The following is a 70700-nucleotide window of genomic DNA, read 5'->3' on the forward strand; positions in this document are numbered from 1 at the left end:
TGTCCCGTGATGGCATAGGTTAATGGTTACTAAACAGCTACATTGATAGAGATCACCAGTGGTTTAACTCTCTGAGGCCACATGATCAGCAGTGGTTTAACTCTCTGAAGCCACATGATCAGCAGTGGTTTAACTCTCTGAAGCCACATGATCAGCAGTGGTTTAACTCTCTGAAGCCACATGATCACCAGTGGTTTAACTCTCTGAAGCCACATGATCACCAGTGGTTTAACTCTCTGAAGCCACATGATCACCAGTGGTTTAACTCTCTGAAACCACATGTCACATCCAGTTTGGGGGATCCATAAAAATAACTGCTTCCTGGGGCAACTGTTATCTGAGTGAGTCCACACTGTTTGCACAGGGACAATCACTGCAGGGAAACAAGAGGAGATGACGAAGGCAAGTCATAACAGCGTGTGTGTGTGTGTATTGAGGCTATGTTGCAGCTGTCAGGGTGTGTGTGTGTGTGTGTGTGTGTGTGTGTGTGTGTGTGTGTGTGTGTGTGTGTGTGTGTGTGTGTGTGTGTGTGTGTGTGTGTGTGTGTGTGTGTGTGTGTGGGCCTACCTTCTCTGTATGACAGGTCTTTAGACTCTAAGTAGCCAGCTAACCTCTGTAGCTAGCCAGCAAGATAGCAAGCAACGCTAAAGGGATTGCAAACGAGTTAGCATAACTCTAGCCCCCCAAAAATAGTTTTTCTTAATATTAACTAGCTGGCTAGCATTTGAGGCCAGCAAACACGTTCCCCGTACACTAGGAATGTATTTCCTCCAATGTTATAATGAAAAGGTGCCTCTGTCCCAAAACACAAGTTTTCTTGAGACTTGTGGGAGGAGTGCTGAGTGCTGAAGTTCCCCACTGTATGCGCTTTCAGTAGCCTGATTTCATCAAGACTGAGGGGAAATCCGCACAATGCGAGCTTCGTAGTCTGATAGCAAAAGTCACATGTAAGTGTCAAGTGTAGACAAGACCAATTAGGTATTGCTCTCCATGTGATGTGATTAGAGTGAAGCCAAATCCAAACTGGCTTCCCTTGACACCATTCACAGTTGAGCTTGCTCAGTTAGCTCAACATGGGCTATTATTGTACACTTTTTTTTTTTATCAAGGGAGGCCATACAGGCGACAATGATGTCATACTATTTTTGATTAGACAACATTAGTTAGATGGCCTACACATACAGAGACAGAGGTGCGCTGTTTCACTGGCTCGGATGCTTTCTCCGGTGTGATAGAAAGATAAATTATTGTGTTTTTTTCTTTACATTTTTTAGGGAAGCCTGGCTTCCCTTGGCATCCATGAATACACCTCACTGATATTGTCACTACATAAAGCACATTTGAAGCACAGTCAGACATTGGCCTTTCTGTTTTGTGCACATATTCTCACGAACCATTGGCAGGCATCACTGTATAGGGGACTACATATTACAAAATTATACTGGATTCAGTTGATAAGTAGCGGCATCATGTCAATGCCCACAGTTGGGACTCTTATTTTGAAAGGAAGTTGATGTGGACTTTCGCGCTGACTGTACGCAACTCGGACTCGCATTAGATATTTTACTATTTGTAGATGTATACCTAGCTAGCTAGTTATCGACAGAGAAGAGCACATGTTCGGTGGTTCGTTCTATAGCTCTTAGTGTATTATAACATGTGGACACTGAACCCTTTAGAATCCGGAGGTAACTTCTGTTTTGCCCAGCTCTAGTTAGCTACAGTAACGTTAGCTATCTTAGCCATAGCGGATGACCAACCCACCAGCTAACAACATTAGCAGCTAGCTACATTTGACAGCTCGTTCTAGATGTTAGCTAGCTATGTTTCTCAGTGTATTTTGGAGTATTAGAATACGCGCTTAGAAGATGAGAATCAAATCTGTTACAGTAACTATTAAAAATTGTTACTGTCTAACGTTAATTAGCTAGTTAGTATTATTCCTATGACACAATTCATCCAAGTTACACCTGGCTAGCAAGCTAACGTGCAGTCCTACACTGTTGCAGTTGGTAATCTTCTATCTAACGCATAACATATGATGATTAAGCCCTTAATCATCCTCCAGTTGTTTTGAATAAGAACATTACTTTTCTCATTATTCAATCTCATGACATATCCTGTCCCAGGTGTCACCCACTACCTCCTGCCAGATAAGGAGTATGTGGTGGGGCGTAAGAACTGTGAGGTCATCCTGCCCAATGACCAGTCCATCAGCCGGGCTCATGCTCATCTCACTGCTACAGATCAGGTGAGAGAGACGGGGATATTCTTTATAGTAATTTTACTCACACACACAAACCCGCTTAACCAGAGCACTACCCTACAACTGCTAAATACTTCACAGAAAAATATATAGGCTGAATGTGAGCAGGCCTACATTCTGTCCCTAGTCCATCAAATGCTGTCATGTCTCCCTTGTAGTAGAAGGTGCTCTCGCACTGTTCACCATCCTAACTAGCCAGCATGAATCTTGTCTTGTAGACAGAGCTGGGTTTTTTGCCTAATGTTGTACATGTGTTACATAAGGAGACACTTGTTTTTAGGGATATCAAAATCCACGTCTTGTATTGTTTGGTTAAGAGAGTTTTTCATAAAGTAGATGTAACCAACAGACTGTTGTTGTGTTGTGTGCCAGGCCCTGTCCCTGAAGGACAGTTCTAAGTATGGCACGTTTGTTAACGAGGAGCGTCTGTCAGGAGACACCCCTCGCAGCCTGACGGCAGGGGACAGAGTGACATTTGGGGTCTTTCACAGCAAGTTCAGGTGTGCACCCACATTTACGCAATGATAATACTTTTGATGGAAACAAATTAGAAATCTATATTTTGAAATGTCTCTCTCTCTCCAGTGTGCAGCAGGTAACTGCGGTGGTGTGCTCGTCCTGTGTTGATAATGAAGGGAAGGTCTCACTGTCTCAGACCCTGCAGCTTCTGGGTGGCCGGCTGACCAACACCTGGACACAGGACTGCACTCACCTGGTCATGCCCACTGTTAAAGTCACCATCAAGGTCAGCACATGACCACAAACTGTGTGTGTGTGTGTGTGTGTGTGTGTGTGTGTGTGTGTGTGTGTGTGTGTGTGTGTGTGTGTGTGTGTGTTAATTCATCTGTACATACAGAATGTGCTCTCTCCCCATGCAGACTATCTGTGCTTTGTTGTGCTGTCGGCCCATAGTCAAGCAGGAGTTTTTCACTGAGCTCACCAAAGCCCTGCAACAGAAACAACCACCTCCAAAAGCTGAGAGGTACTAAGAGACACCACACACAAGGCTGCTGCTCACCTCCACAAACCACACAATAATAGCTGCCACTTCATCCAGGCCTCATTTTATATACCTACAGTGCATTTCCACATTTTGTTATGTTACAGCCTTATTCTGAAATTGATGAAATTGTATTTTTTAAATTGCCCAAATCGCTCACTATCCCTTCAATGTTATTGAAGGACTGTTTGTGGGTTTTAATAGTTTCTTCCCAGAGATAGACGAGCCCAGTCTGAATAAGGATGAGGTGGACCTGACCGAGAGGCCAGAACGTAAAGAACTTTTCACTGGCAAGACCTTCCTCTTCCTCAATAACAAACAGGTACTGGCCTGCCTCTCTCGCTCACACTGCAAACAGGTACTGGCCTGCCTCTCTCGCTCACACTGCAAACAGGTACTGGCCTGCCTCTCTCGCTCACACACCAAACAGGTACTGGCCTGCCTCTCTCGCTCACACTGCAAACAGGTACTGGCCTGCCTCTCTCGCTCACACTGCAAACAGGTACTGGCCTGCCTCTCTCGCTCACACTGCAAACAGGTACTGGCCTGCCTCTCTCGCTCACACACCAAACAGGTACTGGCCTGCCTCTCTCGCTCACACACCAAACAGGTACTGGCCTGCCTCTCTCGCTCACACACCAAACAGGTACTGGCCTGCCTCTCTCGCTCACACACCAAACGGGTACTGGCCTGCCTCTCTCGCTCACACTGCAAACAGGTACTGGCCTGCCTCTCTCGCTCACACTGCAAACAAATCAACATTTCAAAGTCACATGCGCTGAATACAACCTTACCATGAAATGCTTACTTACAAGCCCTTAACCAACAATGCAGTTCAAGAAATAGAGTTAAGAAAATATTTACTCAATAAACTAACGAGAGAAAAAATTAAGGGGAGAAAAAAAAGTAACAGAAGAAACTTACATAACAATAACGAGTTACCGAATCAAGGTGCGGGGGTACAGGTTAGTCGAGGTAATTTGTAAAGTGACTATGCATAGATAATAAACAGCGAGTAGCAGCAGTGTAAATTCAAAGGGGTGAGGGTCAATGTAAATAGTTTGGGTGGCCATTTGATGAATTGTTCAGCCATCTTATGGCTTGGGGGTAGAAGCTGTTAAGGAGCCTTTTTGTCCTAGACTTGGCGCTCTGGTACCGCATGCTGTGCGGTAGCAGATGTGTTGTTGCCTGCATAGCAGATGTGTTGTTGCCTACCCTTACAACCTGGGGGTGGCCTGTCAGGAAGTCCAGGATCCGGTTGCAGAGGGAGGTGTTTAGTCCCAGGGTCCTTAGCTTAGTGATGAGCTTTGTGGGCACTATGGTGTTGAACGCTGAGCTTTAGTCAATGAACAGCATTCCCACATAGGTGTTCCTTTTGTCCAGGTGTGAAAGGGCAGTGTGGAGTGCGCTTGAGATTGTGTCGTCTGTGGATCTGTTATGGTGGTATGCGAATTGGAGTGGGTCTAGGGTTTGTCGTGGAAAATCATTTTCAAATACAACGCTTACCAGAACTTTTAAAATCAAACATGCTCTTTATTACAACTGTACAGCCCACTGGCATGTCCCCGCGGAACACACCCCGCGGAACACACCCCGCGGAACACACCCCGCTTCCCAACCCCGGTTCCAACATTTATACATAAATAGCATATGGGTCCACCCCATATGCAAATAAGCATACCTCCCCTAATTCTTCCTGCCATCCTTATCTTTTTAGTTCAGGCTTCCTGCTTGTTCACGCCTACTAACGCCCATTATCTGCTTTCAGTTAAATTATAATAGTGGCCAGACCCATGCTTGTCTTAAAAATAATATATGTCCATCTACCCTCTAGGCCTATGACTCAACCCTGTATTTAATTCAATGCCCCAGCATGTTCTCTGGTATGTCCTTATTGGAATTGGCAGACTCTATGTCTCTTCTTGTCATTAGTGTCCAGTTGCCTTAAGCATATTTCTCTGGTATGTGTGCTTTTAGTGGAATGTGTAGACTATAAGTCTAGTGTGTCCAATTGTTTTAGGTGCCCATGTGTCTGGTCAGTCTGTCAGCACAATGGAGAAAATAAGAGGGCCAGAACGTCCCTTAGTATATCTCCATTACCAGTCTCATGATCAACGTGAACATGTGGTTCGTTACTTTAATGTTCAGCTGTCTTATGTCTTTATATTTTATCCATGTGTTTTATGTTACTACTACAATCCCCCCTCTGGGGCTATTTAGCCACATAAATGATACAAATAAGACTTTGGGATAGTAAATTAAAATACCTATGATAAACAAGAAAATACAAAAAATAAAAACAAAGTGAAGCATATAAACCAACTAGACCAAACATCTCCAATGTGAAATAGGAGTAAAAGATCCAATCAGAAACATTAAAGAAAACCAACTAGACCAAACATCTCCAATATTCATAAGAGTAAAAGATCAAATTTGGTATAAAAATATAATTAATCCATTCTAAGTTCATATTTGGTGTTATCCACAAAAATATAGATTCAAATCCTGATTTAACCTCATCTCTGGCCTTGAAATCCCTAGGTAGACCTCTAAGCAGTCCAATTGCATTAAGGTATACCTCAGGATCCTTATCATAAGCCATTTTAACTCTAGGTTTAACATAGTCATCATGGAGTGATTCAATAATAGTAACCTATTTAATTGCTCTAACTAAGGCACAAGGACCAATCCATCCATCAGGCAATACATTCAACAGTTAGTTTTTTTCCACACATCCAGAAACTATCAGCAATACCTCTGTCTTGATTTTTCAACATAGTAAGAGATGGCGCAACCTGAGTTATGTAACTACACAACCCTTTTCTATTCATAATCAATCCTTTATCATTACTTTTACGAACTCCCGCATTCTCTAGCACCCAAATAGTATCACATTCTACAGTGGTGTTTCCTACATCAATTCCTTCAGTGTGGTGTCTGTAAAAACATTCATATTTTCCTTTAACCACAGTACTTCTGTCTAACTGGGGTCCATTTAATTCAGTTCTAATTTCATAGGCAGCACAATCATTGTCTCCCAACTTAGTCTCGTTTAACATGGCTCTGCCTCTAGTGCTCCCTTGAGCAATCCTACATTCAATGTCACACAAGGAAATAGAATACTTTCTATTGGTACAATGGTCATTTTTCCAACTTACACAGTTTTTAAATGATGCTGGTTCAGAGACTATTAAAAGATCAGACAAAGGTGATTTTCTACACAAAATACAATTGTCCATTCTGTGTTTGTTTGCCATAGACTTAACCCATTTGTACCACTCGTTCTTCACTACTTCTTCTCGTGTGCTGTCCTTGAGTGGTTCTAATATATCTAATTCTGTCGCTTTTTCAATGTTCTTATCTTGAGGTAGATCATTAGAGTTTATCAGAAAGTTCCAAATGTCAGTAAAAAACTCTCCTGACTGATGTCTCAGGTTGCTTTGTTGGCACGGTGGTCTGCTTGTTAAGGGCAGTCGATGTCATCTAGTGGTAACTACTGTGGTCGTCACAGCAGCCGCCACCCTTGTTGTTGTCACAGGTTCTTCCTGTTCAGGTGCAGGGGTAGGTCTTCACCTTCCACTGGTTCAATCTTGTTCATGATGAGCACCTACTCGTCTTTTTCTTTGATTCATGTCAGGTCACATCCTTTCGGGTCCCAAACGACTTCTCCCTTTGTTTGGTGATGTGTCCATCCACAGAGTGCAATCTCCGATAAGGGTTTGATCCTTATGATTGAGATAGACTTCAGTTCTCCTGCTTCTGTTATACATTGAGGTGGAACATAGATTCTAACCTTGTCAGTCTTTTTGGATTGTTCGGCTGATTTCATTCTTCTCTTCCTGCTCCCACCATACATCTTGATTGTGCATTAGTCTGTTGTTTCTATACTAGCATTCACTGTTGCTTCTGTTATGTCAATGTCATTATTCTTTTGTTGTTCTAACATCAATTGTCTGTAAAGGAGGCCATTCAAAAGTTTAAAAGTCAATTGTGGGGTAATCCCCATTTTCTTCAGCTTGCGGGACTTTTCCTCCTCTTTCTTCACCTGAAGCTCCCTCCTCAGGCCGGACTTAGCTTCCATCTGGAAGGGTTTCAATTTTAGGAAAGAAACGTTCTTATTCTGTTCCTTGTGAGGCCTCTCCTCCTCTTCTGGGTGCATTAGTCGGTGCACGTGTCATATTTTGGCTTTCACTTGATTTACTGTTTTCTTGGCTCCTCCCTGGCATCTCAATCGTTTCCGCTGCTCCTGCTCCCTCCAGGCTCCCTCCTGGTGAATCAGCATCCTCAGTGTCCTCATCTCTATGTGGTTGTATCCTTCTCTCTGTTGGGACTCAGCTGCAGTGGGTCAGATGGTACCACGTCTGGCTTCTTTTTCACTTGGACGGCCGTTCTTGTTGCTTTGGCCACCTCATAGGGTCCATCTCTCCTCGGTTGATCCCACTTCCTCCGGATCCCTCCAACGTGGACTAGATCTCCAGGTACCACTGAGAGACGTCCTTCTGGTCCCCTTGGATCATCAGACGCAGAACCTCTCATCCTGGTTCAGGTTTCTGCCTACTTTCTGTGAAGCATTCATACTTAGAGACTTATGGCCTCTGTTCTAAGATTGCACCATACATCCTCTTACTTCCATCACTCATCACACAACAAACAGACATTCCAGCTGAAGCTGGCGAACCCCTCTCCTTCTGGTTTCCTAAACATAAGACTTGGAAAACAACAGACAAAACATAACAGCATTGACAATGTTATGTGTTATGCATAAATATATTCATGCAAACTGTAATCTGAGACCATGACAATTCCCACTCTCTCTTTACCTGACTCTATGCCTCCAGGATACTTTTCTGCTGGACTCCACAAAAATAAAAGCCCTAAAAAGCTTCCTCATGCTTCCACCCAGTCTTCCCCTTTCGGCCACAGGTTCTGAGAGGTGTTCCCAAATCATGTCATTTTTACTTAGTTTCCCATCTACTCCATTTCAACTGATAATCATGTGCATAACCTACAATTAACATTCTCTCTTCTTGAATTAATTCAACACTGTATATGCTTTCATATCAATCCCTTTAACATGTTTGTTTAGAGTATAATATCCTATTATCCATTCTCTTTCACATGATGTATTAAAAATAAAACAAGTAGCCTCCAAACTCAACCCAGTATGTCTATAGTGGAATCTAATCTCTCTCTCTTTCTCTCTCTGATTCCACATCCTCTGTCATGGTGTTTTCAAGCTCACCCATTATTCAGCTGGACCTTACTTCTCGTGAGACTTATGCACCCACCAAAGAGAGACATAAAGAACTTTACCACTGCAGTGTTGTAAGAAGTATACCACCAGCCTGGTGTATCTTGATGTACACTCAGTCTCCAGAATGCAGCCCAAGCCCTTCCATTTCTGGCTGTTTTTTCCTGAGGACATACACACTAACACATGGGTTATTTCCTGACAACATTAGCAAGATCACTAAATCTTAATTTTTAATAACAGCCCTATGTAACCATTCTGCCTCAAATACCTGGCCTCCTGCCACAGAAATATTCAATGATAATCAAATGATGTTCCCTACATCAACTGCTGTAAAATAACATGTAATCAGTCAAGCGTCTTCCAGTTGGAAGAATATCCAATCCTAACAAAACTATGTCATAAGTTTCTTAAACTTTTGCTCTAATGTTCAAAATGCCACCACTTATTCTTTTTACCATATCTTTAGATATGTGAATTGTTCTATTTACTTTTAGAATTGTCCCTATATTTTACACAGCCAGCTGTCTTTCCTTTTCTGTGAATTATCTCTATTTTTATACATATTTCTAGAAATAACACCCCTTTACTACCATTACCTTCATTTATAAGTCCCCTAACCCATAACTGCCATTGTTTGATACATACTTAAAACATCCTTAAGTCAATTTATATATCATTTATATCAGTCCCTCCTCAGGAACATATACACAACCTTATGTTCCTCAAAACAAAAATAAATTGACCAAACGAGAAAAAGAGAAAAAAAATAAAAATAAAATTATAATAATTATTGCACATGTGCAATATTATCACTATTTGTAAAGAAATGAAACCTGGAGAAAACATCCATCCGTGTCATTCTATGCCCAAGTTATTGTTGGTCTCTTTCTTCTTCATTCATGGGTATCTACGCACAACAGACTACCTTTTTATTCAATTAAACATTACATTTTATCATTCCAATTCCAATGACATTATAAAACGAAAGAAACAAAAAACCTTTAATCTAAAATTCTGTAAGTTTTGTCAACCACCTTGTCTCAGGATTAGTTTCCAGAGCTTCCCTAGGCCTATTAACGTTAAACAGTTCTATATCCAAATAACTAAACAGTTCTTTTTGAAATACTTTTCCCAATCCAATATTCAGGATAACAGTCCTTAGTGTTTACTTTAACTCAAATTTGACCTTATCTATTCAATACACAACATCCCTTTAATAATTAACATTTATACTAAACACTTTTATTACCAGTACTATCTATTTTCCCAATAGCCCTTTTGTCTCAGTTTCTCTCATGAGTGGCCTGATAATAAAAAAATCAGTACCCCAATAACCTTAAGTCATTATTCTCCCAACAAATATAACATAATTTCAGCATGTCTTTTTTTTTTTAGATACAGTTCACAGGTCATCAGACACAGTTGTCCCTCACTATTCAGTCGATTAGGGCGGGTATGAGCTCCACACCCACTAGTGGTGATATTCTCTCCCATGCCCTAAAGCATTCTGACGTCACCTTTCATGACAACTCCCTTATTCTACTGGTGATCTCTCAGATGAATTACAGATGATGTAGTTATCAACAAAACCCTTACAGAAACCCACACTCCAATAAACCCTTTAGAAAAACTTTCAACACTTTTTATATGCATAATGAACAAAACACATTTGTGTATTCCCCCAAAGACCATAACCCCAAAGAACTGATAGTTTTACCTATGAACCCATGTTATATCGAAAATAAAAATTAAAATAAACCTATTCGAATAACTTATTCAATTTAAGGGTACAACTCTTCATAATTTTCCCAGGGACATAATAGATTTTCAAAGTAATTATACAGTTTGAATAGAGTCTGGTGTCTTAAACATTTTATAAGTATATCCCACCTGTTCCAACAATTTCCAGTAAAAGGTGATCAGTCTTTTACAAGAAATTCCTAGGATTCAGGGCATTTTGAGACCATTAATATGTTTCCACTCCCCCTTTCTTTAGGAGCAACTTAAATACATTTTTCAAAAACATGTTCATCCTTTTGCATACCCAATTTGAAACTGAATTGGAAAAAACCCTTCCAATAAACCTACTAATGTATATTCATTCCCAGTACATGGTGCACTTAGTAGTAAATCATAAGCCAATAATCGCAAAGGGACTGGACTCACTCATCCAGAACTCCATGTTTTAGCCTTATCCAGATATTTTTATTTTTAAAGCGGCTGACTTTAATTAACTGCTTTCCACAGTAATGCAGTCTCCAATGACATTGTTGACCAGAGAAGATTAAAAAACCCTTTTTTTCCCTTATTCTTTCTGGAAAAGAAAGTGTACATATTGTTAATATTCACAACGTTACCTTTTAGTCAGCAAACCAATAATTTTACTTATCCATAGATTTTATTCTAAAGCGTCTTTAACAGTTCCAGAGAATTGTGGTATAGAATGTCTAACAATTAAAATTCCATCGTTATTTTACTAGATGTCAAACGTGATCCAATACTTCTTCTTGACCACATATAAACTGTAATCTCTATGAAACACTCATTGTTCGCTCAGAGACTATACACCGACAAGTAAAAAATTCCATTCTCACTAACCTCAAACCAATTAGTTGTTTGTTATTTTGACAAGGAAATAAACTCTTGTATAGCGGCATTTCCTACTACCGCACTAAGTTCTAATGTCACATTACACTACCCGATATACCTATATCCAGAACAGAGAGCTATTTTCTTATTGGTTCTTAGATCTTGTCAATAGTTCTGCCAATCACCCGCACGTCTGCGAGGACTAGAGGAACCACACACACAACCTCATCGCAATGTATTTTCTGATGATAGAATGTTGACATCAGAACGCCTACAAATCGAGCTTCACATTTTGGTCCCATGCGACTATTTATTTATTTATTTTTCCTAAATACTCCCATGTATTTCTACACCTTTTATTTACTATTTTTCCGAGTTAGAGCCAATCTCCTTTCCAATTAATAATTCATTTGTCACATCACTTAATTTCTTTTATCGAAGCCTACTCTATACAGTACATACATTATTTCTGAATACTACAGCATCAACTCTACTCTGTCACAGGAGAGCTGCGCGCTCCCTCTCCTGGACGTTCTGCCTACATACACACACAACTCGTCTTTCCTTCCTAATCTTCTATTTTTACACAGATCTACTCATTTCTTACAACATTATCATTCATCCTTTTATGTTTCATCCGTTCATTCAATCCCTTTGTTTTTACCTCAAAACAACTCAGTCTTTCTTTATTGACTTAATTCACTTCCTTCTACATAAGCCTAGACTTCTACAATATGACGAGACTACTGTCTAATCGGATCAGCTTGTCTTCATATCCTATTCAACCCCCAATACTTATCTTTTCTTCTATTCTTAGAGTAGTATTGTGGCGTGACCTACTGAATTACCAAACCCTGGTAGCTAGACAGAGCGGTTTTTTATTCGCAGGATTTCTTTTGCATTTGAACGCCGCACAATCGGGCCAACGTTTTTCCTGCACCTACTACTTCACCCATACAATCCTCCTTTCAGAGCGGAAACTATGAATATTTATTTAACTACTGATTTATGTTTTGACCGTATAAGTTACTTTTGCAGTTGAACGCCGCACAATCGGGCCAACGTTTTCCTACAACCTACCGATTTATGCTTTGACCGTATAAGTTACTTTTGCAGTTGAACGCCGCACAATCGGGCTAACGTTTTCCTACAACCTACTGTTTTATGCTTTGACTGTATAAGCTACTTTTGCAGTTGAACGCCACACAATCGGGCTAACGTTTTCCTACAACCTACTGTTTTATGCTTTGACTGTATAAGCTACTTTTGCAGTTGAACGCCACACAATCGGGCTAACGTTTTCCTACAACCTACTGTTTTATGCTTTGACTGTATAAGCTACTTTTGCAGTTGAACGCCGCACAATCGGGCTAACGTTTTCCTACAACCTACTGTTTTATGCTTTGACTGTATAAGCTACTTGTTGTAGCCCTGCGCCTGAGCCCAGCCGCTCAACTAGAGAGTACAAACAGTTGCGCCGATCAGCCCACACAAGGCTGCTCAAAATGAATGGTCCGACGAGAGGGGCAGTCCGAATCACACACACCCGACACGAGTCGCCCGCTCAGGTTGACTGAGGTGTGTTTACGCACATCCCAAAACAGATCCTGATACGGTCGAACCCGGCCAAGCAGAATCAGACGGAACAACTCCCCCAATCAAACCAGACACATGAACCTGTCTCGAGCAGTCCAACCAGAACAAATGCCCGCTCCCCCCAGCCAAACACCCGACACAATCAAAGTTCACAGTTCCAGTTCACTCAATCTCTAGACATGCGCATTCATACAAAACCCAAACTCACACATGCATGCACATTTATTTGAATTCAAAAGTTCTTTCGTTTTTATCGTTTTTAGGAAATTTGAGAGAGAGACCTACATGACATTCCTCCCGCTGAGACAGGACTCTGAAGCAATCCACACAAACATTTCAACTATTGTAAGAACTTGCTTACCGTATATAGTTGGGTGGCCACCTCTGTTTGTTTAGATTGTCCAAAGAACCCGCCAGCCAAGAACGTCTCCGTCCCTGTCACTCCTGGCAAGCTCGCCAATTATGTCGTGGAAAATCATTTTCAAATACAACGCTTACCAGAACTTTTAAAATCAAACATGCTCTTTATTACAACTGTACAGCCCACTGGCATGTCCCCGCGGAACACACCCCGCGGAACACACCCCGCGGAACACACCCCGCTTCCCAACCCCGGTTCCAACATTTATACATAAATAGCATATGGGTCCACCCCATATGCAAATAAGCATACCTCCCCTAATTCTTCCTGCCATCCTTATCTTTTTAGTTCAGGCTTCCTGCTTGTTCACGCCTACTAACGCCCATTATCTGCTTTCAGTTAAATTATAATAGTGGCCAGACCCATGCTTGTCTTAAAAATAATATATGTCCATCTACCCTCTAGGCCTATGACTCAACCCTGTATTTAATTCAATGCCCCAGCATGTTCTCTGGTATGTCCTTATTGGAATTGGCAGACTCTATGTCTCTTCTTGTCATTAGTGTCCAGTTGCCTTAAGCATATTTCTCTGGTATGTGTGCTTTTAGTGGAATGTGTAGACTATAAGTCTAGTGTGTCCAATTGTTTTAGGTGCCCATGTGTCTGGTCAGTCTGTCAGCACAATGGAGAAAATAAGAGGGCCAGAACGTCCCTTAGTATATCTCCATTACCAGTCTCATGATCAACGTGAACATGTGGTTCGTTACTTTAATGTTCAGCTGTCTTATGTCTTTATATTTTATCCATGTGTTTTATGTTACTACTACAGGTTTCCGGCATGATGGTGTTGATGTGAGCCATGACCAGCCTTTCAAACCACTTCATGGCTACCAACGTGAGTGCTACGGGGCGGTAATCATTTAGGCAGGTTACCTTCGCTTTCTTGGGCACAGGTACTATGGTGTTCCGCTTGAAACATGTAGGTATTACAGACTCGGTCAGTGAGAGGTTGAAAATGTCAGTGAAGTCACTTGCCAGTTGGTCCGCGCATGCTATGAGTACAAGTCCTGGTAATTTGTCTGGCCCTGCGGCTTTGTGAATGTTGACCTGTATAAAGGTCTTGCTCATATCGGCTACGGAGAGCGTGATCACACAGTCGTCCGGAACAGCTGGTAGTCTTATGCATGCTTCAGTGTTGCTGGCCTCGAAGCGAGCATAAAAATAATTTAGCTCTTCTGGTAGGCTCGCGTCACTTGGCAGCTCGCGTCTGGGTTTCCCTTTGTAGTCTGTAATATTTTTCAAGCCTTGCCACATCCGACGAGCATCTGAGCCGGTGTAGTAGAATTCAATCTTAGTCCTGTATTGACCCTTTGCCTGCTGGATGGTTCGTCTGAGGGCATAGCGGGATTTCTTATTGGTGTCCCACTCCTTGAACGCGGCAGCTCTAGCCTTTAGCTCGGTGCGGATGTTGCCTGTAATCCATGGCTTCTGGTTGGGAAATGTACGTACGGTCACTGTGGGGACGATTGCGTCAATGTACTTATTGATGAAGCCGGTGGCTGAGGTGGCATACTCCTCAATACCATTGAATGAATCCCGGAACATATTCCAGTCTGTGCTTGTAAAACAGTCCTGTAACGTAGCATCCGAGTAATCTGAACACTTCTGTATTGAGCGAGTCACTGGTACTTCCTGCTTTAATTTTTGCTTGTAAGCAGGAATCAGGAGGATAGAATTATTGGTAGGATTGCCAAATGGAGGGAGAGGGAGAGCTTTGTATGCGTCTCTGTGTGTGGAGTAAAGGTGGTCTAGCGTTTTTTCCCCCTCTGGTTGCACATGTGACATGCTGGTAGAAATTAGGTAAAACAGATATAAGTTTGCCTACATTAAAGTCTCCGGCCACTATGAGCGCCGCTTCTGAATGTGCATTTTTTTGTTTGCTTTTTGCCTTATACAGCTCGTTGAGTGCGGTCTTAGTGCCAGCATCGGTTTGGGGTGGTAAATAGACGGCTACGAATAATATAGATGAGAACTCTCTTGGTAGATAGTGTGGTCTACAGCTTATCATGAGGTATTCTACTTCAGGCGAGAAATACTTTGAGGCTTCTTTAATATTAGACATTGCGCACCAGCAGTTATTGACCAATAGACACACACCCACACCCCTTGTCTTACCAGACGTAGCTGCTCTGTCCTGCCGATGCACTGAGAAGCCAGCCAGCTCTATATTATCCGTGTCGTCGTTCAGCCATGTCTCGGTGAAACAGGATATTACAGTTTAATGTTCCGTTGGTAGGATAGTCCTAATCGTAGATTGTCCAATTTTGTTTTCCAATGATTTCACATAGGCCAATAATACGGAGGGTAGTGGTGGTTTACCTCCTCGTCGACAAATTCTTACAAGGCACCCCGCAGCCCTCCCTTTTCCTCCGTCTTTTCTTCACGCTGATGACAGGGATTTGGGCCTTGTCTTGACGAAGCAGTATATTCTTAGCGTCAGACTCATTAAAGAATAAATCTTAATCCAGGTTGAGGTGAGTAATCGCTGTTCTGATGTCCAGAAGCTCTTTTCGGTCATAAGAGATGGTAGCAGCAACATTATGTACAAAATGAGTTACAAACAATGCAAAAAAGAAATAAAAAATAGCACAGTTGGTTAGGAGCCCGTAAAAAACAGCCTGTTGTTTTGGCCCCAAACAAACAATGGCAGACGGAAGTGAGGGTGGTGCGGCAGGTGCTGCTTCTCCTACAGATGCTGTTATTTTATCTAAAACATCAGGTGTACGCCGACCCCAGCTAAGTAACTCATGCTAAAATTTAAAGCGCAATTATGTGTTTTATCTCCAGTATATTGCCATGATTGTCAGTTATGTAGCTGCTCTACTGATAATCTCAGTGCGTCCTTGCTGGGATGACTGCTTGAGAATATCAACACCAAACACATTGGTTCACCGTTCCACGGGAGCGGACAGCACACAGCATACCATAATGTTCTGAATAATAGCCAAGTTTACCTCGCTCTCTATTCCCCTGAACCGCTTAGGCGTAACAAACACAAGTCCAACATTTATCGGAAACTGTTAAACTACTTGTTCACTACCCTCCTGCTCTTCGGGGATGTGCAACTCAATCCTGGGCCTAACATCACCGAGCCAGCAATACTCACCGGAGTGGAAAGCAGTGGATGGCCTCGTCCACTGATCGTCGCCGCTGCGGAAGTGGGTGAGTGCTATGGTCCCATGGTTTCTCTCGACTCACCCGGCTCCAAGATGGAATTTGACTCTTCAAACATATCCAAGTCGTAATATGTTATCCCGGACTCTGCTTCTGGTACGCAAGCTGTTTTAATCAGTTCCCCGCATCCAGTGCAGGCGGGAGGGATAGTTAATTGCACAACCGAACTGCCCCGATTCAAAACAGCCTAAACCCAGCCGCCAGAAAACACATGAAAATTTTACAATCACTCTCGAGTCATCTGGGACCCACGAGCTAAGCCCACGAGCTAAGCCCAAGGGACTACTAGGGTGGCACTTGAACATTTGTAGTGTCATTCAAAAAAGTGATCAAATTCAACATCTTTTCACAGACTCCAACCTTGACTACCTCTGTCTTTCAGAGACATGGCTCCATTAAAAACTCTCCATATGCTGCTTTGATTGTGCCTGGCTACAATGTTTTCAGGAGAGACAGGACTGAAGGAAGCGGGGGTCTGGTGATTTACATTAAAGAACATATCCGGTGTAAACAAATTGAGTGGTCATGTGATAATAAACTAGACTGTATTGGCCTGAAGGTTACACTGTCTCCCCAAATGTCTTTTACCCTCATTGGAATGTATAGGCCACCTTCCACCAAAAGTGTTTTGTTATCAGTTTAATAACATGCTTAGGGAATGTGATTTTGGGGAAGAGGTCATCTTAATGGAGGGATTTTAACATTAATTATGAAGACAAGTCTTGTAGGAAAACCATCAAACGGATCACTAATACCTTTGACCTTACACAGCTAGTTAAAGGGCCAACCAGAGTGACTTGTTGCTCTAAAACACAGATTGATTTGGTGTTCAGTAATAAATCAGAGAGAGTGACTAAATCATTCATAATCTGACACTTTTAGCCAGAAAGCTTTCTAAGAGCAGGTTTAACCTCTCTACTGTTAGAAAGCCGGATCAACTAAGAATACCTAAGAGTGAATTAAATTATTTTCAAAATGCAATTAAGGGAATTAACTGGAATGATCTCTTGTCCTATACAGATGTGGAAGCTGATAGTCAGGTTTTTCTATCCACAATCCAGACTACAATAAATGGTTTCCTAAAGAAAAGAAAATCCAAACCTGGCCAAAGGAGCACTCTTCCTTGGCTAAATGGAGAAATCGATGAAAATGCTCTAAAAACAGCCCTAAAGTCCAAATTAGAGCATGACAGATGTAGGTTTACCATGTTGAGAAATAACGTGATGAAAGAAATCAGACAGGCCAAGGCAAACCTTTTTATTAACATAACTGGTGAAGCAAAGGGAAATTCTAAATGTATCTGGGAGAATCAAAAAAAGTTAACAGGGAAAGACCATAGTAACACTGCAAAAAGACTAGAAATCATGGTGAATAACAATCTAACACAGGATGCAGTCAAAATAGCAATAGCCTTCAATTCCTACTTTATTGACTCTGTCAGGGTACTGACAGAACCCCTCCACTGGTTTCTTGGGCTCAGTGTTAGTGAATGACGCTCAACCTGTCTTCGTCATAAGGGAGGTTTTTGAGTCAGAGGTGAACAGGGTGATTAGCACACTAAAGAACTCTAAAGCCCAAAAAGTGTTTGGGCTGGACTCTACCTTTCTTAAAAACTACAGAGAGTCACTCATTGGCCCCATTTACTAAGGTCACCAACACATCTATTGGTCAGGGGGTGTTTCCAAGGGTATGGAAGTCGGCCATAATAACAGCCATCTTTACATATTTTTTTTAACATTTTAGTTAAAAAAAGGCGCACCGGTTTCAGTGTGTCAAGAACTGCAGCGCTGCTAGGTTTTTCATGCTCAACAGTTTCCTGTGTATCAAGAATGGTCCACCACCCAAAGGACATCTAGCCAACTTGACACAACTGTGGGAAGCATTGGAGTCAACATGGGCCAGCATCCCTGTCGAACGCTTTCGACAACTTGTAGAGTCCATGCCCTGACGAATTGAGGCTGTTCTGAGGGCAAAAAGGGGGTGCAACTCAATATTAGGAAGGTGTTCCTAATGTTTGGTATACTCGGTGTATAGTATAATGAAGAATAATATAAAATGGTAGTAAAATAATACAAAATAAATTATAGAAATAACATAAATAAAATGGTAAGTCAATAGTAGAAATCAAAAAATATAGTGAATATTAGGGACCTTTATCTCTAATAATACCATTACCACTAGTAGCACTTCTACCTTTATCTCTACTACTACCATTACCACTAGTAGCAGTTCCACCTTTATCTCTAATAATACCATTACCACTAGTAGCACTTCTACCTTTATCTCTACTACTACCATTACCACTAGTAGCACTTCTACCTCTATCTCTAATAATACCATTACCACTAGTAGCACTTCTACCTTTATCTCTAATAATACCATTACCACTAGTAGCACTTCTACCTTTATCTCTAATAATACCATTACCACTAGTAGCACTTCTACCCCTATCTCTAATAATACCATTACCACTAGTAGCACTTCTACCCCTATCTCTAATAATACCATTACCACTAGTAGCACTTCTACCTTTATCTCTAATAATACCATTACCACTAATAGCACTTCTACCTTTATCTCTAATAATACCATTACCACTAGTAGCACTTCTACCTTTATCTCTACTACAACCATTACCACTAGTAGCATTTCTACCTTTATCTCTAATAATACCATTACCACTAGTAGCACTTCTACCTTTATCTCTACTACAACCATTACCACTAGTAGCATTTCTACCTTTATCTCTAATAATACCATTACCACTAGTAGCACTTCTACCTTTATCTCTACTACTACCATTACCACTAGTAGCACTACTACCATTACCACTAGTAGCACTTCTACCTTTCTCTACTACTACCATTACCACTAGTAGCACTTCTACCTTTCTCTACTACTACCATTACCACTAGTAGCACTTCTACCTTTATCTCTACTACTACCATTACCACTAGTAGCACTTCTACCTTTATCCCTACTACCACCATTACCACTAGTAGCACTTCTACCTTTATCTCTACTACCACCATTACCACTAGTAGCACTTCTACCTTTATCTCTACTACTACCATTACCACTAGTAGCACTTCTACCTCTATCTCTACTACTACCATTACCACTAGTAGCACTTCTACCTCTATCTCTACTACTACCATTACCACTAGTAGCACTTCTACCTTTATCCCTACTACCACCATTACCACTAGTAGCACTTCTACCTTTATCCCTACTACCACCATTACCACTAGTAGCACTTCTACCTCTAATATCTCTACTACCACCATTACCACTAGTAGCAATTCTACCTCTAATATCTCTACTACTACCATTACCACTAGTAGCACTTCTACCTCTATCTCTACTACTACCATTACCACTAGTAGCACTTCAACCTTTATCTCTACTACTACCATTACCACTAGTAGCACTACTACCATTACCACTAGTAGCACTTCTACCTTTATCTCTACTACTACCATTACCACTAGTAGCACTTCTACCTTTATCCCTACTACCACCATTACCACTAGTAGCACTTCTACCTTTATCTCTACTACCACTAGTAGCACTTCTACCTTTATCTCTACTACTACCATTACCACTAGTAGCACTTCTACCTCTATCTCTACTACCACCATTACCACTAGTAGCACTTCTACCTTTATCTCTACTACTACCATTACCACTAGTAGCACTTCTACCTTTATCTCTACTACTACCATTACCACTAGTAGCACTTCTACCTTTATCCCTACTACCACCATTACCACTAGTAGCACTTCTACCTTTATCTCTACTACCACTAGTAGCACTTCTACCTTTATCTCTACTACTACCATTACCACTAGTAGCACTTCTACCTCTATCTCTACTACCACCATTACCACTAGTAGCACTTCTACCTTTATCTCTACTACTACCATTACCACTAGTAGCACTTCTACCTTTATCTCTACTACTACCATTACCACTAGTAGCACTTCTACCTTTATCCCTACTACCACCATTACCACTAGTAGCACTTCTACCTTTATCTCTACTACCACTAGTAGCACTTCTACCTTTATCTCTACTACTACCATTACCACTAGTAGCACTTCTACCTCTATCTCTACTACCACCATTACCACTAGTAGCACTTCTACCTCTATCTCTACTACCACCATTACCACTAGTAGCACTTCTACCTTTATCTCTACTACTACCATTACCACTAGTAGCAATTCTACCTCTAATATCTCTACTACCACCATTACCACTAGTAGCACTTCTACCTCTAATATCTCTACTACCACCATTACCACTAGTAGCACTTCTACCTTTATCTCTACTACTACCATTACCACTAGTAGCACTTCTACCTCTATCTCTACTACTACCATTACCACTAGTAGCACTTCTACCTTTATCTCTACTACCACCATTATCACTAGTAGCACTTCTATCTCTACCGACTACCTACTATAACTAACTCATAACTGTCATCATCACCATTACATCACAACTACCATCATCATCATTACTACTACCACCACCACTATCCCTACCGTCATTAAACTACTATCATTACCGTCACCCCTACTACCCGTACCGCTACTATTTGGAATAATAATCACAATAATAATAATAAATCTCTCACTCACTTCTCTCCAGCAAAAGCGTCTGAGTTTGGCAGTGAGTTGTGGAGGTGGGAGGAGCCAGCTCTTGGAGGAGGGGTCTGTCCCTGTGTCACTCCTGGAATCACCATTGAGCTGTGTGATCGGCATGGCAACGGGAAACTCCCAAGCACTACTGCCCCCCTCCACTAAGAAGTGGGCAGACTCTGTGGGGAGGATTCTACAGAGGTACACACATTGCAGTATCATAAAGACAGAGTGCAGTTTGAGTGTGTACCATACCTAAAAAAGGGAGATTTGTTTTGGGGGAGGGGAACTACACAAACAATTGAGACATTCCCAAAGCTTTTGAGACTTGAGGCTTTTCCTATGTCAATTCAGTGTTATGGTGTTACACTTCTTCTCTGCAGCTCTGAAATGAGACTAACTGGTTGTCAGCACAGTCTATATTTACCATCTCGCACGCTCTCCAGGAAAGGTCTTCGATTCATCACAGAGTCTGAGATCGGATTGGCTGCCATCTATGTCAGCTGTGACAAGTACTGCAATCCCTCCAATCAGATGGCTGACTCAGGTGGGTGGGGCTCTCATACGGTGAATCATAGTCTCAGTTTATTTTGAGTTCCTGATTTTATAATGATATGGACTTATATAGTGGAGTCAACACTTGTATCGTTGTTAATGTGTTTTTCCCCTGGTCAGAATCCATGAGAATGAAACCCACCATCCCTGGCGCCACGCTATCCCAGAATGCACCAGTGGACGAGACGGTAATGCCAGCAGCGTCTCAGAACATCACAGCCTATGCTGTAAACACAGAGCCTTCACAGGGCATCAGTGGGTAAGACACACACACACAACCTGAGCTCCAAACTCACAGTTCTATTTGAGTGCATCAGGCTGATCTGTGTTGTCTTATCCCTGAGTAGGGTGGACGTGGCTGGGGTGAGCGCAGTTGGAGAGACCCCTGAGAGGGACCAGAGCCGGACCACCTCTCATCTTAACCGATCCAAACCCTCAGGCCGAGAGCTGGCCGGGACCTGCACAGTGGCAGAGACTATGATGTCATCATTCAGCGCCTCAGACAGCGCTGGTGGTGGCGGCTCGGACAGAAAAAGGGGAGAGCTACAACATCCAGGTAGAATAGTTTCTAATGACTTAGGCAGAGTGGGTGGGTGTCAGAGTTACAGTAGGAAAGTTCTGGCGTGGGCCATATAAACTGAAAACACGGGTCTGCTAAATGACATTGCATTATCATGATATTAGGTGGCGAGAAAGGTGATGCTATCACCAGATTCCTGGCCACAGCCCCTCGGACCAACGGAGGAGTGCAGACGATGTCCCCACAGAAGCGCTCCTCCCAGAAACAACAGGTCTCGCAGAAAGGTTCCCCCCAGAAACAGTCTGCCCTCACTAATTTCTTCCAGCCTGTCGGCAAGAAAAGGCAAGTGCAGCTCTCTGGAGATATCCATACAATTCCACACAGTGGCTTATCAATCTTGAGTTAATGGTGATATATACAGACACCAATGTTTTCTCTCTCAGACCTCGGGAAGGTGAGGAGTCCCCTACTGTCCAATCAGAGGCCAAGCTCTCCAGGAGGGAAGAAGACAAGGAGAAGATGAAGAGGACAGTACCACAGCACTCAGAGACCTCCAACTCCACACACCCCCCCACAGGCAGGTCCCAGGGCCAACACAGCTCAGGTGCACATCTGTTTCCAGGTCAGACTGAGGCTCTGTCAGAGGGGTTCTCCAACCCTGCCCAGCAGGGGCTCCAATCCAGGAAGAGGAAGGAGATGGAGGAGGAGACTAAAGGGGGTGGGGCTTCAGAGATAGAGATGAACGAACTGGAGTCCATCATGTCTGAGGACATGGACGAATCGGATGAGCCTATGTCAGCCAGTCAAGGCCAGCGGTTGAAGCTGACGGAACAGCGTTCAACCAATCAAGGCCAGAGGTCTCAACTGACAGACAAGAGCTCAACCAATAGAAAACAGCTCCTAGAGACAGTGGAACTTACCTCTGCCAATAAGAAACAGCGGGTTTATCCAGTGGAACCAATCGCAGCTAATCATAGGTCAGGCTTGGATTTAGAAGAGCGATCGTCAGCCAGCAGACGACAGCAAGCGGAGCCTGTAGCTGAGGTCAAAGACGAAGAGGTGTCTTTCATTGAGGTGAGAGGAGCTGTCATTGTGTGTTTGTTGTCATGTGTTTCTATCAAGACTGGGATCAATTCCAATTGAAGCCACTCGATTCAGGAAGTGATTTTAATTTAAAATATACAAATTGATAGCTTCGACTTCTCAGTTTCATTGAAAATATCTGCCATTTTTAAAATCACTGAATTGTAATTTCAGTTTACTTCCTGAATTGACTGCCTTCCCCAGCCCTGGTTTCTATGAGGTGACTATTATTATGAACTATCCTCTATCTTCTGTCCCCCCCCCAAGTCAAAACCTGTTAATGGTGTGACCCCTGGTCATCTGGAAGAGCCAGAGACTGATGCCAAACCTGTCAAACAGGAAGCCTCAGTAAGTCCTGTCTGTATCTGTCTGGAGTAGGGGCCAGTGGGGAAGAGTTAGGTCTGGAGTAGGGGCCAATGGGGAAGAGTTAGGTCTGTCAGTAACTGGTCTGGAGTAGGGGCCAGTGGGGAAGAGTTAGGTCTGTCAGTAACTGGTCTGGAGTAGGGACCAGTGGGGAAGAGTTAGGTCTGGAGTAGGGGCCAGTGGGGAAGAGTTAGGTCTGGAGTAGGGGCCAGTGGGGAAGAGTTAGGTCTGTCAGTAACTGGTCTGGAGTAGGGGCCAGTGGGGAAGAGTTGGGTCTGTCAGTAACTGGTCTGGAGTAGGGGACAGTGGGGAAGAGTTAGGTCTGTCAGTAACTGGTCTGGAGTAGGGGCCAGTGGGGAAGAGTTAGGTCTGTCAGTAACTGGTCTGGAGTAGGGGCCAGTGGGGAAGAGTTAGGTCTGTCAGTAACTGGTCTGGAGTAGGGACCAGTGGAGAAGAGTTAGGTCTGTCAGTAACTGGTCTGGAGTAGGGACCAGTGGGGAAGAGTTAGGTCTGTCAGTAACTGGTCTGGAGTAGGGGCCAGTGGGGAAGAGTTAGGTCTGTCAGTAACTGGTCTGGAGTAGGGGCCAGTGGGGAAGAGTTAGGTCTGTCAGTAACTGGTCTGGAGTAGGGGCCAGTGGGGAAGAGTTAGGTCTGTCAGTAACTGGTCTGGAGTAGGGACCAGTGGGGAAGAGTTAGGTCTGTCAGTAACTGGTCTGGAGTAGGGGCCAGTGGAGAAGAGTTAGGTCTGTCAGTAACTGGTCTGGAGTAGGGACCAGTGGGGAAGAGTTAGGTCTGTCAGTAACTGGTCTGGAGTAGGGGCCAGTGGGGAAGAGTTAGGTCTGTCAGTAACTGGTCTGGAGTAGGGGCCAGTGGGGAAGAGTTAGGTCTGTCAGTAACTGGTCTGGAGTAGGGACCAGTGGAGAAGAGTTAGGTCTGTCAGTAACTGGTCTGGAGTAGGGACCAGTGGGGAAGAGTTAGGTCTGTCAGTAACTGGTCTGGAGTAGGGGCCAGTGGGGAAGAGTTAGGTCTGTCAGTAACTGGTCTGGAGTAGGGACCAGTGGAGAAGAGTTAGGTCTGTCAGTAACTGGTCTGGAGTAGGGGCCAGTGGGGAAGAGTTAGGTCTGTCAGTAACTGGTCTGGAGTAGGGGCCAGTGGGGAAGAGTTAGGTCTGTCAGTAACTGGTCTGGAGTAGGGACCAGTGGGGAAGAGTTAGGTCTGTCAGTAACTGGTCTGGAGTAGGGGCCAGTGGAGAAGAGTTAGGTCTGTCAGTAACTGGTCTGGAGTAGGGGCCAGTGGGGAAGAGTTAGGTCTGTCAGTAACTGGTCTGTGTGTTGTGATGTAGGGTTTAGGGGGTGAGAATCTCCCCAGCAGACTTATAGTGGTGGAGTTCAAATCCCTCACCGTGGCAACACCGGCAAGACCTAAACCACGCCCCATGGAGACGCACGGCAATGTCAACAGGAAGGACTTTAAACGCTTCCGCAAGGTAGACCCCAGAATGCACCTCACCACAACACAGGGTCATGGGACTCTGTTAGCTTAGTGTCTCTGTTTCTGTGTGTGTGTAGTAATGTGTGTGTGTGTTTCAGGTCCCAGTTCCCGGTGCCCAGGGTTTGCCCAACATCATCGGAGGGTCAGACCTGTTGGCCCACAACCGAGGCAAGAACTCTGAGCTGGAGGAGTGGCTGAGAGACGCAGCAGAGGTACACAGTCCTACTTCAGCTGCTGTTTACTACAATACTTACTGTCTGTTTAGCAACCCCTGAGACACACAAACACTCCTAGAAGAGAAGTACATGGTATTTACCATGAAATGGTAGTAACAGGGGATGGAGGGAGCTGAGGCTGGGTAGAGAGGAGATGGAGGGGGCTGAGGCTGGGTAGAGAGGAGATGGAGGGGGCTGAGGCTGGGTAGAGAGGAGATGGAGGGGGCTGAGGCTGGGTAGAGAGGAGATGGAGGGGGCTGAGGCTGGGTAGAGAGGAGATGGAGGGGGCTGAGGCTGGGTAGAGAGGAGATGGAGGGGGCTGAGGCTGGGTAGAGAGGAGATGGAGGGGGCTGAGGCTGGGTAGAGAGGAGATGGAGGGGGCTGAGGCTGGGTAGAGAGGAGATGGAGGGGGCTGAGGCTGGGTAGAGAGGAGATGGAGGGGGCTGAGGCTGGGTAGAGGGGGGGGCTGAGGCTGGGTAGAGGGGGGGGTTGAGGCTGGGTAGAGGGGGGAGTTGAGGCTGGGTAGAGGGGGGGGTTGAGGCTGGGTAGAGGGGGGGGTTGAGGCTGGGTAGAGGGGGGGGGGTTGAGGCTGGGTAGAGGGGGGGGGGGTTGAGGCTGGGTAGAGGGGGGGGGGTTGAGGCTGGGTAGAGGGGGGGGTTGAGGCTGGGTAGAGGGGGGGGTTGAGGCTGGGTAGAGGGGGGGGGTTGAGGCTGGGTAGAGGGGGGGGGTTGAGGCTGGGTAGAGGGGGGGGGTTGAGGCTGGGTAGAGGGGGGGGGGTTGAGGCTGGGTAGAGGGGGGGGGGTTGAGGCTGGGTAGAGGGGGGGGGTTGAGGCTGGGTAGAGGGGGGGGGTTGAGGCTGGGTAGAGGGGGGGGGTTGAGGCTGGGTAGAGGGGGGGGGTTGAGGCTGGGTAGAGGGGGGGGGGTTGAGGCTGGGTAGAGGGGGGGGGGGGGGGTTGAGACTGGGTAGAGGGGGGGGGGTTGAGGCTGGGTAGAGGGGGGGGGGGGTTGAGGCTGGGTAGAGGGGGGGGGGTTGAGGCTGGGTAGAGGGGGGGGGGGTTGAGGCTGGGTAGAGGGGGGGGGGGTTGAGGCTGGGTAGAGGGGGGGGGGTTGAGGCTGGGTAGAGGGGGGGGGGGGTTGAGGCTGGGTAGAGGGGGGGGTTGAAGCTGGGTAGAGGGGGGGGGGTTGAGGCTGGGTAGAGGGGGGGGGTTGAGGCTGGGTAGAGGGGGGGGTTGAGGCTGGGTAGATGGGGGGGTTGAGGCTGGGTAGAGGGGGGGGGTTGAGGCTGGGTAGAGGGGGGGGGTTGAGGCTGGGTAGAGGGGGGGGTTGAGGCTGGGTAGAGGGGGGGGTTGAGGCTGGGTAGAGGGGGGGGGTTGAGGCTGGGTAGAGGGGGGGGGTTGAGGCTGGGTAGAGGGGGGGGGGGTTGAGGCTGGGTAGAGGGGGGGGGTTGAGGCTGGGTAGAGGGGGGGGGGGTTGAGGCTGGGTAGAGGGGGGGGGGTTGAGGCTGGGTAGAGGGGGGGGGGGTTGAGGCTGGGTAGAGGGGGGGGGGTTGAGGCTGGGTAGAGGGGGGGGGTTGAGGCTGGGTAGAGGGGGGGGGGGTTGAGGCTGGGTAGAGGGGGGGGGGTTGAGGCTGGGTAGAGGGGGGGGGTTGAGGCTGGGTAGAGGGGGGGGGGGTTGAGGCTGGGTAGAGGGGGGGGGGTTGAGGCTGGGTAGAGGGGGGGGGGTTGAGGCTGGGTAGAGTTGGGGGGGTTGAGGCTGGGTAGAGGGGGGGGTTGAGGCTGGGTAGAGAGGAGATGGAGGGGGCTGAGGCTGGGTAGAGAGGAGATGGAGGTTTGTGGGTCAAAGCCCTGTGTCTGTGTGTTTCAGGATGAGCGTCAGAACAAGAAAGAGGAGACTTTGGGAGATGACCTCTTCAGGTACGAGGACAAGGCTTGTCAGGCTGCAAACACCAAAACAATCAACCCAAACCAATTTGGGTCACATTATTTCAGGTGGAGGACACCACAGTCTACAGTACAATGTAAACCAAGCTGTGGCCCGGGCTATTGGTTGGAAGAGGTTTGGAGCCAGGCTGGGAATGAATGGATAAATGTAGAGTGATGTTGATTATGTTGAACCCTCCAGCCCCCAAGGTAGAAAAAGTCAGCCACTCCGTCTGCAGTGGAGCAGAAGGGTTGGAGCACCCAGCTTACACAAACATCACATTCCCAGGGGGCATTGCTCCGTGTTCAAGGACGTCACTACCAGACACAAGACAACAGCGCCCTACAGGCTGACGCACACACAGCTGCCTGCCCACACGATGACTGGGACTAGAGGTTGTCTGCTGAGCTCTTCACTACTCCACACTCATTCATTCATCTATTCATTCCCTTAACCCCAATTCAGAAACACAAGACAACATTGACCGCCCAGCAACATAGCCTTGGTTGTAGCTGTAATCCAACCAACATGGCTGATCTCAGGTTTTGATTCCAGCTAAACTATGATTCACATTCAATAGAGCTGTATTCTCCCTCAAGGAGAAATTAGCTGGTCCCCTGCATACGTACAATACACATCAACACCATTTTTGGAATCGCCTGTCAAATAGTCATCTGAAAAGGACCATTTAGACCAAGACCCACAGAACAGAGAGAAACATTCCTGATGTGAGTGGGTGGATTTTCGTTTGGGACGGTTTGGGCTTGTTGTCACTGACCAATCAGCGCCCAGTGATTCCTGCGTCACACCTGGTTGTCTGGGTTATGCTGGTGATGTATGCACACGCTAGGGCTGCTGCATTTTCCCTGGCTAAGCATAAAAGGGTGTGTGCGTGCCTGCCTGGAGCGAGACTGCTGTTTGATCATTGAGTCATGATGCCCACTCAGTCATGCATGGCCAGAGGACAGCGCCGGCTACTAAGAAAACAAGTCGTGGTTTTATGTTTTTGGGTCTGGCCCGAACCCGTCTCCCAGACTTAGTTTATTGGGAGGATGTTTGGTTTGAGTTCTTCAAACCCGGCCAGAGGTTTACAGCGCTGGCTTAATTTGGGCTATTTTTAATATTTGTCCAAAATGCATCCAGGATTGATCGAGCAGGAATGTTAAAAGCCTGAGTGTTTAGGTGGGATGTCTAGATGGCCACTGCCCTGACTTAACCTGTGTGTGTGTGTGTGTGTGTGTGTGTGTGTGTGTGTGTAGGTACAACCCCAAACCCACCAAGAAAAGATGAGAGCACCTGGCTGCAACATGTGAAGCCCTGCAGACAAATGTTCATCTTAAGACACAGGAAGGGATGTCAACACCCCATGGAATGTTTTGCGCTTCTATAATTCTCAGTTTGATAGAACTGTCATCTCCGCTCCACTAATAATGTTCATGAATGGATCTTTGAGTTAACTCTGGTCATTTTGAGTACAATGGTCAAGAGGGGCCTGTCAATGACAAATGTTTAAACGTTTTTTGTCGGTGATAGATGTGGGCAGAAATGTCTAACTTTCTATGTACTGTACACTAATTATATACCTTGATTTAGTCACTGATAGCGAGGAAATGTAAACAAATAAATAGGTTTTACGTTTCAAGATTTTTATTTGTTCATAATAAAAAATACAGTATACAAAACATATTAAAAACTCATTTGAGTTGTACAAGAGAGGAGTCCAACTCTACCACGCACCAAGCAGCTTGTGTGTCTGTTGTGAACAGGAGAAGACCGTGGGATATATGTTGTAAGACAGTAGTAGAAAACCCTGGTTAGACCCCAGGTGTTGGGGAACCTGCTGTTTCCTTTTATTAATCAACCCCTAGTTAACCCTTCTCATCAAGGCACCTACTGTGTAGATTGGACATGTAGGTGTAATTAGCCATAAGCCAATGGTCTATCTGGGGGCAAGGTTGAGTGACTACCACCACCTTACATTTACACCTATCCACTGATTCATCTTTTCAGGTCTGGATGTAGTGCCTAAAGGATGGTTAGTTTGGAATACAGCATATTGACTAGGAACTCCATACATTTTCAGTTTGCTGATCTTGTCAACAATCTATATTTTATCCCAATTCCACAATTTGTTTCGTTTTTTCTTTTCTGCAAGCAGCTTTAGTCTTGAGGATGACTGAATGCGGAAATAAACTGCATATGAATACACACATTCTAATGGCGACTGACTGGTTCAATAAATGAATGAAACTCTACCCTCAGTCCTCACAGCTTTACATACAGTGACAGGTATTTGACACAACAGACACATGAGGCGTATGATGGCTGTGTGAAAGTGACATGGTATGAGAAATGTCACAGAGAATACTATACGGACCTGGAATCAGCAACAGGCATAATATTTACTCCATAATGGCAACCAGAAAATGTGCATTTAACATAGTCATTATGACTTCAATAGGTGATAGTCAACTCCTGATAAATGCAATGGACTAGCAGTTTTGTATTCAGACTGGTGGATGTCAATGAATGCACCTACAGTTTGCGTTTATCCAATGTACACTTATCAGGAGTCGTCGACTAGTAGTATTTTATAGACCCCTTTCTGTGTTTGTTAACATTGCTGCAAATTGGTGGCAGCAAAAAAAGCCTATATTTAGATGTTACTTATGAGTGCATTTCACACTACTTTTGGATTATAATTGGATTTTAAGGCTCGTATGAATGTCCTGCTGTTTGTGTTATCCCAAATCAACTGCATTATACTTTATACTTCAACTGCATTATGCATTATACTTAAAAAACACTTCAACTTCAACCAGTAAAATGGCTATTTGGCTAGCTTTTGCTACAGCCTATGTCAATTAGCGTTAGCTTTCTAGCTAACAACTGCTGCATCCAAAATAGTTATTTTTCAAAGATCACAACCAAATATAATCTTAGCGACTGTTCCAGCTAGAATCAAAACACCACGGTAAACGTATGAGACCCCAAACAGTTATTTTGTTAAGCGTAATATCGTAAATCCAGGCTATGTTGAATGGACGCAGGTGGCGATGGCTTTTTTACTGCAGCCAAGAGTCACGCGCATCTGCATGACTTCAGTGTGTCTAAAAAACACTATTTGGCATTTTGTTATGGTTTAACATCAATAGAGAACTCTTATGCCCCATTGGTTGAAATCAGGCTGACATGTACAGTAAGTTAGCAATGAGTTATCTGATCCAGAATACATTCAGGTCAGGTGTGTGAGTGGAAGAGTTTGCATAGGAAAAGCGTTAAGAGGAGCGCTCCAACCATAGTGAGTTAGTTGTACTTCGTCTGATTAGGATGGTGATGGGGTTGTTGATTCATCTCTTACTTCAACGTTCCCATTACATCCTGGTCTGCCAGATACTGCTTGGGGTCTGTAGTTTGGCACTGATGAGAAACTCAGAATTGAGATGATGGCAGAAACACTATAGCAGCTATGGGCCTATCTCTACAAAGTTCCATTTCCTTGAAGCTTTAAAGGGGAGTTGTAGTGGTTCACAGTCCATTGCATGGTGAAGGCCATCAGATAAATAGTAGAACAATTGTTTAAAGTAGATGAGAAATCAGAAAATGCACTTGCTTGAAAGACAAGGTGAGCAAATAACAAAAACTCAAGACATTACAAAATGTCACATATGACTTAAAAAAACATTGTCACACTGCAGATTGGATTTCTGGATAGAGGACATTAAACCCTGTGACAGCTTCCCAGCAGAAACCAGAACAGTGGAGCTGTAACAGATGGTGGGCTGAACCTGGTCATGTACTGTAACTCTAGCCTGCCTCCACTTCCATTGTTTTCAGTTCTCTCAGAAGTGGTAAGAAAGCTTCAGAGTTCAAATAGGTATGTCCACTGCAAACAATAAAATATTAAAAACGTACTGCTTGGCTTTGCCCTTTTAACTCAGAACTCCATTGGTAATAGTAGCTATTTTTACTAAGATGAACCCCCTCCTCTTCCTCCTTCCTCTCCTCCCTTTCCCTACCTCCTTTCTCTCTTCGCTTAAATAAAGATGCATCTTCCTCCTCTCTCCCTCTCCCTTCCAACTCATTCACCACCTCGTTCCTCTCCATCCACACTTCACCTAGATAAACTCCCCTCCTCCTACTCCTCCCCCTTCTGCGATCAGCTTGCCTTTCTTCTTCAGTCTCTTGAGCAGGCAGGAGGCAATGCCTAGAGCACCGCCCTTTAGGAAGCGAACAAAGTTGTCTCCCACCAGCGGGCCCATGGCGAACAGTCCTGGGTCCTTGGTGCACTCGAAGGTGTAGGGGTGCACATCCACAGGATTCTGCTTGCAGGAGATGGGTTTGGTGGGGTCCAGTCCCAGGTACTGGCCCTGGCCCTTGAGGAAGAACAGGTTGGGGTGGGTGCCGATCAACACCAGGGCCATGGAGATCTTAAAGGCCTTGAGGGAGTTGCTCCCCTGCAGGACACACTTCATGTCTGGCTGGAAGGACACCACGCAGTGCTCTGGGAAGCTGGTGTAGTCAGGGAACAGAACGGGACCACCACTGGTGGCCATGTTAGTTGTGGTGGGTTGGGGCTTGGAGCACATCTTGGAGCAGACTGAGGCGGCCATGCTGGGAAGGGCATTGGTGGTGGAGGTGGCAGCCATGTTTGGTGTTGCGTGGGTCTGGGAGTGCATCATGTGGTAGACCTTGTGGTATTCTGGGTAGAGGGTCTTGGGTAGCTGTTTAAAGATGAGGCCTGGGTCGTCTACGTGTTTGCGGAAGGCATGCAGCACGGAAATGTTGTTGTTACAAGCGCACAAAACTGCATCCGCCGCGCTTAACCCCGCCCCCACGATCAGCACCGGATCAGAGTTTGGCCCAAGCTTCTTCCGGCTCACAGCCAATCCCAGAGCAGAGATGCTGTGGAACACGAAGGGAAGCTCCTCCCCCTCTACACCCAGCTGAGCTGGCGAATCAGACGCGCCCGTGGCCAGAACTACATTCTCCGAAAACAGGCAGAAAGGAACGTGGGTGTCGCCCTGTACCCGCTGGTACCCCCTCACCTCCCACAGGCCCCCACCTTCCTCTTCGTCTACACCCTCACCCTCCCTCCCCTCGTACACCCCCTTTCCCCCCTCGTACACCCCCTTTCCTCCCTCCCCCAAACCTCCATGACCATTCTCTAGACCCTCCCCCTCGTGTCCACGGAAAAGTTTCTGCACAGAGGTCACATAGGTGTTGTCAACAAAGTTCTGCTTCAGGCCCATCAGCTTGACGTAGTTACGGTAGTAAGACGAGATCTCCTCTGGAGTGGCCCGGTCGTTGGTCACGCCCCTGGGGGGGGGGGGGGGGGGGGGGGGGGGGGGTTAGAGCACTCGTTGTCAAACAAAAGATCCTTTAGTAAACTCTTAAAGTATTATGGAGATTTAAGCTGTCTCATTGTTTTGAATCTATATAAATTCATTATAGCATCTCTCTATCTCTCTCCATCCCTCCCTCCTTCCCTCTCTGCATTTGCCATTGTCAGTACCTGCATTTGCCATATGTCAGTACCTGCATTTGCCATATGTCAGTACCTGCATTTGCCATATGTCAGTACCTGCATTTGCCATTGTCAGTACCTGCATTTGCCATTGTCAGTACCTGCATTTGCCATATGTCAGTACCTGCATTTGCCATATGTCAGTACCTGCATTTGCCATATGTCAGTACCTGCATTTGCCATATGTCAGTACCTGCATTTGCCATATGTCAGTACCTGCATTTGCCATTGTTAGTCAGGTCTCGGTAGTTGATCCCTGGCAGTTCCATCCAGATGCCCAGACTGATGGTCAGCATGGAGCCCTCCATCACCTAGAAGAGAGAGAAAAGAGAGAGGATTGGAGGTGAGGATTTTAAGAATGTAGTTTAGGTTTAGCATTGGAACATAGGGATGAGGAGATTTGGGGGTGAAGTCTTTCCAGGTTTCCCAGGCATAGCTCTGCCCAGCACCATGGGTGAGGTTAGGCGTAAATGAATGGGGAAAGGAGGGTATAAGCTGTTTAGGAATAACTCACGTGCCAGGCCCCTCCAGGCGTAGCCCTGCCCAGCACCAGGTGAGGGAGGTGCTGCTGCTTGTCTCTTCTCCACTGTAGCACAGGGGGAAACTCGTAGCCAAAATCAGCATTGGGGTGCAGCAGGGTGTCAAACAGCACCGCTACAGGGTTTCCTGACCGCCCCTCCAGACCTTCACTCAGATACTCCAGATCCTGCATAGAGAGACCAGACTTGATCATGTTTCAGTGTTTGTGTTTGTCAACTGTGATCTGTGTGTGTGTGTGTGTGCTGTATGTGTGTTTAATGCAATGCTTTGATGTTCACCTGTTCAGTGATGGGCAGGTGTCTGGTCTCCTGTAACTTCCTGTACAGAACAGGGTTTGGGTGAACAGCTGAAGGGTCCAGGTAGGGCTTGTAGCCACTCAGCAGGTAGGACAGGCAGATACCTGATGGCCCGTTACCTACACAGACATACAGAGGAGAGAATCAAATGTTTGCAATGTCAGAGGTTACCTGTGAATGATGACGGCGGGCGAGGTGGGATGGCGAAGGGGTGCTAGCCTCTCGGGGCAGAGTTAGAGGTTAGGGTTAGATGTTAGCAGTCAGAGGTTAAGGCTAAACATACCTATGATGACCACAGGCAGTGTGGGGGGATGCTCTCGAGGCACAGTGGTCTCTTCCAGAAGAGGCATGGCTGTAGCCAGGGCCGGCACACTGAGAGAGAGAGAGAGAGAGAGAGAGAGCGAGAGAGAGAGAGAGAGAGAGAGAGAGAGAGAGAGAGAGAGAGAGAGAGAGAGAGAGAGAGAGAGAGAGAGAGAGAGAGAGAGAGAGAGAGAGAGAGAGAGAGAGAGAGAGAGAGAGAGAGAGAGAGAGAGAGAGAGAGAGAGAGAGAGAGAGAGAGAGAGAGAGAGAGAGAGAGAGAGAGAGAATGCTTTGATGAAGTGAAGGACTGAAATCCTGCAGCGCCCGCAAGGTCCCCCTGCTCAAGAAAGCACATATACATGCCCGTCTGAAGTTTGCCAATGAACATCTGAATGATTCAGAGGACAACTGGGTGAACGTGTTGTGGTCAGATGAGACCAAAATGGAGTTCTTTGGCATCAACCCAACTTGCCGTGTTTGGAGGAGGAGGAATGCTGCCTATGACCCCAAGAAACCATCCCCACCGTCAAACATGGAGGTGGAAACATTATGCTTTGGGGGTGTTTTTCTGCTAAAGGGACAGGACAACTTCACAGCATCAAAGGGACGATGGACGGGGCCATGTACCGTCAAATCTTGGGTGAAAACCTCCTTCCCTCAGCCAGGGTATTGAAAATGGGTCGTGGATGGGTATTCCAGCATGACAATGACCCAAAACACACGGCCAAGGCAACAAAGGAGTGGCTCAAGAAGAAGCACATTAAGGTCCTGGAGTGGCCTAGCCAGTCTCCAGACCTTAATCCCATAGAAAATCTGTGGAGGGAGCTGAAGGTTCGAGTTGCCAAACGTCAGCCTCGAAACCTTAATGACTTGAAGAAGATCTGCAAAGAGGAGTGGGACAAAATCCCTCCTGAGATGTGTGCAAACCTGGTGGCCAACTACAAGAAACGTCTGACCTCTGTGATTGCCAACAAGGGTTTTGCCACCAAGTACTAAGTCATGTTTTGCAGAGGGGTCGAATACTTGTTTCCCTCATTGGAATGCAAATCAATTCGTGGCATTTTTCACATGCGTTTTTCTGGATTTTTTTGTTGGTATTCTGTCTCTCACTGTTCAAATGGACCTACCATTGAAATTGTGGACTGATCGTTTCTTTGTCGGTGGGCAGACGTGCGGAATCAGCAGGGGATCAAATACTTTTTTCCCTCACTGTATATATATATATATATATATATATTATTTTGTATTGTTTTCAATGTACTTTACTCAAACCAGTGAATATCACTTATTATAAATGAGATCATTAACTATCAGCTCTTGGAATATCCAGGGACTTGACTCTTCACATTTTGGTTATAAAACAACAAATCCAGAATTGATTAAAAACATCAAAGGACAGGACATCATAATCCTACTGGAAACATGGTGTCGTGGAGACATAGATACTCAGTGTCCCTCAGGCTATAGGGAAAGTTTACTACCATCAATCAAACATAAAAATGTTAAACGGGGCCGAGACTCAGGTGGAATCATCATTTGGCATAAGCAGGACTTGGCACTGAATGAAATGAAAAAAGGTACCAGTCACATTTGGCTAAAACTTAACAAAGGTACAATCTATTGTGACAATGATGTGTACATATGTGCAGCTTATGCTCCTCCTTCAGATTCACCATATTATGATGATCAGTTTTTTGACAATCTCCATACAGAAATCATTACATTTCAGGCAGAGGGTAAAGTGCTTCTTTGTGGAGATTTCAATGCAAGAACAGGTTCTGAGCCTGACTACACTGATGCGGGAGGTAACCACCACATATTTGGTCACCCCTCCTTGTACAGCAGCCCTATTATAAATAATAGAAACAGTCCTGACCAAATACTGAACAAAAATGGGAAGGAGTTAGTGCATCTCTGTCGAGCCTTAGGCCTGTACATGCTTAATGGTAGAATCAGAGGGGACTCTTTAGGTCAGTTTACTTACTGCTCAGCTCTTGGGACAAGTGTAGTCGATTATGCCATCACGGACATTGACCCCTCCTCCATTAGTGCATTCACTGTCAGACCACAGACACCATTGTCAGATCACAGTCAGATCAACGTGTTTTTGAAGAAATTAACCGGCAATATTAACCGGCCCAATAAACTCTTCAACATAAACCAATCATACAGATGGGCTCCAAACAGTGCAGAGGGATTCATTGAAACATTGAACTCAAAAGAAATGATGAACTCTATACAGTTTTTCAATAACTCACAATACCAAAACAATAAAGATGGTGTCAATTCGGCTACTCTAAACATCAACTGCATATTCCAAAAAGCAGCATCGAAAGCAAATTTGAGAAAACCAAAGAAATGCAACATCAGAAACAAAAAACAAAATGTTTCTGACAAATGGTTTGATAATGAATGTAAAACAATTAGAAAACACCTAAGACAAATGTCAAACAAAAAACATAAGCAGCAAAACAACCCAGAGCTACGATATGAATACTTTGAAACTCTGAAACAGTATAAACATACACTGAAACGCAAGAAACTGAATTATACCAACAAGACACTTGATGAAATTGAAAACGCAATTGACCAAAATCAGTTCTGGGACATGTGGAACAATTTAAGCACAACAAAGCCACAAGAATTAGCCATACAAGATGTAGGAATTTGGAAAACTTATTTTGATAATCTATACAAAAACATCCCACAAAAAGACTTAAAACAGAACCAATTAGAAATTAAAGAAAAATTGAAAATCCTTGAATCAGTCATTAAAAATAACCAAAATCCATTAGATTACCCAATAACCCAACAAGAACTAAATGAAAAGCTCAAATATATTAAATCAAAGAAGGCATGTGGTCTAGACAACATCAGAAATGAAATGCTGAAAAACAGCACACCTGAGTTGCAAAATGCTGTGCTTAAATTGTTCAACATGGTTTTAACTTCTGGCTGCTTCCCTGATGTCTGGAACCAGGGGCTCATCTCCCCTATCCACAAAAGTGGAGACAAATCAGACCCCAATAATTACAGGGGAATTTGTGTAAACAGTAACTTGGGAAAGGTTTTCTGTAGCATTTTGAATTCAAGAATCCAAACCTTTCTTCAAGAAAAAAATGTAATAACTAAATGTCAAATTGGCTTTCTCCCTAACCATCGCACTACTGACCATATATACACCTTACACACACTAATTAATAAACACGTCCACCAAAAAAAAGAGGGCAAAATCTTTGCTTGCTTTATTGACTTTAAAAAAGCATTTGATTCTATTTGGCACGAAGGGCTATTCTACAAAATTCTACAAAGTGGGCTTGGTGGTAAGGTGTATGACTTAATAAAATGTATGTACACAGAAAATAAGTGTGCAATAAAAATCAAAAACCAAAGAACAGAATTCTTTTCACAATGTCGAGGTGTGAGACAAGGCTGCAGTTTGAGTCCAAATCTTTTCAACATTTATATCAATGAATTAGCAGACATGTTGGACCATTCTCCAGCCCCAGGACTCACACTATTTGACACAGAGGTGAAATACCTGCTATATGCTGATGACTTGGTACTTCTATCACCAACCAAAGAAGGTCTTCAACAGAACATTAATATTCTAGAGCAATATTGCCATAATTGGGCCCTGGCAGTAAATTTCCCAAAAACTAAAATCATGATTTTCCAAAAACAAAACAGATGTCAGAAACACAAATATAAATTCACCCTGAACAACACCATAATTGAACACACAAAAAATTACACCTACCTTGGTCTGACCATATCTGCATCGGGAAACTTTAATATGGCAGTGAATGCACTCAAAGAAAAAGCCCGCAGAGCATTGTATGCAATAAAAATGAAATTATTCAAAATCAACATCCCAATTAGAATTTGGACCAAAATATTTGACAGTGTAATCCTACCAATAGCTCTTTACGGAAGTGAGGTTTGGGGGCCACTCAATAAACTGGACTTTAAAATGTGGGACAAACATCCAATTGAAACCCTACATGCAGAATTCTGTCGGAAAATCCTACAAGTCCAGAGAAATACACCAACTAATGCATGTAGGGCAGAATTGGGCCGCTTTCCAGTAATAATGAAAATACAGAAAAGATCATTAAAATTTTGGCTACATCTAAATTCAAGTCCAAATTCGAGTCTGCAATTTAAAGCACTTCAAACCCAAGAGCTGAGCCCAGAAACGAGCCCTCTCAGTCAGCTGGTGTTGGACCTAACCAACCAAGCTGACACCGGCACTGCTTCAAAAGAAAGAATTCCAATAAACAAAATCATGAACCAATCAAAGGACTCATATTTACAACATTGGAAAAACGAAACAAAATCCCAAAGCCGACTAAATTGCTATCTGACCCTAAACAGAGAATATGAATTGGCTGAATATCTCTACTCTGTCAGAGATTCGAAGCAGAGACAGATCCTTACCAAGTACAGGCTGAGTGACCACCGATTGGCAATAGAAACCGGCAGACATAAAAAGACATGGCTACCCAAAGAGGAGCGTGTATGTGGTCACTGCACGACAGGGGAGGTAGAAACAGAGATGCACTTTCTCCTTTACTGTGATAAATATTCCTCACCAAGAGATTCATTATTCACAGAAATGACTACATTTATTCCAAATTTTAACTTATTAAACCCAGAGGAAAAACTAAAAATACTCATGGGCGAAGGAGCAATGGCTCCTCTTGCAGCCAAATATGTATTTGCCTGCCATAGCCTGAGGGACAGTGAATAATAACATCTGCATAGTAAGCAGTAACTTACTTATTATGACTGTTATTGTTATTACTGTTATTGTTATTAGTATTATTATTGTTGTTTATCATTCCAAATAGTAATGGTATGGGTGGTAATGGTAATGATAGCAGTTTAATGATAGTGGTGGTGGTAGTGGTGCATTACACCATACATTACATTCGACTATTGACTGTTACCATTTTATTGTTACTATTTTTTATATTTAATTTTGTATTATTATTTACTGCCATTCTATATTATTATTTGTCATTGTTTTAATTGTATTACAATGTATATTGTATACATTGTTGCTTTGGCAATATTGACACAATGTTTTTCATGCCAATAAAGCAGCTTGAATTTGAATTTGAATTTGAGAGAGAGAGAGAGAGAGAGAGAGAGAGAGAGAGAGAGAGAGAGAGAGAGAGAGAGAGAGAGAGAGAGTGTGTGTAAAGGGGTCACCATGGTGACAGGATGGATGGATACTCGTGAACAAAGTGAAGATGGTTGGTGGTTGCAGACAGTCTTTCATTCTCTCACCGGTTAAGTGAGTCAGGTACAGTAGAGTGAGTGTGGGACTGCCAAATCATACAGAGAAGAATGTCTGCTTGGCCAACAGTAGAGCTGTCGTCCGTTAGAGTGTGTTAAAGTTAGTGCCTTTTAGCTGAGAGAGAGGGTTGTGGTCTGTGAAATTACTGTAGTTGTCACTTCTCAGTCTGCTTCTCAGTGGATTGCTTCTCAGACTGGATCGGCCGTCGACGGTTGTTGTTTTATGTGAGCGTAGATCCCATCCCTCGGTCTGTCTCTATCGACGCTCAGCTGGCTGACTGAATAAAACAACTCTATTCATCCTGCTATTGTGTCCGTCTCTCTCTCTGTACACACACACACACACACACACACACACACACACACACACACACACACACACACACACACACACACACACACACACACACACACACACACACACACACACACACACACACGACCCCCCTCATGTACACACACACACATCCAATCAGGACCACAACACCCCTCCCTCCCTCCCTCCCACCCCACACCACCCCTCCCCTGCCACCCCGCCGCGCCCCGTGCATCGTACACACAGCCCGTGGCTAGACGAACCGCCTCTTCCCAAACAAAAGTCAGTAAGCATCAAATCTATGGAGGCTCAGGTCTGTTGTGCCACGTTGCCATTGTGTGTGTGTGTGTATGAGTGTTTATGTTATGTGGCAGTGCCATTGTGTGCCCGGCGGGGTGGAAATCCCCCCTGATCACTCCCAGCAGGCTCTAATCCCACCTCCCCTCTGACATGCATCCACCTCCCCTCTGACATGCACCCATCTCCCCTCCCACCTCCCCTCTGACATGCACCCTCTCCCCTCTGACATGCACCCATCTCCCCTCCCACCTCCCCTCTGACATGCATCCACCTCCCCTCCCACCTCTCCTCTGACATGCACCCATCTCCCCTCCCACCTCCCCTCTGACATGCACCCACCATCCCTCCCACCTTCCCTCTGACATGCACCCATCTCCCCTCCCACCTCCCCTCTGACAAGCACGCACTCCCTTCCCGCATCTCCCCCTTTCCACTCCCCTGCCCAGCCCAGCCCTGGGTGAGAGAGCACTGCAGGCTGTTTTTCACCCAGTGCTGGGGTGCTGGGTGTTATCCTTTTCAGTAAAAGTGGCAGGATTCCATACACTGGTCGTGCTGTTTGGGCGGGAGTACCAGAGAAAGTCATGGAGGGAGCAGGCAGTGGGTAATGTAGAGCCGTGCCCCCTGTTTGGCAGGCTAAATCTGGCATTTCCACACCACTGACCAATTTAACACTCTCACCCACATTCAGCCAGCTTACTCACGAGGGGGGGGGGGGGGGGGGGGGGGGGGTATATACTCAAAACTTTTAGAACTTCTACCTGGGTTACTGTAAAGCACTTTGTGACTTTATTTTGTTGTTAAAAGCACTATATATATATAACAATTTAAAAAACGGATTAATACATTGATTTGTTATGCCGTGGCTTGAATGGGTTAGGTGGCAGTGCCAGGGTTGAATGGGTTAGGTTCAGTGCCAGGGTTGAATGGGTTAGGTTCAGTGCCAGGGTTGAATGGGTTAGGTGGCAGTGCCAGGGTTAAATGGGTTAGGTGGCAGTGCCAGGGTTGAATGGGTTAGGTGGCAGTGCCAGGGTTGGGGTCAATTCCCTACCAACTTAACAAGCCAGGGGACACTTGTTACATCAGATAAACAATTTTGTTACTTTCAGGGCAAAACTCACTCAGTATCTGCACCTGTACAAAGTCTGTACCTTTTAAGTTTAAACAAGAATAAAGAATAAAATGTTAAACAGGAAGAAAAACTTTACATATTTTCATGACTTTTATTCGCTGTTAAAAATAACAAGTGCAAACTTTGTACAGGTGCCACGAACTTTGTACTGTGTCGGAATATCAATGGTGTGATATTCAATAGTCTATCATTACCTTCGGCTATTCTCTCTCTCAGCATCTGCACAGTTCTTCCAATAAATGTGTTTTTTGTTAAGTTTGCTGTGTAAATTGTTCAAAGTAGTCTATTTGCATAGAGTTCTATGGTTTGTTAAACTTTGAAATCAATGTTTGGCATACATTTTAAAGTGAAAAATCTGAGTCAAAGCATAATTCCGTTACTGTGGAGATGCCCAGCTTTAGTATTCCCTGCATGTAAAAGTGCTGATATAAAGCCAACTGCATAAGGCTGGCATTCTGAGCTGGAATGTTTGAAATAAATAGGCCTAATAGGTATTTTATCTGTTTTAGCTGTAATTGTGTTTTATGTTCTTGTACTGTAGAGGCTTGTTTACACCACGCACTAACGTGAGTTTGGGGATCTGATCAATATGATCCAATCACTATCTGATTATGGTTTGTTTTGTTTACAGATTGTATTAAAATGTGTCTCTTATTCATCCACTGTGTCCGCATTGTAGCCAGATTAGCTGTTATTTGACAGAAATCTGGCCAGACAGATAATAATAATATGTATTTAAAGACATTACTGATTACATAAGTCAATGGTGCTGCTACCTGACAATGAGTTTAGAGGCAGGTATATTGATGATTTAAATGGTTTGGCTTATGTGCCTGACTGCCTCCGAAGGTGGTCAGGAAGATCGGATCACAATCGGATCACAATGTGGCTGTTAATCGTCTATACCTGTCTACAAATGTGGGCACAATCAGAATGAGGACAAAGTGTGCATGTTAGCACCAGGTATAAACAGGGCTTAATTCAACCCTCCATTTGGCTAACTATGCCTATACCACAATAAGAATTTAGCAAATTTGTCATATTTCTGAGAGAAAAATGTATGATTGTTACTGTAATCAATGTTACATTCTCTACAAATAGGCTTGTGGATTGCACAATTACCGCACATCACAGGACTTTTCTAGTCTAAAAGGCACTGCGATTTTGGCCCGGTACACAATCTATACAGCATCCTATATTAGGCTGCTATAGGGTATGCTACTCAGTCTCTCCCCTCCGTGATCTTGAGACTGATTCCATCGTACGCGGGCGCACATGCGAATAGCGACAATTTCATCATCCTTGTAGGGTACCTCCTATAATTTAGGTCAGACACTCCCGGCCATCCTCTAGCTCTCCGCATCCCTCCAAGAGAAAGCAGCAACACCATCCCTCAGCTCTGAGGCGGCAGCTCTGTTGGCTACTTACCTCGGTACGATGTATCTCTATATCTCCCAATCGCTCCTCTGTACGGCCGACGGCCGCTGCTCTCACTGTATATATGCAGTCGCCGGTGGGAGGCTCTATCGAGCTCATGAGATGACACACATACCACCTCCCTCACTCACTCTCACTTTCGCTCTCTCTCTCTCTCTCTCTCTGCAGTGAACAGACACTGTCTGATGAGATGTGTTTTAACCATTAATGACAGCATCCAATCCCGAATATGCTACTAATGTCACCCGATACTTGTATCTATCCACCTCAAGGACAGATGTCCTTATTTCAGGAGAGAGAAACCGTTTTTTGTGTTTGACCAAAGACTATGGATATACTGACAAGATACACGTCTCTGCGCCCTACAATTGGACTCGTTGTCCACAAAGCGGCACCGCGGTCTGTCTAGCTTCCGCCTATCCTTCTTCTTCTTCTTCTTCTTCTTCTTCTATGGTATTATGACGGTCCGCAAACAAGCGTTAGAGGTGCATGCCGACACCTACTGTAGGGTGGTAAGGGTGGAAAAATAGCCATTGTACAAAATAAAAAGACATCATACAAAATTGTACTACTTAAATTGTACACGTAAGAACTTAAGCATTACGAAACGTATATTCGATCAAATAAACCTTACGTAGCAAATTAGCTATTAATTTAGTTGACAAAATCTGACACTCTCATTGACCGCCATACAAAAACGTATTGCTTTGTAGGCGAAACAAGGAAAAATCGCCAGCTGGTGAGGGTGACAGATTTTCCGCCAAGTTGGGCATCTCTCTTCCTCTTCCTCTCTGGCTTGACTTCAGCGTCACATCGAAACTCGTTCAGTCACGCTGCACCCGTAGGGCAGGTATAGGGCAAGACCACAGATTCGTAGTCTCGGCAAAGAGCGAGCGCTCAGACCATCGCGCGGCTTCTTCTGGTTCAAGAACCGGACGAGGAAACAAAAATGTAACTAAAATTTAATTTGATGACGCTATATTGTAGTTAACGTTCATATTGGAACGCGGCAGGAAATACATATATGGGCCCAGACACCCATATTGGGGCGGCAGGTAGCATAGTGGTTAGAGCGTTGGACTAGTAACCGAAAGGTTGCAATATCGAATCCCCGAGCTGACAAAGTAAAAATCTGTCGTTCCAACCCTGAATAAGGCAGTTAAACCACTGTTCCTAGGCCGTCATTGAAAATAAGAATTTGTTCTTAACTGACTTGCCTAGTTAAATAAAGGTTAAATAAAATGAATTGGAACGCGCGGGCTACTAGCAAGGAACTCCTTAATTGGTCATAGAGCGTAACCACGCTAATTTGCTCACCTACATCCAATCTTCATTAGCTACAAATCAGCCTCAATCTCAATAATCAACCACCCTCATAGTATTTAAACGGCATCCTTCTTCACGCTTTTGTACATCTGTCTTACAAACAGTCTGTACGACAAGTGCATGCTGTTTCTTGACTCGACCCATCCTATAGGCACCCTGCGCTAAGGCGGGCCAGCTCAACCCTGGTCCATGACCGGCTACACTCGGAGGTTAGCGCTGCCAGCAGGCTCAGCATAAACCTCGACTCCTCAGGCTTCTTGCACAATGGGAGCAGCCAGCTCAACCTCGGTTCACTTCCGGGAGGTGCCAGCACACCCACGGCCTACGGCTGGAGGATGGCCCTGCCAGCATGCTCAGCACAACCACTTGTTCACGAATGGAAGCTGACCCAGCCTGGAGGCCAGGTACCAACCCCAATCCATGACTGGGAGCTGGCCTCCCCGACCACATCAACCACCATGCCAAACTCTATCAATGCTACCCCTTCCAACGTGTTCATCAGATGGTGAGAAGCCAAACTCGTGAAATTTGTCACAATCATCTAGGCCCTATTGGTCCCCAAGAACACAAAATGTTTCTTTGACATACCAATAGACCCAATAAAAACCTATACTGAACAAAAGTATAAATGCAACATGCAATCATTAATGATTTTACTGAGTTACAGTTCATATAAGAAAATCTGTCTAAATTGAAATAAAGTAATTAGGCCCCTAATCTTTGGATTTCACATGACTGGGCAGGGGCGCAGTCATGGGTGGGCCTGGGAGGGCATAGGCCCACCCACTTGGAGCCAGGACCAGCCAATCAGAATGAGTTTTTCCCCACAAAAGGGTGACTGGTCTCAGACGATCCCGCAGGTGAGGAAGCCTGTTGTGGAGGTCCTGGGCTGGCGTGGTTACACATGGTCTGCAGTTGTGAGGCCGGTTGGACATACTGCTAAATTCTCTAAAATGACATTGGAGGTGGCTTATGGTAGAGAAAGTAACATTCCTGCAGTTAGCATGCCAATTGCACGCTCCCTCAACTTGACACATCTGTGGCATTGTGATGTGTGACAAAACTGCATATTTTAGTGGCCTTTTATTGTCCCTAGCACAAGGTGTACCTATGTAATGCTGTTTAATCAGCATCTTGATATGCCACACCTGTCAGGTGGATGGATTATCTTGGCAAAGGAGAAATGCTCACTAATGGGAATGTAAACAAATTTGTGCTAAAAATATGAGAGAAATAAGCTTTTTATGCACATGGAAAATGAATGAGATCTTTTATTTCAGCTCGAGTAAGGGGACCAACACTTTACATGTTGCGTTTATATTGTTGTTGTTTGTAACACATTAGCTTGAAAATCAAACTGAACAAAGTCGTTAAATTATACTGAACAAAAATATAAATGCAACACGGAAAGTTTTGGTCTCTGCAGAGTGATGTCATTCTCCCTAACCCCTCCACTCTGTCCCTGAGCCCATGTCCCAGACAGACAGAACAACAACACCAGCAGAGTTACAGCATCCCTCATTCTGAAACAATACCTCTTCAGAACTAATGTAGTCTACTGGGCTCAGTCCTCTTCTTTATACACACTGCTCTTGGTAACCTGATGCATGAGAAACCAACACATGTTGCAACTCAGTGGAATGTTAAAATATCACCAAGGACAAGTAAAGTCATGGGTAAAAAGTACACAAATACAGGTGCACACCAGTGTACAATACAATAGCCTGTCAAAATGTGACAATTATTCCCTCTTGTGGTTAAATATTACATCTCTCTTCAACTCTGCAAGATTTATCTGCCCTTTATCTGCTCCCCCTAGAATGGGGGATAAGGACAAAAATAATAATAATTGAAACATTATTTTGAAAATACATTTTAAGCTCAACAAGTTACAATGATTTCACTTTTTTTTAAATCCTTATCGCTCATTTTACTTCTGAGTAGGAAACACCAGCTCTGCTGGTGTTGCTGTTCTGTCTGTCTAGGACATGGGGAGAGTGAAGGGGTTAGGGAGAATGACACCACTCTACAGGGTCACAGTGAACGTGGGAGAGCCGTGATAATGGTGGTCTTGACATCTGGACTGAGCTGAAAGCACAGAGACAAGGTGCACAATATGGGAACCATCCTGGTGGAGCAGAGAGTGGAGCTGAGGTACATGGGAAACAGATTGACAGCTAGTGAGAGCCAAGTGGAGGAACTGAAGAGAGACAATGCAGGTAATGAGGATTTTTATTGTATTAAATAAATCATATGACTTTACATGTATGTCCATTGGCAGGTTAGCGTTTTTTTTTTATAAATCTTGTTCTGGAAGCAGCTCTGCAGAGTGGTCACTAGCTGGCACAGCCACAAAGTCATGCAATCTGATTTTAAGCCTAACATTAACCACACTGCTAACCCTAATGTCTAACATTAAATTAATACCAAAAAGTGACATTTTTGTTTTCATGGATTTTTACAAAATAGCCACTTTTGACTTTGCAGCTGGCCCATCTAGCGGAAATGGCTCAGTTCTGCTTCCAGGGCAAGATTCATGCCAATGAACATCAACAAGCAGCCCATTCACTCTAAGTTACAGCAACACTACTCTGGGAGACTTGTTCGATTGCCTGAATTAAATCATTATAATTTCTGAATACATTGTCATGTTATTTCAGCCCTGGAGACCAGATTGAGCGTCAGTGAGAGGCTGGGAGAGGAGCTGAAGAGACAATGCAGGTATGCGGATATGATCATAAGCAATCAGTAGGGAATTATTACTATTGATACAATTTAGTAGCAATCAACAATAGCTTGAAGATGACATGCTTGAACATATTTTTTTATTTGATTCTACAACTACAGCACAAGCAGCAGCACTGTCAGCCAGGGAGGCAAGAGTGACAGCCAGGGAGAGCCAGGTAGAGATGCTGAAGATAGACAACGCAGGTAATATGAATATATGGCTTACAAATAAGTTTAGGTAACTGTTTGATGTGTTGTCTTCATGTCAGCAGAACTGTCCGCCTTGAGGAGCCAGCTGGAGGAGCTGAAGAGACAGAATACAGGTAAACAGAAAACTTTCTCAAGTTTGCGCTGATAAAAACTTTAGTGGTAAAATGCGTCAGCCACCACTTTATCATTTATTTTCTAAGTTTAAATTGTTGCCTTTCTTGTCTGCTGACTAAGATATTTCCAAAGGCTGACTAAGATATTTCCAAAGACATCTTGCATTGTTCATTTTTACTTGTTTCTCCATTATCATTATGTATGTGTCCTGTGTACTCAAAGATAGACCAAAGCTGGCCTTCTCTGCTGGTTTGACTAACTCAGGAAAAGTAGGACCTTTCAATACTGAGACCAAATTGATCTACACCAAAGTCTTCACAAACATCGGCAACACCTACAACCCACATACAGGTAGGTACTGCTTACACATCAATACACATGTCCGCGTGGGCCAGCGGGGGCCAGCGAGTCCTAGATCACTAAAACACGCTGCTCCAATGTCCATGAGCTTATTCGACATTGCAGTCGACTGACTGACCTACAAATCACCTTGCATCATAAATAACTAGTCTATTTTATTTGTAGATCAGTCAGTCACAATTTACCCATGATACATTACGGTGTTGACGCTGTCGTATAAGGCCCATGAGAAACTGACAGTGTTGTTGATCTCTCTCTGCTTCCCTCTGATGCAGGTATCTTCACAGCACCAGTGAGAGGAGTCTACTACTTCCGATTCTCTATGGTTTCTAATGAAATCGCATTTAGTGGGGGTCTAAACATGTACAGGAATGGCCAAAGAATATTGCAGAATGGTCAGTAGTACAATGCTGCGAATGAGTGTGTGCAATGGAGTGACTCTGCATCTGCAAAAGGATGATACGGTCCATATGCGCCTTTTCAAAGGCTGGGTAGTGTATGAGGATTCATCTAACCACAGCACCTTCAGTGGATTCCTGCTCTTCCCTGTGTGAGGGTAACTCCAAGAGAGCTGTAGTTTAGTGGTAGGAATCATCTATTGGTATACAGCCTCCTATAGGGCTCAATGTTATTTTGACATAGGCATATATATGGATAAACGCAATAAAAATTCAAATTGACTTTTTGTTATTTTTCAATATGATTATCAACGCATATGCTAAAAAGCAACATTGAGTTTCTTCAACATTCTAAATAATTTGAGTCACTGTTACCTCCGTACTGTCATGTCTTTGGCGATAATGCAGCAGACATATCTAACTGTAGGATCTTCATATTTTTCCCGCCTTGAAGGAATAGTTCACAAAATCAGCAATAGAAAGTTGCAAACCTAAATCCTGAAATGAATAAGGCAACATCCAAATATGTTTTGGGATAAACCTGCTAAACTCTCATAAGGCATATCACACAACAGTTGGGATATGAATTTAGGGTATACACTTGACTTCAGACAACTTTTCAGGTTTGAATATGTCTGACAAGCTGCTTAAATATCTATTCAAAGCGCCGTATCGAAGGCCATGTCCTCGGTATAGGCTACTCGTGGTGCTAAGAACTGTTCATACACATCCAATCTTTTTTAGCCACCTATTGCAGAAGTCTAAATATTAAACACTAGATCGGGAGGGTGGTAGATTAGAATGGTTAATCTGAAACCCTTGTCACACTTGCAGTAGCCCTACGCATAGCATTGTGCCCAAAGACAACACTCGCTCTGTTTAATTATGTGCGTAATTTGGGGATACTTCCATGACACGCTGTCCACGCAGCTCGGACAGCGTTGTCGTGAAGCCGCGCTTCCCCAGTCCGTGCGCGCGGGACAGCATGCAGTCCACGTACATGGCCCAGAAGTGCTGCGCGAACTCTAGGAACAGCTCGTTGTGCTTCTGCCTTTGCGACGCGCGCAAGTATGTCATGAAATCAAATCCCACAGTGCGCCCCGGCTGTCCGCCAGGCAGCCGCCGTGTCTGGATCACCGCGAGGGAAGACGAGTCACAGCAGCCAGAGTCGATCTTGTCCAGGTTACCAGGAGCCCTGAATCCACCGAGACCAAGACCGAGCCCCACTCCCCCCGCCCCGATCAAAATGTTGGGCATGGTATTGGAAGAGGCGGTGGGGAGAGTCAGGAGCATACACCGGCGCTGGAGACGACTCCAGCCACGGAGAGAACCATCATCCGACTAGCGCGATAGGAGAGAGAGCCCTGAGTGGCCAAGAGATGGGAATGCAGAGACAAATAGCCTAAGAGAAAGAAGTCTCAAGTAAAATATAGGCTACCTGCCTACTGTGACAGATCAGATGGCCATTATACACTCATTTAGAAACAGAAAATGTGAGTTGTGAAATCAGAGGTGTGCGTAATGATCTCCCTCTCAAAGAAACACTTCCATAGCCTCTATAGGATATGAACAAAATATAGGCGACTTACTTGTTATGTTCCTATCAGCTGTTGCAGTTTTTAAAACCACCATCCAACGCGGGTGCGTATCCCAAGTGTGGCTCACTGTGTGGACGTATTGACTGACTCACATGGCCACTTGATGGCGGAGCTCTTTATAGCCAAACACCGCGCGCACCTCATACCCTGTCATAGCCTACACGCAAGGAGCGCACGAGCTGACAGTTGACCAAGGATAGCCTATGAACAAACATGATGTCTGACTGATTGACCAACTGACTGACTGATTGAATGGATTAATTAATTAATTTAGGGTAGAGTATGCTGTAACATTAGAAACAAATAGGGCCTAACCTAAAATGACTTAACTTTTCAAAAAGACTACTAGTATAGGCTATCAAAGGGATGTAACCAAATTATTGTTCAAAACACTGTGATTTCTTTGTAGACTATGACTACAGGTAAAATCCCAAAACATAGCCTAATATTTTGTGTGCATAGTTTAGCTGGGGAGGAGAGGGAGGCGGGACTAGCTACCTTGACTGACGCTGACATCATCGAATCACCGCCCCGTTTGCTGTTTCCTGTTCCACCACCAAACAGCCTATTCAAACAACACATGTGAACGGCTAATCTGACGTCTTCTGGCAAAAATGCCACAAACGGTCAACTGTAACTTCTAAATATTCAGTCAAAATGGTTTGGATCAGTAGGATTTGTTACCGGAAGGTTAGTAACTCAGTGTTATAAATACAATTGCATCATAGTTCGCTAACAAGATAGCTAACTTAGCTATACCAAATATATTTATAACTAACCCCTCCTGTCTGTGTGACTCTACTATCCAGATAGCCATGCTAGTTAGTTTAGTTTGCTAGTCGTAGGTGGTCTTCTGTTGCCCTTCACGGCCAGTTTCGTAGACGGGGCTAGCTAGTTGGTTGTGCTGTTTTACATGGTCGTTTCTACAATGAACTTGCTAGCTATGTAAATTGAAATAGTTTCACTGTGTAGCCTAACGTTACTGTCCACGTCATTGTAGAAGACAGTACAATATATTAATTGCTGTAGATATTTCAGTTGTCTGACGCAAAGTGTTCAATGATGTCATCACTATTCTCTTTCCTCCAGTATGGTAACTTCGTGGACAACCTGCGTCTGTATGTGCGAGGGGGCAGTGGGGGGATGGGGCTGCCCCGTCTGGGGGGTCAGGGGGGGAAAGGGGGAGACGTGTGGGTGGTGGCTCAGAAGGAGATGACTCTGAAGAGGGTCAAGGATAAGTCCCCCCAGAAACGCTTCATCGCTGGAGTAGGAACCAACAGCAGGTACGTCTGGACCACAACTCGCATGGTGGATGGTGAACTCATCGGTCGATCACTTATATATGTAGACAGCACACATATTGGATAACCCATTAAAGAATTTTACAATTATTTCTAATGTCCTTTTTGTAAGTGTCATGACATGAACTACCAGCAATCTAATCCAAGTGTGTGTGTGTGTGTGTGTGTGTGTGTGTGTGTGTGTGTGTGTGTGTGTGTGTGTGTGTGTGTGTGTGTGTGTGTGTGTGTGTGTGTGTGTGTGTGTGTGTGTGTGTGTGTGTGTGGTGTGTGTGTGTGTGTGTATAGTGTCCATGCTCTGAGGGGGCAGAAAGGAGAGGACCAAGAAGTCATTGTTCCTCCTGGCATTACTGTCACCAACGATGATGGAAAGGTCCTCGGTAAGTCTTTACACACATTATACACCTCCTTCACTGACACAAGGCACTGTGTACTGGTTGAAGATGATGTTGATGTCTGCACTCAGGATGAGAGTGTTGGGTGTAAATTCAACTGACTATAGTTCATCAATCCCCTCCATAGGTAAGCTGAACACTGAGGGGGATCGTGTGCTGGTGGCCAGAGGGGGTCAAGGAGGATCCTACCACTCAGAGTTCTTGCCCAGTAAGGGCCAGACCAGACAGATACGACTGGACCTCAAACTCATCGCTGACCTCGGCCTGGTGGGGTGAGACAGGACGCACACACACACACACACACACACACACACACACACACACACACACACACACACACACACACGCAAAATCATACAGGAACACATTGACTACATGATTTCCCCCTCCATCATTACCAGGTTCCCCAATGCAGGAAAGTCCTCTCTACTGACCGCCCTGTCTCACGCCAAACCCCAGATTGCCAGCTATGCCTGTGAGTATTGAGTACACATTTACACACACACATCCCGTTGAAGTGAATGTTCCATATATTACCCAGTTTTTTGTAAAATGTTTGAATGTAGGATGACACCATGATGTTTGAATTATTTATGAATTGTAAATGTTTGTGTTGTCGTTCTGCAGTCACCACTCTGAGACCGGAGATTGGCAAGGTCATGTATGAAGACCATAAACAGGTAAGAGAAGCAGATGAGGTCACTTTCTCCCTTTTGTGCAACTCAGTCGTTTCCTTCACCTGATTGGTTCATTCTCAAGATTGTCTTTCTTCTGGTTTTTACATACTCGGTGTTCTCTCCTCTGATTGGTCAATTCTGTGTTCTGTCCTCTGATTGGTCCATTCTGTGTTCTCTTCTCGGATTGGTGTAGATCTCAGTGGCAGACCTCCCAGGGCTGATAGAGGGGGCCCACATGAATAGAGGCATGGGCCACCAGTTCCTCAAACACGTGGAGAGGACCAGACAGCTGCTCTTTGTGGTTCGACCTAAACACAAACACAATTTATGGTCAAAGTCTCAAGGAGATTTGTGGTGAGAAAGCCTCTAGCTGTAATACTGATGAAGTCTCTCTTCTCTCTCTGGTCATAGGTGGACGTTTGTGGTTTCCAGCTGGCAAGCAAAACGCCATTTAGGTCTGCTTTTGAGGCTGTTCAACTTTTAATTAAAGTGAGGCTAGCAGGACACATCTACACAGAAACCACCCACTCCCTCCCTCCAAGCACCAGTATCACAATATGTTCTCTCTCTCTCCTTGTCCTACTCGCTGCCGCCCGTCCCCTCCTCTCTCGACCCCTCGTATAGGAGTTGGAGCTGTATAAGGAGGATCTCCCGTGTAAGCCTGCTGTGTTGGTGGTCAATAAGATGGACCTGCCTGATGCAGAGGACAAACTCACAGAGCTGCAGGAGCAACTCCTAAACCCACACGGTAATCTAATGATATACATAGATTATAAACTTAGGTAATTAAGGTGTACAATCTGTGACATTAGACTACTCATAGTGCCCCCCTGGTGTGCTTCTCCTTTTCAGAGTTCTCCCACCTGTTACCCGACGATATGCTTCCTAAGAACAACATGGTCTTCAGACACGTGGTTCCTATCTCAGCTGCCACCGGTTTTGGCATCGCACACCTCAAGACCTGTATCCGCCAATCACTTGACAAGGATGCCTCTATGGCAATGGCGGACTCCCTGCACCGTGATAGGCTACAGGCGCTGAGAGGGGCGGTCCCAGCCAAGAACACATTCACATGGGGCCCCACCGCCTCAGCTTGAGCTGAACTGTGGAACATTCAGGGTTAGTATGTTCTGCAGTTTTGAAAAAGGGTTTGAACTTGATTCATGTTCACTCAGCCTGGAACGTTTTCAATATTGTGGAAGTCAGGGTGATGTTCCTACCTATCATACCCTAGGTAGGATGTTCCTACCTATCATACCCTAGGTAGGATGTTCCTACCTATCATACCCTAGGTAGGATGTTCCTACCTACCATACCCTAGGTAGGATGACTCCTCGACATTCATCCTGGCTCTGCACCCTGTTTGAGACTATCTATGGAAAACACTGACGATGATGTCACCCACAGTCATAACCCAGGCAAGGGTGTTGTCGTCCTGCCTTCCCCTTATGACCACACTATGGACAGAGTTACAGAGGTCGAGAAAGAGGGCTGACAAAAAGGGGGGGAGTATGTTTGTGTTTTTCTGCTGGATGTTGTCTCTGACTGTTTGTTTGATGTAATATGTTGCTTTCCACCATGTAGTAATAAACATGTTAATTAATGCTTCCTCCTTTAGCAATAACCTTTTACCTTAAGGGAAACTAAACATACATACACAGAAAATAAAGATGAAAGTTTTATTTTATATTAAATATATTACAATACTGAATGATATTGTAAGAAAAAAAAAATATATATGGGCATTGATTTTTGCATTGTCAGTCTATGTACAGCATACAGTAAAAGAAAAGTGCAGTAATTATACAGTGGGGTCTTAATGATTGACACCCTCCATAAAGATGAGCAATAATGATTGTATGAAATAATTCAAATACTGAGCTATATTGTATTTTTTTTAAAGGGGGGAAACGATTGATTTATACTAATACAGTTGCTCAGTGAACGATTCCAACAAGTAATACTTATTTTTCTCAAAAAGGAATGTCAAAATTGACACCCCTAAAGATTCTTAGAAATAAAGTCAGTCAAAAGTTTATTTGGTCCCATATTTCTAGCACGTGTTTTTTTTGTATCCAACAAGTTTTTAGAGTCACAAGCTTGGTGTAGTCATTGTGTGCTAGGAATATGGGACCAAATATGAAACTTTTGATTACTTTATAAGAACCCTTTGGCGTTTCAATCATTTTGACCCCCACCTTTTTGAGGTAGATCTTTCTCTGAGCAAAAGTATTATTATCAAGTAATATAATTTCCCAATTCTTTTGTTACATACAATTTAGTTCAGTATTTTAATTATTTATTTTACAGTCATTATTGCTCATCTTTATGCAGGGTGTCAATCATTTGGGAACCCACTGTATATAGATTTTGTAGCGGTACATATGAAAGTTAAGGTCGCAGTAGGAGCATACTGCAGCAGGATGGGACTGCATGGTGCATTCAGAGGCCTGATATAACCTACTTCTCAGTAGACTGCATGGTGCATTCAGAGGCCTGATATAACCTACTTCTCAGTAGACTGCATGGTGCATTCAGAGGCCTGATATAACCTACTTCTCAGTAGACTGCATGGTGCATTCAGAGGCCTGATATAACCTACTTCTCAGTAGACTGCATGGTGCATTCAGAGGCCTGATATAACCTACTTCTCAGTAGACTGCATGGTGCATTCAGAGGCCTGATATAACCAACTTCTCAGTAGACTGCATGGTGCATTGAGGCCTGATATAACCTACTTCTCAGTAGACTGCATGGTGCGTTCAGAGGCCTGATATAACCTACTTCTCAGTAGACTGCATGGTGCGTTCAGAGGCCTGATGTAACCTACTTCTCAGTAGACTGCATGGTGCATTCAGAGGCCTGATATAACCTACTTCTCCACAGGCTACGGCTGGGTGGTTGGTGCTTGGTTGTATTGATACATTTAAGAATCTGTCCATACTTTGTGTGCGTTTGGACGTTTCTCTGTGGGTCCGGTTGGGTTACGTCAGTCAAGCCACTAATACAGATAACACACATCAGACAAGTTACATCTTGTTACCTGGACAGGTTCCACCTGCCACCATCCTAACGTCTAATATACCTCAATCCTATGACCTGCAGGTAAATTATCATAGATGTCAGAATTAAGACAGTATGATATTTAAAATATTGCTTGACAAGTATGATCCTTTATTTTCATATTACCACGGCCTAGGTAATCCCTTGGTCAAATCTCAAGTTACTAAGCACCAGCCAATCATATCGTAATTGAAATAAGATGAGTGATGAGAGCTTTAGTCAACATGAGCTCACCTGCATAGATCTCTATAGCATGATGCACCCCATGTTGCCATAGCTGCGTCCCATCCTCATACCATAGAAGACACGTACAGATCTTCACATGCCAGAGCGGTCCGAGACTAGTGTGTGCTTTAAAAACTAAAATGGCCACATCATATCTCCATTCCGCTCAACGCACAGAAGAACAATAATGCAGTTTGTCTGTCTGAATAACGGCTGTACACAACACTGAGAAGTGAACATATAAAGGAACTTAAGAGTAAAAAAAAATACTTGAGACTTGTCATACAGTAGCAATATTAATGTGATATTGTGGTGATCTTAATATCTATAGTGCATACAGTAGAAAATCAAAACGATCAGTGCCCACATTTTAAACTTAAGCATACGCAGTTAACATACAGCAGGCTTAACTGATATGGACAGTACAGTAACTACAGGATGGGGGTTGTGACTTCTGTACAAATATGTTTCCCTTTAGCCACAGATCTAAGATCAGCTTTCCACTCCCCAATTCACAACATTTACCATCAGGGGGGTAAGATACAAAACTGACCTTGGATCAGTGACTAGGGACACTTTATCCTACTCTGAGTAGGTATGAACCTGAATCTTAAGCCACATTTAAACCACTAGATTCCTCGGGCCATTCAAGAAAATATTTGAGACCTGGTTGATTATGTTGAAAACCTGTTCACTACTGGAATGGGGTTTGTGGTATGAAATTCCAAGAAGATAACAGCAATTGGCAATCAAGGAAAAAGTATTTCAATGACATGCTTATTTCGTATTACAGCCTCACAGACAGATTACTAGAGAACAGCGATAGTGTGCTAGCTAGTAGATCCATTGTCATACTGTTGGTCCTATAAATCTCAAACAGCAAGCACTGTACAGGACACTTCATCATTTACAGACAGCAGGGCAAACTTACAGTAGGAAACAAAACAAAAGCAAAAATGCACATTTTAATAATTTTATCCAAATAAATCCCAAATCCAAATTCATCTGACACAATGTTCAGTTTCCACATTGTTATTCCCACATCGTCCAGTTGGATCTCAGTGGCGTTGTCGGTTCCAGTTGTATCTATCTGTTATGTCTGGTCTCACACTGTACACCAGGGGCGGAATGGGACCAGAAATCGGCTCTGGCATTTTAAACACAACGGCCCATTTCTTTCCTCGAGGCCCCCATTATTAGCAAGATAATTATCATTTCCCCCCCCAAAAAAACAAGTAAGACAGGCCCACTGTGTAAAAAATGGACCAGGCCATCTTGCATTTGCCCAAAATGCCAGATGGCCAGTCTGTCCCTGCTGTACACACAGACCGTAGTGTGGGATGATTATAGTCACAGGACATTTCTCCAACTTCTCTAAACCACCATGGCCAAATGAACATGTATATCACATCTAAAACTACAAAAAAACACTTGTTCTCTCCCCTCTGTAGCGAGGAAGGGCTCATGGGACTATCTTAGTTCAAATCATATTCACCATTATCAATATCCAAATGGATAAAATGCTCAGTAATGTTATAAATCAATGACATTCTTAAGTTTACTGTCTTAATTATGACGGGCTGTGACTGAGTGTGCATTACTCAGAGAAAAGGATGACACAAAGAGGAAATATAGAACACTGTTTGTACATTCTGCTGTGGAAGAAAAAGAAAGCTGGAGTGTTCACACAGCCACACGGGAGAGAAGAGAGTTCAGTCAGAAATGAAAAGAGAGAAACAGACAGAAAAAACAAGTACGGGGTCTCTACAAAGACCTACGGAGACCCTGTCTGTCTATAACACGAACCACCGCAGGAGGAGTAGAGAAGAGGGGGAGCAGCCCTTCATCATTCACCTCTCAGTAAGTAAAAAAGAAAAGCACACATTACTCTGCCTTTAAGCTGTACATATTTACAACGATAACTAAATCCTTCAGGAAAACCTGACACGGCGAAAGAAAGAAAACAGGGAGTGGCTAGGGTCTAGGGTCCATGTCAGGGGCAGTTGGCTAGTATAATGTGTGATACAGTTCATAATGAGTCGCTGATCACAGAGATAGAAGAAGCCTATAATGTAAAGAAAGCTTAAAGGCCTACAGTACGTATGACATCACCATCCCCCGCATGCTGTCCGTCCCAGACTTCTTCTTCTTTATGACACTAGGAAGAGTTGATTAACAGGGGGTTCTCATGCATACAGTGTTGGAGTTTTCTACAGTAATTAAACAGCGTGCTTCAAAATGGTAAAGAAATCTGCCGATATGATAGCTGTCCGCCCCCCTCAACAGAGAGGAGCACCAATCAGAGGAGAGAGTTTACATGGGGGCAGGGCTAGAGGGGGGTTTGGGGGAGGTGAGTAAGGTAAGGTGGGACAGTTTGAGGGAGGAGCTAGAAGAGTGTGGTGGAAGCTGGGGGGATGTTGGGGTGTTGGGAGTGGGGGAGACATCCCCAACGAGGCCTCTCCTCTCTGTCTGCACCGTTACCATCACAACAGCTTTGCTTTTTCCTCACCAATGAGTGAAGGGCTGATCTCTGGTGGATCTCCAACTAATCTGAAAGGGATCTTGTCTTGCCTCGTTCTGTCTTGGCTTGTCAGTGTAGGAATGACAGATGGCCCCTGTAGCGTCCCCTACTGAGCAGGTCAGGTCTGACGGACCTCGCACACACTCTCACACTCTCACACCCTCCTCCTCTTCATCTTCCTCCGCTTCTCTTTTCCGCTCATACCAGTTGCTCACTTTTTTCGTCATTTTGTTTCAATTTTGTTTCAATTTGTATTTTTTAATTCATAGAAAAGTGGACGAAAATGTAGTTCTTAAGTAGTTTTGCAGAGTAGATAACAGGAGTGTTATATTGAAGTCTCCCACAGCTGCAGGAAGAGAAACGAGATGAAGAGACAAAGACTAATTAGATAATGGCTTCAGTACCTTAACTGCAGTTAACCCCACAATGCAATAGGGGTATTTATAGTACACACGTCATTAACTACTACTGTATTTACCTACTTTCTAGGACGTTATGTACAGTATATGTTACGTATGAGATGTTATGTACAGTATATGTTACGTATGAGATGTCATGTACAGTATGTGTTACGTATGAGATGTCATGTACAGTATGTGTTACGTATGAGATGTCATGTACAGTATGTGTTACGTATGAGATGTCATGTACAGTATGTGTTACGTATGAGATGTTATGTACAGTATGTGTTACGTATGAGATGTTATGTACAGTATATGTTACGTATGAGGCGTTATGTACAGTATATGTTACATAGGAGATGTTATGACAGTATATGTTACGTATGAGATGTTATATGCAGCATATGTTACATATGAGATGTTATGTGCAGTATGTGCTATATACTGTGTTATTAGAGTAGTTACCCTGGCACTCTGCCTGTTGGCCTTCCTCTGGTCGTCGGGGAGGGGGGGCATGGGGTAAGGGTACCTCCGGCTGGATGCAATGGACCCCGTGGAGGAGGTGGGTGACTTCGCCGGGGAGAGCGTCCTGAAAGAGACAGGAAATTACCTCACTATAAACGGTGACATCATCATTCTTACTGATCTGCCCGGAATAGGCAGAAGTTGCCCCTAAACACTGAGGCAGACATTTTTTGATGACCCTAACGGTTAAGGTTCAGATTGGGGGTATGATAATTTGACCCTAGAGCTGTGGTTAGGGGAAGCATCTGCCTGTGCCAGAGTAGACCAGCCTGAACAGCCCTGGTCTGGGAACAGTCACCTCTACCTCTCATCGACCTGCCTATGACATCATCAACCGCTGCACCATCATCAGCAATGCAACAGGGCCAGCTGTGCTGTGGTTGGAGTGGGAGTGGGCAGGTCAGTCAGTCACCCACTGAGTACAGTTCATTTGACTAGACCTGTGCCTGTGTTGGGGCGTATCTGGGCTGGTGCAGGACCAGAAGGTGTAGTGGAGATGGTGTCATGGTGGGTAAATGTGAACCGACCAGGCCGGTGAGCACAGAGACACTCAGTAGTGGACTCAGACATGTGTGTAGCACAATGATGACATCAGAGCAAACCCAACACTGAACATGCAAAGATAAAGAGAGAGAAGATGGCAAGAGCAACGGAGGGAAATAAGGAAATAGACTAGTAATAGAGATTATTTCGAATGACTTCCTTTTTGGTGTCATTACAAATAAAGCAAGACAATTATGTTACTCAATACTCAACAAAATGTAAAACTGTTGTAAAAGTTCAGCAGCTATTGATACATCCAACCATCCTAAATCCTAGAAGGAACCATCGTAAGCTAAAAGCAATGATTCATGGGAGTCCAAAGACACAAGAGGACCAAGAGCTGTCAACCAAAGCTCTGACATCATCACCAGAACTACCAATCAATCTGCTCTTTATCTGTGATAAAGGGAACTGACCCCCATTTGGGAACCACTGGTATAACCCTTCCCTACCTCCCCTGGCCAAATTGAACCCAAATACACGGACCAAGCCAAAGGGGAGTTAAAAGAGGGGGGTGGGGGTTGTTGAGGAATAGGAGATGACCTGAGGTAATACCTAAGGTAGGGTCCTTCAGTGTTTTTATTCACATCTTCTACCCACTTAGTTACATCATAATGCTCTGTTTGGAAGCGAGGGGTTAAATACCTGCAGGAGTGGGGATTGATAGACACACCGAGAAGGGAGGAGGAAAGGAGAAGAGGAAACAGGAGGAAAAAGAGGATGAGAGGGAGGAGGATGGAGATGAGGAAGAGGGAGAAAGAGGACGAGGGAGGAAGAGGAGATATTTTAGGAGAGCAGAGCAGACCAAAGACATTCTGAACACACACCACCAAGATGCAAGTGAGAGGAAGACAAGATGGGACTGTGAAGAACTTGACTAGATGAATGTGTGTTTTAGTAAGATGGTCATTTGCATTTTGGCCAGATGTCACAAATCGGTCCAAGCAGTTAAATTCTCCTCATTCACTCCCATGCTTTCAAACAAGAACAGTTGCTCTGCAAATGACCTCAGGTGCCAAGACCAGGAAACAAACAAACAAACAACAACAGGCTGGGAGATCAACAAGGCTGAAAGGTCAACAAGGCGTTAATTGTGTTCATTCACGTGAGTGGCCATGCTAGAAAGAACAGAAGTATGGTTTCACAAATGTCATCTTTATAAGCAATAGCCCTGACCTTAACACTTAACCTTTACATTTACCCTCACCCATAACACTAACCCCTAGATAAAAACAAATAGCATTTGTCAGTTCAAGCAATGCTATAGTGACTGCCAAGTCACAATGCACTCTACAATGCCATTTTTCTTTATAGAACAGTGCAGTACAACATTCTAGAACCATGGCGTCTCTGAGGTAACAAAATCTGGTAATAGTCAATGTAACTCATTAATACACTTTCTTATAAAGTTCTTGTGAAATGCTGGATTCACAGATTCTACAAGTACCCCACAATTTGTATGAGTCTATTTCACCATACAGAACCTCTTGGCTTGCTGCTATTTGGGCTGATTTGGATGGGTGTAAATACAATCCCTGAGTCATGTGGAAGCTCATCCAGGAACATGGTGACTTACTCTGTAGAGTTGGAGCGAGGACGGAACTTCTTCCCTTTCGACTTCTTGCGATTTCCACTCAGATTTCCTACAGAGGAAGGCCACAGTAACACACGGTTAGCACAGGGAAATATAACTCTCTCTGTGTGTGTGCTCTGTGTGTGTGCTCTGTGTGTGTGTGTGTGTATTTACCTTGCCATGAGTTGCTCCTGGGTCGCCCGTTCTCACAAATGTCAGAGATGTGTTTGGCGTCAGGGATTCGCTCGCTCCACGAGTGGGAGAGACCGTTAGACCTTCACACACACACAGAGTTATATTTCCTTGTGAAACTGTGATAACCATTATCCTCACGATTATCATTACTGACAACCTGATTCCCAGACTTTTTATTTTTTTATTTAGCCTTTATTTAACCAGGCAAGTCAGTTAAGAACAAATTCTTATTTACAATGACGGCCTACACCGGCCAAACCCGGACGACGCTGGGCCAATTGTGCGCCGCCCTATGGGACTCCCAATCACAGACGGTTGTGATACAGCCCGGAATCAAACCAGGGTGTCTGTAGTGACGCCTCAAGCACCGAGATGCAGCGCCTTAGACCGCTGCACCACTTGGGAGCCCAGATTTACAACATATGTTTAGTCAGTTTGATTTCTGGGACCACCCATACGTAAAATGTATGCACACACGACTGTATATTATTATAATATTATTTTCCTTTGTCTACAGTAGAGAACAGACAGACAGCTCAAAATAGGAGGAGGACAGGAAGGAGACTGATGGTACATTCCATGAGAACAGACTACCACACCATGACGACTGTGAACAATAGCATGATGACAGAGAGCGATACCATGACAACAGGGAGTGATACCATGACAACATGATGAGAAGAATGTGCAGAAAGAAGCATATTGCAACCAACCCTACACAACCAACTACACATATTGCGAACAAGACAAGATACCCTCGACACACACAAAATAAGAAACCCCCTCACCACACACACACACACACACACACACACACACACACACACACACACACACACACACACACACACACACACACACACACACACACACACACACACACACACACACACACACAGACACACACAGACACACACACACACACAGACGTTTGCGATGGCAGTGAGATGATGTCACACCTGAATGCAAACAGAGAGATGTTTTGTGAGATGGAGGCGATGGAGGGGGGGAAAGAGAGCGTGTATATCTGCAGGTTAGACAGACAGCCAGACCTCTTCTTGGAGCTACAGCCTGAGTTGGTGCTGACCCCAGGGGCCAGGTCACTGTAGAACGAGTCTGCATCCCCGGGTTTCTTCACATAGTCACCCGGAGGCATTTGCCTGAGAAACGCCAACAAACATTAGACATCTGAACACTGTCATGACATAGATGTGATTTCACAAACACATCAACAAATTGACCAACACATAAATAGATCAACAACTAATGACCGTTATAGAACATGTGGAATTGTAAGTCGCGCTGCTAAATGACAAAAATGTAAATGGGAAAGAATAAGGATGACAAACCTGCAGAATCTTCTGTGAACCTCTGACTCAACGTAGCACCGCTGTCTGTAGCTCCTGTTAGTGAAGAAGGACAGTCACGTCAGACACACTGACCAATGACAGGATCCCAAACCAGTTCCTAATCCTAACTAGTCAGCTATCCCAGGTCTAGAGCTGAGGTCCAGCTGTACTCACTTGTATCCCCAGGCGGTGATGGCCAGGATGAGAGCCAGGAACAGAATGGAGCCAGTGATGGCTCCGATGATGATGTTAGTACTGGTGATACCTGAGAGAGGGGGGGTAGAGGTGGGGGGGAGAGAGAGAGCACTTTATAAACAAACTGTATTATAGTTGTTTCCAGATTAATCTGTAGGAGAAACACACTTTGAAGTGATCAAGTGGGTACACCTCACTTCAATAGTACACTAAAACACAGCACACTCAGAGGGAAGAGATCTGAAAGGAAAGAGGGGGAGGAAACAGATTACAAACATTGATGTGCATGTTTTTGAGGGGAAACGTAGAAGGATTCAAAAACATGACTGACTACAGGCTGGGGAGACTGGGATGGGGTGAGAGGAGGAGAAAGAGGAGGAAGTGACATCACAGAAGGGGCAAACACAATGAAGAGGAACTCAGATCTGACCTCAGCGTCACTCCATCAATGACATGAGCCTGTCGACAAAGAATGTGTGTGAAAATAAACACCAAACAAAAAGAAAGATGTGCCTGGTTGTTTAAAAAAAAACAGATACTAATGCAAACGTAAAGGCCAAAAATAACGATTATATGCAAAATAACTAAACAATGAATGAACCAATGATTTATGATGAAAATAAAGGCTTAAATATGTATGTCGAACCAAAACCTCTTACAGAGTCTTTGTGTAAATAGGGGGAGAGGGAAAGAGTTACAGAGTGAGAGAGTGAGAGAGTTAGAGAGAGAGAGAGTAGGACAGTTAGAGAGTTAGAGAGAGAGAGAGTTAGAGAGTGAGAGAGAGAGTTAGTGTTAGAGAGAGAGAGTTAGTGTTAGAGAGAGTTAGAGAGTGAGAGAGAGAGTTAGAGAGAGAGAGAGTGAGAGAGAGAGTTAGTGTTAGAGAGAGAGTTAGTGTTAGAGAGAGAGTTAGTGTTAGAGAGAGAGAGTTAGTGTTAGTGTTAGAGAGAGAGAGTTAGTGTTAGAGAGAGAGAGTTAGTGTTAGAGAGAGAGAGTTAGTGTTAGAGAGAGTTAGAGAGAGAGAGTTAGAGAGAGAGCGAGAGAGTTAGTGTTAGAGAGAGTTAGAGAGTGAGAGAGAGAGTTAGAGAGAGAGAGGGAGAAAGGGAGAGAGAGTGTGAGGGAAAGAGCGAGAGAGAGTCAGAGAGACAGAGACAGAGAGAGAGAAAGAACAAGAGGAAGAGAGAGAAAGAGAGAGAGAGATAGGAAGAGAGCTATTTATAAGCAGGGCTTATATAAATAGGGGGAGAGGGAAAGAGTTAGAGAGAGAGATAGTGAGACGTGTGGAGTTATTTGTACCTGATACAGAGGCGGTGGGTCCAACCACCAGGTAGCTGAGAGGAGATGTGGAGTTACAATCGTCTCCAGTCCAACCCAAGTGACACACACACTTCAGCTCGTTACTACAAATCTGCAACACACACATACACAAGCATGCAGGCACACACACCAAAAAATATGTGTTAGGAGCTGAAAGGTTGGAGAGAGAGAGAGAGAAAGTGGGTGTGCATGCATGTGTGTGTTTGTGCATTTGTGTGTGTGTATCCGTACCCCGTGTCCAGAACAGATGGTCTTCTCGGTGGTTCCCGGGCAGGTGCTGAAGTTGAACTCCTGAAGGGGCAGACACTTGTGGTTGAAGCAGACCCTTTCTGTCCCACAGGCTGTCCCATCCTCCACATAGCCCAGGTCACTGTCCCCGTCTATCATCACATGACCGCCACTGACATACAGCACACAACACAACACCGTTACAGGGGATCCATTCATATAGAAGTTACACAGGGACATAAATCAAATATAGAATTGAATTCACAAAGAGAGAGCTAGAGGCATTATTCTGTATATGCTCTGGAGGCCTGCATCGTCAAAGAGAGAGAGCTAGAGGCATTATTCTGTATATGCTCTGGAGGCCTGCATCGTCAGAGAAAGAGCTAGAGACATTATTCTGTATATGCTCTGGAGGCCTGCATCGTCAGAGAGAGAGCTAGAGGCATTATTCTGTATATGCTCTGGAGGCCTGCATCGTCAGAGAAAGAGCTAGAGACATTATTCTGTATATGCTCTGGAGGCCTGCATCGCCAGAGAGAGAGCTAGAGGCATTATTCTGTATATGCTCTGGAGGCCTGCATCGTCAGAGAAAGAGCTAGAGACATTATTCTGTATATGCTCTGGAGGCCTGCATCGTCAGAGAGAGAGCTAGAGGCATTATTCTGCATATGCTCTGGAGGTCTGCATCGTCAGAGAAAGAGCTAGAGACATTATTCTGTATGTGCTCTGGAGACCTGCATCGTCAGAGAAAGAGCTAGAGACATTATTCTGTATATGCTCTGGAGGCCTGCATCATCCACAATGGACCATATGTCAAATACTGTTTCTTCTTTCTAATCTTTCATTATTTTACCAGAAACAATTAAATCCCATTTTCTATGTTTCTTCAAATTTGTGGCATTTCTTATGTCCTATTATTAAATAAGCTAAGACTTTATCGTGTTATCCTTGCTAGGTTTTTAATGCATGGACTTCTTGTTCTTGGCTATATACTGTATATGCGTCTTTTGAATGATTAAATAAATAAATATAATAAATCAATCATCAGTTGAGACAAATTGCATCCCCAGAGAGAGTCTGACTAAAGGTGCATGTGTGGGTTGGTGGTGTTGTGTGTTCATGATAATTACAGTACAATTAGAGATAAATGGGTCCACACAATAGGAATTTTGTTCCGCTAAATAGTAATTGTGTTTAGTGACGTAAATATAAGGAGGTCGCTTTATCAATCAGCGTGTGTAAATATCTATGAATGGACTGTAATTCCTTAGCAACCCAAGGAGAACCATAACACGCTGAATGAATCAGTCTGATGACCTCTGACCGAGTCACACTGGGCTGAGTGGTGTGTGTGTGTGTGTGTGTGTGTGTGTGTGTGTGTGTGTGTGTGTGTGTGTGTGTGTGTGTGTGTGTGTGTGTGTGTACCTGCAGTCCAGCGAGGCGCTGTGTTGTGCAACAGAGAAGGACGTCAGTCCCCCCTGCAACTCTCCTAGTCGGGGGGCCGGCGATATGTTGGAACATAGCAGGTACCCACAATGCACGTCTCTGAAACACACAGGAAGTAGTGATGAACCTTCTCTCTAAGTTCAGGTTCCATTACTTACCTAAACTTTGCTGGACACATGTTATGTTCAAGGATAGAAGTACAGTGCGATGGCATGTCATTGTATTCTGTGTATTGTGTTCTGTGTTCAAACAGGTGTCCTTACTGCTTGTTGCATTGGACCCATGTGTCTTTGTCCTTCCCACAGTTCCCCTTCTCTGTCCCCTCGATGTTCAACTTCTCATAACAGAACTTTTCAGCAGCGGTCGCCTCTGAAAAATCAAACAATGAACAGGGATGATGTCACAACCTACAAAAATAACCCTGCTTTGAGTGTCATTGAGGTCGACAAAAACGTTTTCATCAGTGATTGAATCAAAAGAGTTTTGTTACTCACTCTCTCCCCACAGGTACTTGCACTGTCTGTCTTTGGTCTTGCACCTCCCGTTGAAGCAACGACCCTGGACACAGAGGAATGGTACACGTCAAACACAAACACACACCTGTACACACCAACTGGTCCACTCTGATTATTCTTGATATCTCTTACCTGTTCCTTTTCACATGAGTAGCCGTCCATCTTGTGCACGTTTGGGGGACACTGGCTGGAGTTACCAGTGCAGTTCTCTGGAATATCACAGTCATTCACTGCCTCCCTACACACCACGCCCATAAACTCCATCTGCCCACACACAACACAACACAGGTCAAAGCATGTCAGCAGGTGTATGACATTTACTCCTGAGGTACTGACCTGTTGCACAGACTACAACCACTATAATTATTATTTGACCCTGCTGGTCATCTATGAACATTTAAACATCTTGAAGAACAATCTGGTCTTAATGGCCATGCACTCTTATAATCTCCACCTGGCACAGCCAGAAGAGGACTGGCACCACCTCAGAGCCTGGTTCCTCTCCACCCGGCACAGCCAGAAGAGGACTGGCACCCCCTCAGAGCCTGGTTCCTCTCCACCTGGCACAGCCAGAAGAGGACTGGCACCACCTCAGAGCCTGGTTCCTCTCCACCTGGCACAGCCAGAAGAGGACTGGCACCACCTCAGAGCCTGGTTCCTCTCCACCTGGCACAGCCAGAAGAGGACTGGCACCCCCTCAGAGCCTGGTTCCTCTCCACCCGGCACAGCCAGAAGAGGACTGGCACCCCCTCAGAGCCTGGTTCCTCTCCACCCGGCACAGCCAGAATAGGACTGGCACCCCCTCAGAGCCTGGTTCCTCTCCACCCGGCACAGCCAGAAGAGGACTGGCACCCCCTCAGAGCCTGGTTCCTCTCCACCCGACACAGCCAGAAGAGGACTGGCACCCCCTCAGAGCCTGGTTCCTCTCCACCCGGCACAGCCAGAAGAGGACTGGCACCCCCTCAGAGCCTGGTTCCTCTCCACCCGGCACAGCCAGAAGAGGACTGGCACCCCCTCAGAGCCTGGTTCCTCTCCACCCGGCACAGCCAGAAGAGGACTGGCACCCCCTCAGAGCCTGGTTCCTCTCCACCCGGCACAGCCAGAAGAGGACTGGCACCCCCTCAGAGCCTGGTTCCTCTCCACCCGGCACAGCCAGAAGAGGACTGGCACCCCCTCAGAGCCTGGTTCCTCTCCACCCGACACAGCCAGAAGAGGACTGGCACCCCCTCAGAGCCTGGTTCCTCTCCACCCGGCACAGCCAGAAGAGGACTGGCACCCCCTCAGAGCCTGGTTCCTCTCCACCCGGCACAGCCAGAATAGGACTGGCACCCCCTCAGAGCCTGGTTCCTCTCCACCCGGCACAGCCAGAAGAGGACTGGCACCCCCTCAGAGCCTGGTTCCTCTCCACCCGACACAGCCAGAAGAGGACTGGCACCCCCTCAGAGCCTGGTTCCTCTCCACCCGGCACAGCCAGAAGAGGACTGGCACCCCCTCAGAGCCTGGTTCCTCTCCACCCGGCACAGCCAGAAGAGGACTGGCACCCCCTCAGAGCCTGGTTCCTCTCCACCCGGCACAGCCAGAAGAGGACTGGCACCCCCTCAGAGCCTGGTTCCTCTCCACCCGGCACAGCCAGAAGAGGACTGGCACCCCCTCAGAGCCTGGTTCCTCTCCACCCGGCACAGCCAGAAGAGGACTGGCACCCCCTCAGAGCCTGGTTCCTCTCCACCCGACACAGCCAGAAGAGGACTGGCACCCCCTCAGAGCCTGGTTCCTCTCCACCCGGCACAGCCAGAAGAGGACTGGCACCCCCTCAGAGCCTGGTTCCTCTCCACCCGACACAGCCAGAAGAGGACTGGCACCACCTCAGAGCCTGGTTCCTCTCCACCCGACACAGCCAGAAGAGGACTGGCACCCCCTCAGAGCCTGGTTCCTCTCCACCCGACACAGCCAGAAGAGGACTGGCACCCCCTCAGAGCCTGGTTCCTCTCCACCTGGCACAGCCAGAAGAGGACTGGCACCCCCTCAGAGCCTGGTTCCTCTCCACCTGGCACAGCCAGAAGAGGACTGGCACCCCCTCAGAGCCTGGTTCCTCTCCACCCGGCACAGCCAGAAGAGGACTGGCACCCCCTCAGAGCCTGGTTCCTCTCTAGGTTCCTGCCTTTCTAGGGAGTTTTTCCAAGCCACCGTTCTCTACAACTGTATTGCTTGCTGTTTGGGGTTTTAGGCTGGGTTTCTGTATAACACTTCATGACATTTGCTGATGTAAAAAGGGCTTTATAAATACATTTCATTGATTGATTATGCATATGTGCATACAGTGGGGCAAAAAAGTATTTAGTCAGCCACCAATTGTGCAAGTTCTCCCACTTAAAAATATGAGAGAGGCCTGTAATTTTCATCATAGGTACGCTTCAACTATGACAGACAAAATGAGAAAAAAAATCCAGAAAATCACATTGTAGGATTGTTAATGAATTTATTTGCAAATTATGGTGGAAGCAAGCAAGATTTCTGGCTCTCACAGACCTGTAACTTCTTCTTTAAGAGGCTCCTCCTGTCCTCCACTCGTTACCTGTATTAATGGCACCTGTTTGAACTTGTTATCAGTATAAAAGACACCTGTCCACAACCTCAAACAGTCACACTCCAAACTCCACTATGGCCAAGACCAAAGAGCTGTCAAAGGACACCAGAAACAAAATTGTAGACCTGCCCCAGGCTGGAAAGACTGAATCTGCAATAGGTAAGCAGCTTGGTTTGAAGAAATCAACTGTGGGAGCAATTATTAGGAAATGGAAGACATACAAGACCACTGATAATCTCCCTCGATCTGGGGCTCCACGCAAGATCTCACCCCGTGGGGTCAAAATGATCACAAGAACGGTGAGCAAAAATCCCAGAACCACACAGGGGGACCTAGTGAATGACCTGCAGAGAGCTGGGACCAAAGTAACAAAGCCTACCATCAGTAACACACTACGCCGCCAGGGACTCAAATCCTGCAGTGCCAGACGTGTCCCCCTGCTTAAGCCAGTACATGTCCAGGCCCGTCTGAAGTTTGCTAGAGAGCATTTGGATGATCCAGAAGAAGATTGGGAGAATGTCATATGGTCAGATGAAACCAAAATATAACTTTTTGGTAAAAACTCAACTCGTCGTGTTTGGAGGACAAAGAATGCTGAGTTGCATCCAAAGAACACCATACCTACTGTGAAGCATGGGGGTGGAAACATTATGCTTTGGGGCTGTTTTTCTGCAAAGGGACCAGGACGACTGATCCGTGTAAAGGAAAGAATGAATGGGGCCATGTATCGTGAGATTTTGAGTGAAAACCTCCTTCCATCAGCAAGGGCATTGAAGATGAAACGTGGCTGGGTCTTTCAGCATGACAATGATCCCAAACACACCGCCCGGGCAACGAAGGAGTGGCTTCGTAAGAAGCATTTCAAGGTCCTGGAGTGGCATAGCCAGTCTCCAGATCTCAACCCCATAGAAAATCTTTGGAGGGAGTTGAAAGTCCGTGTTGCCCAGCAACAGCCCCAAAACATCACTGCTCTAGAGGAGATCTGCATGGAGGAATGGGCCAAAATACCAGCAACAGTGTGTGAAAACCTTGTGAAGACTTACAGAAAACGTTTGACCTCTGTCATTGCCAACAAAGGGTATATAACAAAGTATTGAGATAAACTTTTGTTATTGACCAAATACTTATTTTCCACCATAATTTGCAAATAAATTCATTAAAAATCCTACAATGTGATTTTCTGGATTTTTTTTCTCTCATTTTGTCTGTCATAGTTGAAGTGTACCTATGATGAAAATTACAGGCCTCTCTCATCTTTTTAAGTGGGAGAACTTGCACAATTGGTGGCTGACTAAATACTTTTTTGCCCCACTGTATATGCGTGTTGTGACAATGCATAGTGTCCTGTACCTGACAGTTGTTACAGCAGAGTCCGTCGCTACACTTTGAGCCTTGTGTGAGTGTACACTTCTGACAGCACTTCTCTCCCTCCCTCTCACACTCCTAGTGAAGGAACACAAACACATATAAACAAACGCATATGAATCAAGGTTCCCTGTAGATTCTCCAGGACCAGAGGTGTCTAGGGCCAATGTCTGTCCACTCTCAGCTACTCACCGCTGGGCTGCCACAGTCACACTCCTCCCCTGGCTCCACCAAACCATTCCCACACTCTGGAGGGTCAACCAGCTGGAGTCACAGAGAGCGAGGGGGGAGAGTGAAAGAGAGTAGAGAGGAGAGAGAGAAAGAGAGTGGTTAGGTTAATCTAAGTGCTTTAGGTGAAATTTAAGAAATTCTTCATTATCCCCTCCAGGGGGGTGTGTGTGTGTGTGTGTGTGTGTGTGTGTGTGTGTGTGTGTGTGTGTGTGTGTGTGTGTGTGTGTGTGTGTGTGTGTGTGTGTACCTTTATGGGTTTGTTGAAGAGACAGGCTCCACCACCACTGTTGAGGAAGGTATGGTACTCCTCCACGTTGCAGTTGGAGAACCTCTTGGGCAGGTAGAAGCTGTTCAACACAACCACAGAGTCACGCAGTTACAGTGGAAACAACTGCAGCACGGCAACAGCAACACACATCCCTCTGAGACACACTGTGCCACTCTTGTGTTGCTTTAGCGTTGTCCTTACAGAGAGAAGGCCAGTAGTGTGGTATATACTTACAAATTACCCTATATGAACAGGAAGGAAACATTCACCACAAAACGTGTTGAACAAGACTGACTAACATTTCTGACTGATTCTAAGAGTTGGTTCCATTTCAGTCCAATCCAATCCCTTACAGCCCACCATCTATAGAATAACACACCTTTTATCTGTTGATGACCACAGTCAAAGAATAGGGAGAGTAGCGGTATGGCATTGGCATACAAGATTAATATTGACTGATGGTGTGTAGAGGAAATAATATTTGTCACATTATTGTTGTTGTCCTTGTTGTTGCTTCTGGTTGTGAATCATAACCTATGCACAATCAGTGATGTGTGGTGGCAGAAATCAGGTCCCATTGATAGCTTAAGGACAAAGGTGTCTTTTGTTGCAGAAATTGATTGACTTGAAATTAATACATTTCTGCAGACCACCTTTGCCCTGAAGTAATCAATAGCACCTGGTTTGCTAGTAAGCAACTGACACTCAATCAGGGGTCTTTTTGTTGTTAGTCTGTCATTGTTAGTGTTGACCCCTTGCTGCTCTGCATTCCTGCAATCAGGGCTTGGCCTCAGATGCTATTGTCCTGTCTCGC

The 70700-nt window shown here is 44.8% G+C and overlaps 4 protein-coding genes and 1 long non-coding RNA gene across 10 annotated transcripts in view; 2 read left to right on the forward strand and 3 right to left on the reverse strand.

Annotated features, from left to right (window-relative positions):
• Window positions 1–1497: 1497 nt before the first annotated feature.
• On the forward strand, window positions 1498–29348 carry LOC139572736 (nibrin-like). 2 transcript variants are annotated; one of them, XM_071395464.1, is made up of 17 exons: window positions 1498–1688; window positions 2130–2251; window positions 2639–2766; window positions 2852–3011; window positions 3145–3248; window positions 3471–3588; window positions 20957–21147; window positions 21393–21493; window positions 21622–21760; window positions 21849–22057; window positions 22186–22363; window positions 22465–23095; window positions 23372–23452; window positions 24810–24953; window positions 25057–25170; window positions 27037–27086; window positions 28353–29348. In XM_071395464.1, the coding sequence occupies exons 1-17, from the start codon at window positions 1658–1660 to the stop codon at window positions 28381–28383; spliced, it is 2532 nt and encodes an 843-aa protein (XP_071251565.1). In that variant the 5' UTR covers window positions 1498–1657; the 3' UTR covers window positions 28384–29348. The 2 variants fall into 2 exon arrangements, with proteins under 2 accessions (XP_071251565.1, XP_071251566.1); XM_071395465.1 differs by lacking the exon at window positions 23372–23452.
• Window positions 29349–29834: 486 nt separating this feature from the next.
• Window positions 29835–42653, reverse strand: LOC139572737 (oxidative stress-induced growth inhibitor 2-like). Its single transcript, XM_071395466.1, has 6 exons — window positions 42234–42653; window positions 33740–33828; window positions 33439–33575; window positions 33135–33326; window positions 32837–32931; window positions 29835–32412 (listed from the first exon to the last, which is right to left on the reverse strand). Exons 2-6 carry the CDS (start codon window positions 33804–33806, stop codon window positions 31212–31214), a joined length of 1692 nt encoding a protein of 563 aa, XP_071251567.1. The 5' UTR covers window positions 33807–33828; window positions 42234–42653; the 3' UTR covers window positions 29835–31211.
• Window positions 42654–46379: 3726 nt separating this feature from the next.
• LOC139572744 (uncharacterized) lies at window positions 46380–49483 on the reverse strand. The gene is made up of 2 exons (XR_011674471.1): window positions 48967–49483; window positions 46380–46599 (listed from the first exon to the last, which is right to left on the reverse strand). It is a non-coding gene; the product is annotated as an uncharacterized lncRNA (long non-coding RNA).
• Window positions 49484–49521: 38 nt separating this feature from the next.
• Window positions 49522–52953, forward strand: LOC139572741 (GTP-binding protein 10-like). Of its 2 annotated transcripts, XR_011674469.1 has the most exons (11): window positions 49522–49665; window positions 50065–50258; window positions 50562–50653; window positions 50796–50940; window positions 51070–51143; window positions 51296–51348; window positions 51539–51646; window positions 51757–51834; window positions 51970–52093; window positions 52198–52579; window positions 52667–52953. XR_011674469.1 is itself a non-coding variant. In XM_071395475.1 (10 exons), exons 1-10 carry the CDS (start codon window positions 49633–49635, stop codon window positions 52440–52442), a joined length of 1146 nt encoding a protein of 381 aa, XP_071251576.1. In that variant the 5' UTR covers window positions 49522–49632; the 3' UTR covers window positions 52443–52953. The 2 variants fall into 2 exon arrangements, 1 of the variants encoding a protein (XP_071251576.1); XM_071395475.1 differs by having other exon boundaries at window positions 52198–52953.
• A 57-nt stretch (window positions 52954–53010) lies between these two features.
• Window positions 53011–70700, reverse strand: part of LOC139572738 (disintegrin and metalloproteinase domain-containing protein 22-like) — a 131420-nt gene continuing 113730 nt past the window's right edge. For 3 of the 4 annotated variants that reach the window (XM_071395468.1, XM_071395469.1, XM_071395467.1), the window contains 16 exons: window positions 69866–69965; window positions 69580–69651; window positions 69373–69465; window positions 65571–65702; window positions 65418–65481; window positions 65187–65292; window positions 64903–65022; window positions 63481–63649; window positions 63229–63340; window positions 61915–62005; window positions 61741–61794; window positions 61351–61551; window positions 60371–60471; window positions 60200–60266; window positions 58021–58144; window positions 53011–57500 (listed from right to left, as the gene is read on the reverse strand). In XM_071395468.1, the coding sequence (XP_071251569.1) occupies window positions 57480–57500; window positions 58021–58144; window positions 60200–60266; window positions 60371–60471; window positions 61351–61551; window positions 61741–61794; window positions 61915–62005; window positions 63229–63340; window positions 63481–63649; window positions 64903–65022; window positions 65187–65292; window positions 65418–65481; window positions 65571–65702; window positions 69373–69465; window positions 69580–69651; window positions 69866–69965 (1627 nt within the window). In that variant the 3' untranslated portion in view covers window positions 53011–57479. The remainder of the gene's footprint in view (window positions 57501–58020; window positions 58145–60199; window positions 60267–60370; window positions 60472–61350; window positions 61552–61740; window positions 61795–61914; window positions 62006–63228; window positions 63341–63480; window positions 63650–64902; window positions 65023–65186; window positions 65293–65417; window positions 65482–65570; window positions 65703–69372; window positions 69466–69579; window positions 69652–69865; window positions 69966–70700) is intronic. The other variant, XM_071395470.1, reaches the window with a different exon arrangement.

The sequence above is a fragment of the Salvelinus alpinus genome, chromosome 4, assembly GCF_045679555.1.
Source record: "Salvelinus alpinus chromosome 4, SLU_Salpinus.1, whole genome shotgun sequence".
In the NCBI taxonomy this organism is placed as follows: Eukaryota; Metazoa; Chordata; class Actinopteri; order Salmoniformes; family Salmonidae; genus Salvelinus; species Salvelinus alpinus.

Coding starts and splice junctions, on each gene's coding strand:
- LOC139572736 (XM_071395464.1), top strand. CDS start 1,658: ATGTGGACACTGAACCCTTTAGAATCCGGAG. Junction 21,761..21,848: donor CCTTCACAGGGCATCAGTGG/GTAAGACACACA, acceptor ATCCCTGAGTAG/GGTGGACGTGGCTGGGGTGA. Junction 27,087..28,352: donor TTGGGAGATGACCTCTTCAG/GTACGAGGACAA, acceptor GTGTGTGTGTAG/GTACAACCCCAAACCCACCA.
- LOC139572737 (XM_071395466.1), bottom strand. CDS start 33,806: ATGCCTCTTCTGGAAGAGACCACTGTGCCTCGAGAGCATCCCCCCACA. Junction 33,576..33,739: donor ACTGCCTGTGGTCATCATAG/GTATGTTTAGCC, acceptor ATGTCTGTGTAG/GTAACGGGCCATCAGGTATC. Junction 33,327..33,438: donor ACCTGCCCATCACTGAACAG/GTGAACATCAAA, acceptor CTCTCTATGCAG/GATCTGGAGTATCTGAGTGA.
- LOC139572741 (XM_071395475.1), top strand. CDS start 49,633: ATGGTTTGGATCAGTAGGATTTGTTACCGGAAG. Junction 50,941..51,069: donor GCTGACCTCGGCCTGGTGGG/GTGAGACAGGAC, acceptor CATCATTACCAG/GTTCCCCAATGCAGGAAAGT. Junction 51,144..51,295: donor CCAGATTGCCAGCTATGCCT/GTGAGTATTGAG, acceptor GTCGTTCTGCAG/TCACCACTCTGAGACCGGAG.